This window comes from Dendrobium catenatum, unplaced genomic scaffold (assembly GCF_001605985.2).
Source record: "Dendrobium catenatum unplaced genomic scaffold, ASM160598v2 fragScaff_scaffold_203, whole genome shotgun sequence".
NCBI classification, from domain to species: Eukaryota; Viridiplantae; Streptophyta; class Magnoliopsida; order Asparagales; family Orchidaceae; genus Dendrobium; species Dendrobium catenatum.
The window spans coordinates 694,077-766,165 of NW_021318665.1; the positions used below are offsets into that span (position 1 = coordinate 694,077).

The following is a 72,089-nucleotide window of genomic DNA, read 5'->3' on the forward strand; positions in this document are numbered from 1 at the left end:
TCGTACTATATGATCTAGGATAGTCAAATTGAAATTTTCAATTTTCTGGTCAGTTTTTCATGTCTTTCCTCTTTAAGACTCCTAAGAACTGACTAAAATGAACACTTCTTTGAATTTTCTTTGAGAGAAAAAGTGAGAATGCTTTAAGAGAGTATTTAAGAGTGTGGATATATAGATCTTGCAAGTGAAATTTATGAAGGGTTCACAAAATTACCCAAAGGTGAGGATCTCTTTATAAGTTTGTCAAATCACTTCCTTACTTCTTTGATGATGCTTGAGAGAAGATCATTGGAGAAGATCCAATTCTCTGCCGATACTAAGAGGGTGTGAAAGAATGATAGTACCCTACCGATACTTGGAAGGGTGTGAAAGAACTAGAGTACTCTGCCAACATTTGGAGAGTGTGAAAGGAAAACGATACTTTGTCGATACTTAGAGGGTGTGAAAGGACAATGGTACTATATCAATACTTAGAGGGTGTGAAAGGATGATTGTACTCTACTGACACTTGGAGATTATGAAAGGAGGAAGGTACTCTTCAACTACTTGGAGGGTGTGAAAGGATGACGGTACTCTTCCACACTGGAGATTGGTGCAAGAGAGGTTATGTGTAAGGGCTTCTCCGTCTTATTATAGGAGCAAAAAGAGATCCACTTTGGTATAGTGTAATACTTGAAGAGGAAGTCTTCAGCGAGTGGATGTAGGTTTCAGCATTCTTTTTTTTTACTACATTTTTAATTTTTTGCACTTTTAATTTGTGGTTGAAAATTTTATTTTGATAAATTTTCATTGTGCTTATAAAATTATAAAAATTGTTTTTCCAATCTATCAAGAGATTTTTAAATTACCAATTCACCCCCTATTAGTTAGCCTAGGGACAATTGCTTTAGATCTAATAACCTTTTCGGACTTACAAGTTCTCCTCCATTCCTCTATGGATAAAAATCATTGTTTTGTCTTTAGCCATTTGAAACCCCATTAGCGTTTAAAATATTGATCGTTTCATTGGTCACCTTATACAGTTGAAGCCCTCATAGCTCGAAAAACTCGACTCATATTTGTTATAGTGTGTGTCATGGTCTCTAGCACTTCATCCCTGCTAGATGAAATCCCCATTTTCTTAGATGGTAAGGATGTATGTCTGAAAGCGCTTTATGATTGGAAGTCTTCCCCTTGATCTACATCCACTCATCGTCTTTATGCCATATCAATCCTCAGTCAAAAGGACCAGCTCCCATACATGCCTGTGGGAGAGGTTCTAGTTGGGCCCTTCTTCTTGAGCCTGGCCGATTCTATTAACTCTCCCTAGATCATTAAGGGAGATTTTAATTAATGTAGGTTTAAAAATGAAGAACCAGTCGGCAGGGCCCTTCATCATAACCGCCTTAGGGAAATGAACAATTGGATCTTCAATTCTGACATGCTGGAGCTTGCTTCTACTGGTCTATTCTATATCGGGTACAATAAATGAATTAAGGACCTATACATTTCAAGCTCAACAAAATCATTATTAAATCCTCTTGGATTTAAAACTTCCCCTCCTCTTTATATAAGGTGGAATCCCCTTCTGTTCGGACCACTCTCCTCTGATGCTTTCTCGGGTGAGCCTGCTTCTACAAATAACATATTTTAGTCTAAGAACTTCTTGACCAATATGAATGGGTTCTGGGAAGGTGCAATCACTGCTTTCTCTTCTCATTGCTTGGGTAGTCCTATTGATGTATTCTACACAAAGCTTTACAATCTCAAGAGTTTTATTACAAATAAGCAATGGGCAACTCTACCTTTCTCACTAATAGGATATCTGCTCTCTAAGACATACAAAATTGTTATTTGCTTCAAATTCAAAGTAACCCTCTTGACTTGGCCCTCAACTCTACCTTCAAGGAGGTAAACTCCTCTCTCTCCTCCTTTCAAGGGGCTTGGAGTTTATGGTTGATTCAGAGAGCTAATTCCAATTGAGTCTCCAAGGGCGAAGATGATTTGGGGTTTTTGTATGCTATAATTAAAACTAGAAACAACTTTAGTTACATCAATGAGCTTTCTACGGATGAGGGACATTTTTCTACTAGAGCTGATATTGTGAAAGAAGCTATCCTTTACTTTTAAAAGCCTTAAAACTATCCTAAGCCTCTCGACCCTCCTTCCCAATCCATCCCCATTGGCACTACTATTCCCATTAACCTTACTACTTCTCTTACTTCTCCAGGGATTAATTAGAAGATTAGAGCTATTATTTTTGTCGGGCCCTCCTCTCCTACCCTAGGCCTGATTGGTTAACTTTCGAGTTCTACAAGGCTTCCTGGGAAATCATAGGTGTCCAAGTTTTCAAGGCAATTTACAATTTATTTAGCACGTGCTACCTCCCTAAGAGTGCCACTACCACTGGCATTATCTTGATCCCTAAAAACCCTCATGCTTCTAACATCTCAGATTACCGCCCCATATCCCTTTTCAATGTGTTTTATAAGATTATTGCTAAAATTTTTGCTAACTATATGAAGGATATCATGCCTTTTATTATTCATAAAAGCCAAGATGAGTTTATTCAAAAGAGAATCTCAACTAATAACATTATTCTAGCTTTTTGAAATTTTAAGTGGGTACAATAGTAATGCTAGTGACAAGTTCTTTTGTTCTAAGCTTGACATCTGAAAGGCCTTCGATAAATTTTCCCGATATTTTCTCTTAACTCGCTTTTTGCTGAAGGGCTTTCCTATAATGTTTGTTAACTGGATTAGAGCATGTATTGAGAATGTCAATTTTTTTGTTTGTATTAGCAGGGTTCTTGAGGGGCTTTTTAACTCTCCTTTTGGGCTTAGGCAAGGCTACCCTTTATCCCCTTTGCTTTTTTTTTTTTTTTAATGTGATTGATGCATTCTCTTGTGCTCTTGATGATAGTAGCTTTACTGGTGTCCCCTCTGGAATGTTCTTTGTTAATTACATACTTTATGTAGATAAACTTATGATTTTTTGCTTAGCTTCTCTGCATAATGTTGGCTTCCTTAAAGACACTCTCTCCAACTTTGCTGCTTTTTCTGGCCTTTATGTGAACAATGCTAAATGCTTTATTATGTTCTCTTACGATATCCTTTTAGGTAACAACATCACCTCTTTGCTTGGTTTAATGCAAGCAGACAACACCTTAACTTACCTTTGGCTTCCTATCTCCACTAAAAAACGTACTGTTGCTTACTTTCTTCAACTCTTGAGTAGAATTTTTACTCTACTTACTGGTTAGAAAGTTAAGTTCTTATCTTTTACAGGTAGGATCCAATTCTTGAAGTTCACAATTGCTAATACTCTTGCTTATTAGATCAGAGGAACTATTATACCTAAGTCATTTTGCAAACTCATTGATAGACTTACCTTTATATTCATATTTTATGGCTCCACCTCTCTGAAGAAGCCACACTTAATTGCAGAGAGAAATATCTGCTTACTTAAATGTTATGGTGGTTTGGGTATTCATGTCATTGACTCACTTTATCACAGTTTTGCTTGCTTTTTTTTATGGCGATATTACTCCAATGATTCTGTGACGGCAGATTGGTTTAGATCTAAATTTGATTCTCCTTAGAAAGCATCTTCCCTTAAATCCTCTAAATTATGGATGACCACGCTGCTCTTCCTTCGCATCTTCTTGGCTTGGCAACCTATTCTCGTTGCACCAGATGATCTGTTTTGAGTTTTGCTCCATTGGAAATAAGGGAAGTCCTGCTCTTTCTCTCAACTATCAATGAATTCTTATGCCCATGATTATTAGTTCCTTTTTAACCTGAGTCCGATTTCCCAGCGTTTAGCTTTTTGTAATGTTTTTTTCCTTATCCCTGTTACAGTTCTTTCTTTACTCGTATTTGAGGTGTAGAGGTGTTTTTTTATTCTTTTTTAACCCCTTCTTTTTCTAAATATAGGGGGGCTCTGCCAAATTTCCCCAAGAAAATATTAAACATATAAAAATATAAAATAGCTGCTGGTGGGGCGGCGCATAAGCTATTTTCTGCGGACTTGTCTTCCCGAAATCTGCAGTGACAGGCTATCCATCGTCATGCGGAACAAGTTGCTGCTGCCCTCCTTGCGTCATGTCGGAGTTTGTAGTCGCAGAAGAAGCCGACGAGAAGTGTGAGCTTCCTCCGATGGAAACCATAGATCTTGTTGACCTCGACACCGCTCCCACCTCGGACTCCTGGAACTTCTATTCTGCTGCCGCCTTCTTCTCTAACCCGCCGTCGCCGCTACTCCTCTCGCCATCTCTGCCGTCGCGGAGTCTCTCGCATCTCGCCGTATCATTTCCTCAGCCGACATCTCCCCTATGGATATTTGACGACGAAACCGCTGAAATCGCTGGTTTGTTTGCGTAGCACCAAAATTTTCTGATAGTTATTATGTTAATAAATTTGCTTGGACTATTTCTGATTATCTGGTTAGATGATTGCATATTTATCCACACGAGGTCATGAAAATTTTCATTTCTTGCGCTTTTTCTTGTGTTTAATGCTTTATACAATTTTGTAGCTGCTTATCACTTATTCTCGATTCTCTTTTTTTAGTAAATATCATTCTTGCAGTATTTTGTTCGTCAAACTTCTATCATGCAGTATAAGAGGGCAAAAATTGCTTTGAACGTTTAGATATCAGTTTGCCTTCTAGAAACTATGGAAATTTTGCTCAGTAAAGGTGTAGTGTAGAGCTAATCTTATTGTTCATGGTCCTTCTAATCTTTTTATAGGAAATTTTGATTCTGAAAAGGAAAACGACAATTTGCAAATTGAGAAGATAAGGACTTTTCCAAGAACGCCAATAAAAGAAGTTTCAGATATTTCCTATCTGATAAAGGAGAGAATGAAGCAGGCGCTCCGATATTTCAAGGAATGGACAAATCAACGTGTTCTGGTGCAGGTTTGGGTGCCTGTAAGAAATGGGGATCGATATGTTCTCACGACATCAGAGCAACCTTTTGAGCTTGACCGTGATACTAATGGCCTTCTTCAGTATCGAAATGTGTCGTTGATGTACTTGTTTTCAGTTGATGAAAATAATGATGCGGCTCTTGGCCTCCCCGGCCGGGTTTTCAAGCTAAAAAAGCCGGAGTGGACGCCAAATGTTCAGTACTACAGCAACAAAGAATACCCCCGCCTCAGTCATGCTCTCCTTTACAATATAAGGGGAAGTCTGGGTTTGCCAGTCTTTGATCCCTCTCGACAGTCCTGTGTTGGCGTGATTGAGCTCATAATGACGTCAGAAATGGTCAACTATGCTCCAGAGGTTGATAAAGTGTGCAGAGCTCTTGAGGTTGGCATCTATTTACATGTTTATTCGTGTCTTATTTTCATTTTTTTCCTAGGGCTTGTTTGTCTTTTTGTTATTTTGAAGTCAACGATGTTATCTGTTATTAATTTGTTATTGGCATTGTTAACTATTGTGGTTAGTTAAGTGTCATTTGTCAAATGAAGCATATGTTTTTTTTTTATTATTAAATGGCTTGAGATGTAAATTGTTGGATCCAATGTTATCTAGGAAAAACATCAAGACTCTGCTAAAAGCATTGATTGAGATCAAAGCAAAGAGAGGAGAAAGAGTCTTGTGGTATCAAGGGTTTACCCCCTAATAGTTTATTGTTTTGAGCATGGGAGGATTCCAAAATGTATTAAGGTTGATAGGTAAGCCATGGGAAGTATTGGAATGGAGTGGTGTTCAAGTTCCATGCAATGAGAAGGTGATATGCATCGGTGTTGGAATTCTAACTAAATTTTGACAAGTTTATGTTTTTAGGGCTTCAATTAGTGGGCATTTCAAGATTCAAAAACACTTAGAGATGGAAGAGGAGTGTCTTAAAAATAATTTTGGTGATTTTCAACAAATTTTAAGAGGTTTTGGTGGGTTAAACAAGGTTTAGAATTCAACTAGGCTAGATTTTACTTCCCTTTAACCATAGCTTTAGGAAGGATTTTGAATGGAATTTTGTGAGGAGAATGCTATGAAATGGATATGCAATGTTGAGGGTATGACTTCAGAATAATTTGATAGGAAGTGGATGCAATTCGGTCTATCATAATTCTACTACAACAACAACAACAACAACAACAATAACAATCTCAAGCCTTTCTAACTAAGAAAGTTCATTTTTAATATTTTAATATTTTCTAACTAAGTCTTTCTAGATCTACCTCTATCTTTCTTAACATTTAACCAGGTCATCGGAAGTCCGCTGTTATATGTGACCAAACCATATAAGTCGACTCTCTCTAATCTTATCTTCCATTGGAGCTACTCCAAGCCTTTTCACATATATGCTCATTTTGCATCCTATCTCTAAGAGTAAAGACGCTCATCCACCTGAGCATCTTTATCTTTGCAACTCTTAACTTAATATTATGCTTCTCTTTTAATGGCCAACATTCTACATCATAAAGCATTGCAGGTCTTACCACCATCTTATATAATTTTCCCTTAAGTTTGAGGGGGACTTTTCTATCACGCAACAAGCCTGATCATTGTTTAAAATTACGCAATATGAGGCTCGCCTTGAGGCTCGCCTCAGCGCAATTTTAGTGAAAAACGCCTTGAGGCTTACGCCTCTAGCTTTTTTATGAGGCTTGCGCCTCAGCTTAGCTGAGGCCCGCCTCGCCTCGCTAGCGTGAGGATTACGATAACCCTATTTGTATATTTTTTTGTTAAAACTAACATAAATCACACATTCATGCACATTCGAGTACAACTTCCTCTCGATTGCCTCTACCTCCAGCCAACGGCCTTCGGCACAGCCAACACCGTCGTAACCATCACTAACAATCACTTGAAAGCTGCACACCACCACCCTTAAAACTTTGGAGCATTAATCTCATGTTTATGTTAATGAAATTTTTTCTAAATGATGAATATGATTGAAATAAATTAAAAAGAAGCATATTGGAATGCATTCGACTCTACCAAATGAGGTAAGAGATAGATCAATTTGTTATGGCGACAACTCAGATAAAGATCACCTTAGTGATGACAGTGCATATGATTCCTAACTTGTTGCCAGCTATTTTAGCTTTCATTAGGATTTAAATGTAAATGAGTAGAGAATTGAGAAAGAAGAAATTTGGAGTTGAACTTGATATTATATGATACTTTTATGCAATTTCTATATTTAATATTATTTTCTCTTTTAATATTTGAATTTTAATTCTTTTTCACGCAATTTATCACTTGTCACTTTATATCTTATGTATTTTTTTGTTTCATATGTATGTCAATTTGTTAATTCATAATTTAATAGAATGTTAATATGTCATCATTTAATATATTATTTAGGTATTACATAAAAAATCACTTTTGACATTTATTATCATTTTACGTAATTTTTTGATTTTGAGGCTTACGCCTCAAAATGCCTTGAGGCTTACGCCTTGTCTCATGAACAAAAAACGCCTCAATACCCAATTGCGCAATTTTAAACATTGAGACCGATGCATTCCTCCTTCCAACTTGAATTCTACTATTAATATCCCCATCAATTTCACCATCACTCTAAATAATAGACCCAAGATATCTTGAACGTGTAATCTTATTAATAACTTGATTGCCCAAAGTCACAATCCCCCCATTAGATGTATTGTTACTAAAATTATACTTCATATATTCGGTTTTAGATCTACTCAAACGAAAAGTTTTAGACTCTAAGTTTGACATCCATAATTCAAGTTTACCTTCAATTCCCTTGTTAACCTCCATGCCGCAGTCAAGGGAAAAGAGACAAAAAATGCCCTCTCGCGCATGCTTCGCCTCGATCGAGGTTTCTTTCGCATCGTTAAAAAGAGAGCGAAGCTCTCGTTCGCTCCTCTCCCATTTTTCTGTCGCACAAGAAGCTCCTGAGCACCTCAATCCCTTCAACCGACAGTCCTTAGCTTCCTATACTCGACGTATAGCTTCTGAATCCATACGTAACTCCCGTCGACCTGAGCCAGAAGCTTCAACTTCTTGACCCCTTTCCTCCATCTGAACATCATTGAAGCCGCAAATCCCTCGACCAAGGCCTGACGTTCCTCATAGCACCGAGCCAAAGCTAGCCATCCGATCCTCAATACTCGTTCGAACCCTTACCCATCGACTTCACTGCCCTAGTCGGACCTACCTTCTTCCTCATTGTCAATCCTAGCTGACTGTCCTAGCTCCCGCCGACTCCTAGCCTTGTCCGACATCCTCAGACTCGCATCCTCTTCTTTCCAAACTCCAGACTGAACTCATCCAGTTCGCAGACCAAACCCGACCCGACTCCTCTATGCTCTCTCTCACATAGGTAATCCCTAATCTCTAATTAATAATAATTAGGATTAGTTATTATAATTATTGATAATTGTAATAATCATATTATTATAATTATTGTTAATTATGTAATTATGAGTGTTGATAATTATAATTACTATTAATTATAATAATCGTGTTATCATAATTTTTTATTAATTAGAGTAATTATGTTATTATAATTATTCAAATTAGAATTATTATTAATGATAATAATTATGTTACAAATTTATTGATAATTATAATTATTATCAATTATAATAATTATGTTATTATTTTTGTTAATTATTATTCTTATATTATTATTGGAGAAAAAAGAAAAAAAAGAACAGAAAAAAGGTTAAGAGATCATTAAAAAAAGAGAGAAATATTGCAAAAAAAAAAGAGAATAAAAAGAAAGAAAAAGAAGAAAAGAAAAGTTTAAAAAAGAAAAGAAAAATGCATTTCCATTGCCATCGTCATCACATGCCATGTCGCGCAAGTATAACGTTTAAAACTCAAAATCCCGGCATTCGACGTTCGCGACGTGCCGAAAAACTACCTATACATGCTTTTCTTTAGCGTGGTGAGAAGGAAACCCGGTGGAATGTTTATGACGAGGTGGGCAAGCCCTGTACACGCTCTTGTACCATGGCAAAGAAATTTCTAAGTACCCTTATGGGCTCACGTAGCATGATAGGGGAAAGAATTACGCATTTTAAATAGGTACCCGAAAACCCATACATGTCTTTCTCTAGCGTGGTGGGATTGATGATTTATGGCCGCGGTGTCTTCCAACACATACCGTACACATTTTTCTCTAGTGTGGAGGGAGGCCCAAACTCCTGAAATTTCTCCTAAACGGGCGAGACGCCTGGAGATTGCCGAAATTTGCATTGGCAGGGGACCTTATTTGAACAAAACTTGGACAACCACTAGGGACTCGAAATGAACTTGTATACTTTTGAACAACAGGGAACTTATTTTAAAATCAAATGATCAATAATTCAGACTTAAACTTGAATCAAATAATAAGACCTAAACTCAAATTAACTAACTAGGTGAAAGGAATTCTTATTTGACTTGAACAAATTGGACATGTTAACTGAACTTGAAATTAGAAGGAACTCGTCACATGCAAATGACGATGTGTATACAAGGAAATACAATCACCTGCACATGATCATAGACATGAACATGACTCGATCGAACTTAAACGAACTACAAAGGATTATGTTTGAACTTGAACCCAACAAGACTACAAGAACTTGAACTTGCATGGACCACAGGGAATTCATTTTAAATTGATATTGAACTCAAACAAATGCATAAGGAAATGGACTTCAATTTAATGAATGCAATGGTTTGCATGAAAATGATGATAGAGAATATGCTACATGCACCTACAAGCTATTGCAGAAGGTCTGTAACCTACGCAATGAACCTGACATGTCCAGGAGTAGATGTCAAGGAGCATGTGTTGATAACTTGATAGTAGTCTTGTACTACAAACATAGTATGTCCAAAAAGGTAGGAAAATGCAAGAAGGTTGTAAAGGAAATAATCTTCCCGATACCAATATCAATCAACTCACAAATAAACATATGGTAACCTTCCTACATATAGAATGTTGAAGATGTCCAGCAAATGTAGTAGTTTACAAGCAGACGATGTCACTTAGCTACATACAAAGCACATTAAGCTCTTGCAATGGCTGACTTGTTTCATCTGCAAGCAATAAATGTGACTACAACTGAATGCATATAACCTGTAGAAGCCTCCTGTTAAAGATGACAAGTGAACATACAACACTCATACTGTTCATGCCTATGCAAAGATTTCAAAATATTAATAAGAAACAAATGCAACAAATGTAGAAGAATTGTAATAAATATAAATGTTAACTTACATTCAATACTGATATATGAGAAGAATCAAATGTAGTACAACAAATATAAATGTGAATGGGACATTGCAGGAGACCCATCATGTGCATAATGTACTACCTACAGGCAAATATAAAAGAATTGTAATAAATGCAAATGCCTTCAGACAGCACCAGAAGATATACATTTAATGCAGCTCGCCCACAAGTAATAACATGAAGCATAAGGAAGGAAATCACAGCAAATGCAGGACTACAACAAATCTAAATATTTATGGGGTTATAGGAAACCTCTTATACGCATCATATGTTGTTTACAAGCAAACACCAGATGGTATGCAACAAATGTAGCACACTGTCCACAAGCAAAGAAGACTAATATGCAACAAACACATTGAAATCTCTTACAAGAAATGATGTAAGATGTCCAATAGATATCAAAGGGAATCATTACCAATTGAAATGCAAACAATGAGATTTCTAAGTGACAAGGGTGTGTGATTTAGTTACAAGTAGATATGTGGAAGGTTTAAAATTGAGCAATTGGGTATTGATACGTTTTTTTTTTTTCGTAAGGCGAGGCGTAAGCCTCAAGGTATTTTGAGGCTTAAGCCTCAAAATCAAAAAATTGGGTTAAGTCAAAATAAATATTAAAAGTGATTTTTTATCTTATGCTCAAATAATATATTAAAGGCTGACATATTAATTTTCTATAAAATTATAAAGTAATAAATTGACATACATATAATATAAAAAATTGTTCATGACAAAAATCTATAAGTGATAAATTGTGTGAAATTGGATTGAAATACAAATATTATAAGAGAAAAATAATATTAAATATAGGAATGACATAAAAATATCATATAATATCAAGTTCAACTCCAAATTCCTTCTTTCTCAGTTTGCTTCTCATCCACAAGTAATTCTTAAAGAAAACTAAAATAGTTGACAAAAACTTAGAAATCATCTACATTATCATCACTGAGGGGGTTTTTATTAGAGTTGTCATCATAACAAATTCATTTCTTACTTGTCTCATCCTATGGAGTCCAACACCTCCCAATTTGCTTCTTGTTCATTTATTTCAATTATATTCTTCTTTCATAAATGTTTTTCATTAACATGAAGATGAGATAAATACTCTAATAATTTTAGAAGAGGTAGTGGTGGTGTGCGGGTTTCAAGTGATCCCCGGCGGTAGCTACGACGGTGGTGACTATGGATAAAATGGAGAGTTAGAGATCAAGGCAGTCAAAAGGAAGTTTCAGTAGCTTGGGGGAGCATAAACGCTCGCGTTTTGTTCGGGGTTATAGTTTAGGATTTAGGTAAGTTTTAATAAAAATATATATAAATTAGGTGAGGCGTAAGCCTCATACGAGTGAGGCATGGTGTGCCTCAAGGTGGGCCTTAGCCAAGCTGAGGCACAAGCCTTATAAAAAAAGTTTGAGCCGTAAGCCTCGATGCATTTTTTACTAGAATTATGTTGAGGCGGGCCTCAATGCGAGCCTCATATTGCATAATTTTAAACAATGGATATGTGTGAATACTCCAGCAAATTCTACAAATTAATGAGGAAGATGAATATGCTAACTCATCAGAAAAGGACCTAGAGAGAGTTTAAGGACTGCCTGTTGGAATGTTTCCAAACCAACAGGGGAGGAGACTTCTACGAGCAGTTATTCACCTTGACACAGGATGCGTCAATGATAAAGTACCGGGAGAGATTTGAGTACCTTGCTAGTTGATTGGACCTTCTTCCTGAGATAGTGCTAGAGGGAAATTTCATGAAGAAACTGACGATAGAGATCTGGGCAGCGGTTAGAGTGATGAGACATCGTGATTTGGGAGAGGCTATGGAACTAGCTCAATTGGTGGAGGATCAGAGGCACCTGGAGAAAGAGACGAGAGACAACAACTCAAGAGGTCCAAATAGGAGGACCACCACCTTTCGGGCACCCAAGGAACCGACGCTAGGTACTCCTTGGGAGACTTCAAAGGAGAAGACTATAGGAGTAATACAGGGGAACAACTTAAAGAAGCTCACATAAACGAAATTACAGGAGAAAAGGGCGAAGGGGCTCAGTTTCAAATGTGATGAGAGGTATACGCCTGGGCATAGGTGTAAGGATCGAGCTCTTTAGGTTCTTACCATTTGTGATGAAGAAGGAATGTAGGACGGTGTAGTCTTTCCACCTTGTGGAAGAGGTGGGTCTTTGGGCGGGCAGTATTATTAGACCGGTCCACACGGTCCATATGGGATCGGCCCAGGCGAACATAGGTGGAAGTTCCGCCTCTCCTGCGTATGCCGATTGGACCGCAGAATCCAAAGGAGCTTTTTGGGAAAGATTTTGTGGGATTTGGGAGTGAAATTTGAATGTAGGAACATTTCAAAGATTTTCTTTTGAATTGTATGCATTAAATAATTTGTTTTCCTACGATTAGGACACTTGAATTTGGCAAAAATTTGAGATCTCTTAGGTTTAGATTTTTGGGCTCTAGTGTCATCTAGATATTTGGGAGAGATAGATCCTCTTAAATTTGGCGAATTATTACGTCCGGTGACCGGACCGTCTGGACACCAATCCAGACGCGCCATGTCACCTGATACACTAGGCCCCTTATGTATCTGGGTGATGTGGCACATCTGGATTGGTGTCTGGACGAATCCGGACACCGGACGTAATAATTTTGGATCAATTGTATCTTGTTATTTTCTTCCATTAGTTGGTGTCATTGCAATAAAATTCATGTTTTTTCTCTGATTTTCCGTTGTATTTGTGAAAATTTCTCGCTATTTTCCCTAGATTGATAGGATTTGCTTGAAATCTTCAAGTGTTTCCTATCGGTATGCTATCATGTATTTAGAGGTTCAAGGAAGGACAAATAAATAAGATGCTATAAATAAATCAGATGAGAATGCCATAAAAGAATATGCCCTTTTGGCGATGAGCTATGCTTTTGATGATGAGATGTTCAAGGAAGGCCAATTAAAGAATATGCCCTTTCGAAGATGCTATAAATGAATCAGATGGAAGCCTGGATAGACTTGATAATCATTTAATTTTCTTATCCAATATTCTGACGTGACTACCAAGGAAACTCTTGATAGGGCATATGTAGGTTTATTATTTACCCTGGGCTTATGTTTAAGCTCAAAGGTGAAATCCTGAAGGTACTCAAACCATTTAACATACCTGTAGTTTAGCTTCCTCTGAGTATTTATGAATTTAAGTGCATGGTGGTTAGGGTTGAGGATAAACTCGTTGTGCAATAAATAATACCTCCAATATTTGAGATATTCAATGGTGACATAAAATTCTCTATTATAAGTAGAATATTATTGTCTTGTATGATTCAACTTCTCACTATAAAAGTTATCGGGTGATTCTCTTGACTAAATATGCCTTCTATACTTACAATAGAAGCATCATAGGTGATTACAAATATTTGATTAAAGTATGGAGGTCTTAGAACAATGGATGAGCTCGAAAGAACTTTTATTTGCTCTTAGGCTTTCCGAGTAGATTTAGTACATACAAACTTATCTTTCTTTAAGAGATTAGTTATGAAAGCTATAATTGGGCTAAATATAGAATAATATTTTTAATAAAAGGTAGCTAAACCATGGAATTTTCTTAGCATCTGTCAAACTCTTCGGGGTTGGCTAATCAAGAATAGCTTTAATTTTTGTAGGATCTATTTTCACTTCACTAGCAAGTATAGCAAAATCATGAAAGGTGACAAACCGGTGACATTGGTTTGACTGTAGAAGCATTTTTTCATATTTATATAAAACTTAGCTTCTTTGAGTTGAGTTAAAATTAGCCTCAAATGTTTTTGGTGTTTTTTCTCATCATGACTGAAGATGAGAATGCCATCAAAGAATACTACTAGAAAATTTTCAATGAATTGTTTCAAGAACATAATCATTAACATCATTAATGTTCGAAGTCCATCTGATAGCCCATAGGCATAACAAGCTATTGAGAATGGTCGTCTAGGGTTTTGAATATAGCTTCCATTCATCCCCAAGTTTAATACCGATTTGAGATTGAGAATGCCATCTAATTTGCGGATTAAAATTTGTATTTGATTGTGATCTTAATAATTTCTTTGCTAACTATGTATATTTTTCAAGTACCAACTTTCTTCAGTGTTGGTAAAGCTAGAACTAGGGGTATAAACGAATTAAGCCAAGCTCGAGTAACCTCTAGCTTGAACTAGATTAATTAATTGAGTTCGAGCTCAAGCTTAATTTTACGAGTTTGAGCTAAATCACAAGTCGGTTCAGTTATAGAGAAAAAATAAAATGAATATGATTCAAGTAATTATTATAATAAAATTTTAAAAATAAAAGATAAATAATATAGAATCACTTGATTGAAGAAATTGAGATATAATTTTTAAATATTTATAATAGTTTTATACATGAACTCTTGAATTTTAATACATTTTAAATATATTTTATAGTAATATTTTCTTAAATGAATCAGCTCGTGAGCCAACAAGTCCATTCGAGACTGGCTCAAGCTTGGCTCGTTAGCTCATCAAACTTGGATCACAAGCCATTTATTTAGCCGAGTTCGAGCCGGCTCACAAATTAGCTTAACTACTTACACCCCTAGCTAGATTGCACAAGGACTTAGACTTTCTTGGTGGAACTTTTCATTATCATTTCATATATTTACTTTTTAAGTAATTCAATAGTGTGGTAAATTTGATAATTGAGAACACGGAATGAAGTTTATAACATGGATATCCCTCATGAATGGAATCCATCCAGCAAGTCGTTAGATTATATATCACTAAATTCAAATTATATGAGAAATCATAGTAGATATGTGGTATTCAGTGGTCAGGTGTGACCTTTGTCACATGAAGTAAGTGATAGGAGTCGTTCATGTAAGTATTTCAACTAGTTGTTGAATTCAACCTCTTCTAGGCTTATGTTTGTAGGTGGTATTAAAGGTATGTGATTTCGTAGGTTCATTCAGGAGTCTCCTCCCTAGCAGTAGGAGAGAATATCGTTTTGAGTTGTAATTTGCATTCTTCTTCTTACTAGGTTTAGGTTGGATTTTTAGACTAGGTCTGTGAGGAAGGGTGGATGTCTTCTTATCCATTAGTTTTACTAGGAATAGCTTGATGGTCTTACCATGATGTTTAAAACATGTGTTCTCCCAACTATAATGTATCATATTTAAATTATAAAACCAAAGTATGCTCAATAAGATATTTTCTATGTCCATGAGAAGGACATTACATCAAATACGATCTTCATAACTACCTATTTTAATTGGTACTAAACATTAGGGCTAGGGTGTCAATGTTTGACATGACCCGAAAATCTGATTTGAACCTGACTCAAAATTTTTTGGTTAGGGTCAACTCATTTGTGAAACGAGTTGGGTTCGGTTTCAGCAAACCGACCCATTTCAAAAACCCGGGATCGACCCGGAAACAAATCTGCCTGCATCATTTATCCTTACAATATAAATGACGAAGATATTTCTCCTCTACTCTTCATTCCTAATCATTGACATGTGTCTTATGATAACAACTTGGTCTCCTAAAGGTTGACCTTTTGTCTTCATCAGACATAAGGGTGGTATCATAGATCTCCTCTACTTTTTCCTCCACTTCATCTTTTTTTTTATCTAAGAGCATAATTTTTGCTTTACATTATTTTTGCATCTGTCCCTTTTGGTGTCATTTAAAGCAAACAACCTCTCTTGTGCTCTTACGAGTGGGTTCATTGGTCATCTTCTTGGATTGGTCACTAGAAGGTGAAGGGCCAAGTCTAGTAGTAAATTTTTTGTTTTAAGATGGGAAAGTTGGAAATCTTGATATTTGACTCTACATAAATGCAGATGATGATTTTTTACGCTTTTCAAGGAGTAAAGTACAATGAAAAATGTCTTCAATGGCATGGGCATCTCGAAGCTCTATGTCATTTTTTTAATGTCACTTTTAAAAACAAATGTGATTTTATTGCCTGGTTGGTAGCCTTGATTAAGGCAATTGGACTTACTAGATCCTCAATTTTGTTTATGTGGTTTAGTACTTGCATTCCTCCTTGGCTTAAGATCATCAGCTGCTCATGTAGTCTTTTTTCATGTTTCCTTAGGTATTATTTCTCCCTTAACATTTTTTTCATCTCTACCCAGTTTTATAACCTAGTCTTATCTTTTTTGCTAAGTTATTATCATAATAGATTTTCGTATGACCTATTAATTTCATCTTACTAATGGTGTTTATGCTCCGTGATATAGTATATATAGTATATATATATATATATATATATATATATATATATATATATACTATATATATAAAAATAAAAGTAGTGACCACGATAAAAATACAACCAAACAGCACGTCGCCTACATCATGGCAATCACGACTTATTTTGATTTGTGTAAATGGATAGAGAAAATGGATTAGGAGAGGTTAACACTTAAGTGCTTTTTGGCAGTTGTTGGAAAGAGGTGAATCGTTCTGCTCTGGAGTTTTCTCGTAATCGAGCACTATCGTTCCGTCTGTTGTTTCGATTCACCCAAAACTCCTACATCTTCGACCCGTTCGTCCGCACCTAGCCGCTAGTCCACACGCCAACCGCCCGTTCGTCCGTACCCGCCTTCGGCTTCCTCACGCAAATGGCAATAGGCCGTTCGACCTGTTCTTCCGCACCATTCCTCTAATTTATGCGAATTGGTCCAATTGCCTGCTTCCTTCGAGCCACCCCCGTTCGTGCTTACCCACATGAGAACAGCCATCACATGAGCAAACCCCGCTTGGATACCGCCTATCTGTAGCCTTTCGTCCGCCTCCTCTATGTTCAATAAATCGAGCCTAGTCCGCCACCCTTTGCGCCTAGTTTTGCATGACCCTGCTCTTCTTCATCTGTTCCTTAGTCTCGAGCCGTTTGTTTTCTTAATTTGAAAATAATAGATGAGAAAGAGGGGATTTTTTCTTTGTATACTTAATTAATTATGATATTAATGATAAATAAAAATTTTATTATTAATTAATAATGATAATAAGTAATAATAATAATAATAATAAAATTATTATTATATATTATTAATGGCAAAGAGAAGAGTAAGAAAATTCAAAAATTATCAAATCGAAGGAATCTCGAGGTTGATTCGGTCCCCCGAAGCCCTCGATCGTCGATGTGATCCGACCGAGTGGATAAAAGGCTCAAAAGAAAATTTCTAAGGTTGGATTCGCTCCTTCGAAGTCTTGCCTTCAATTTGATCTGGATGCGTCTATTCAAAAGGGCGAGTCTCGGAGATTGTCAAAATTGCCCTTAAAATTCAAAAAAAAAAAAAAATTAGAGGCTGCAGAACTTTTTAAAATTATGGAGAACTATATGAGAGTTTCATTAATTTATCAATTTAAATCAAATTTTATTAATTTAAAATAAGATTAATTAATTGAATTTTAATTTAATTAATTTATTTTAATAAATAAAATTAAAATGTAGTTAATTGGACTAATTTTTAAATAATTGAAATTCAAATTTAGTATATTAACAAATTTAAAATATAATTAAATATTCATTTTTAAACTTAATTTAATTTTTTTAATTTACTAATCTAATAGAAAAAAAAACTAATTAATTAATTGATTAACAAACCAATTAATTGAATCTAAATTTCAATAAATAAATTAAAATTTTTCTTCTAGGCTCAATTGCTGCTAGGTCTTAGTAGGCTGGCTGTTGAATTGGTAATCAAGCGTTTTGGGCTTGAATATGGTTACTCTGTTTAAAATTGCGCAATTAGAGGCGCGCCTTTGCGCAATTTGACAAAAAAAACGCCTCGAGGCTTACGCATTCTTCACTGGCTGAGGCGTACGCCTCACCTGGACTGAGGCGCGCGCTCAGAAGGCGCAATTGCGCAATTCTGGTGAGGCGTACGCCTCACAGTATAGGCACCCACCCACTTAAAATGAAACCTCTTCCTCCCTTCATCCGCACGGTCTCCTCTTTTCCGAAAAAATTGGCTTCCAAGCTCCTTGTTCGCGAAACCGAAGGCGTCCCACACGGTTGGCCATCCTTCCCGCCGCCTCTCCCGCCGGCGCCTCCTCTCCGGCGGAAGTTGAAGTGTCTCGGCCGCCTTGTAGGAGAAGTCACAAACGATTTTAGGTATTTTTTTTGACTTTTTGGTTAGATTTTGAAGTTGAAATTTATGGTTTTATGATTTTTTAAATTTTTTGTGTGATTTCGATTCTTTCATTATTAGGGATCATTACGTAAAGAGGAAAGGAAAAGGGGTCTTCGTCATTGCCGGAGGAGACCCTTCTTGGAAATATAGTGTAAAGTTGACAATTGGCGCGCGCGAGAGAAGAGCTATGTTTATTTGAATTGTAAATTTTTGCGATAAAGTGGTGAAGGGAGGTGTTACCCGCATGAAGGAACATTATCATGCTCGCCACAAAAATGTAAGCACCCATGTAGCAATGTTATTTATGTGCCGGAAAAGATTTATGTGAACGAGAGAATTAGTACTCTATATAGCAACGTACAAAGGTACCACGGTAAACATCTGAAGGAGCTAATTGTTATGATAGTTGGACTCGACATGACGCTTATTTGTTGGAGGCGTAGTGGAAAGGGATCTTCCTCCACATATACATAACAGAGGTGCAGGGGTCCTATGATGCATGCCTGACATGAAGAGCAGAGAGCTTGATTAACATCTTGTCAACAATCGACTAACGGCAACGGTGTTCTTAACGATCAAGTTGAAGCTTCGAGATGAGTGAAAATGCTACATTCATTTTCAATTTACTTGATGGGGTTATTTGAGGAGATGGGGAGCAATTGGTTGTCAGGTAGTGACTGATAAGTGCCAGTGCATACAATAGCAGAGCTTGGTCAGATGTTTGATGTGAGAAGAGAACACACCTATATTTGGCACCTAGTCGGCCAGCACATTGTATTCGATCTCATTTTAGGAGGATCTTGGGACTTACCTCAGCCAAAAGAAGAGTGCTCTTTCTAGGAACGCGAAAGAAGATTAAAAAGTTCATTCTACAATCAACTCTTGGGTCTTAAGCTTGACATGAAAGTTTTCAAGAAAAGAAATCATTCGCCCTGCAACCACTAAAGTATGTTCTTTAATTTTATATACAAATTCATGATTATCATGTACACATGCTAGGATAGTTATATATTCTCAGTTTTATTTAACATTTGTGATATTGGCACTTGATGTAATTTATAGTGTTTGTTCACCTCTTATTTGACACGCAGAGCTTGAATGGCGTGAGGAACCTTTGGAGCCATGTTACATCAACTGAATGGCTTACTTTTGCTTTGGGGGAAGAAAAGTGAGGGAAAGGAATAAGAAAGATAATATTTGAATGATAAATTTTGGGCTCTACTGTGACCTATTGATATTTGAGAATGAAGACCCCTTAGTGCAAGTTCTACGACTTAGTGGATGCAGAGAAGAAACACAGCTCATGGGTTTTATTTATAATGCTATGGATGAGGCCAAGAGAGTTGATTGCACACAACTTGGGAGGAGAGGAGGCAAGTTGATAGGGAGATTTGGATATCGTTGATGCTCGTGGGATGTGCAGTTACACGCGACATCTTACAATGCAGGCTGTGCATATCTATCTTATCTCCACAAGTTTTCAATATTCAGATAATAAAATCTTCAAATACGCGGAGGTTGAAGCTTGGTCTATATCATTGTATGAAAGATTAATACCGAGAGCAGGCAGATAGGAGCTTGCAGATTTACAGCTTGTTCAGTTCGGAATAAAGAGGGTTTTTTTTTGTTGAAGCACAAAAACAACCATTTCTAAACGATCTGCAGGTATAATTATTTTGTTAAATGAAGGGCTAAAATGGTCGAACAAAAGAAGGGGACCACTTTATTCAGTTTCTGAATTTTGATTATTTTTTCTTAAAACATTGAATGGATGGATCCATGTTGTGATTCCCCCCTGAGTTACAGAGTTTTGTAAGATGTTGGCCTCACTTGTCTCTCTTCTGGCTTGGGTGTGAGCGAAAACTGGAGTACATATATCAAGTGCAAACAAAGAGAAGAAATCACTATCTACACTTAGAATGAACTCCCTCGTATATATAATGCACAACAAGAGGTTAAGAGATAGTGAGGTGAGGAATAAGGGGTTGAAGGATGATGAGACCCGTTGGTGTGTGATGATGTGTCGTCTATAATGAAGTGGTTCATAGATATGATGAACAGATTTGCCATTATCAGACTTTACAGCAGAAGAAATCTAAATGTGGACTGTAATTGAGGGGCGAAGCAGATCAAGTGGGTACATCCACTAGATCACACACCAACACACATCCACTAAGCTCTGCAGCACAACAATCAAGTAAAGGTATTTTACAACTTTTTATATCGCTATTGCATTACATTTATATCAAGTGAGCAATTAACATATGAATGATCTTTTCTTTTATTGAACAGGAAGAGAAAAGTGTGTTATATTGAAGATGATGATGACATGCACTTCATAGCATACAATTGGAGAAGAAAGATTCCACTGAAGACCCATTTTAGTGATGCGAGATATGATTGATTTTATATGTTTTTGTACTTTTGGAGTTTGTTGAACTAATATTTTGTGATTTGTTACGTGTGGGACATGATTTTATTGCATCTACTTTCTTATTTTCCACACTATTTTCATATATACATTTAGATGTTTTATTGTAAGGTACAATATTGCTATTATTTTCCTGCTAAAACCCTTAAATTTATTCATTACGCAATTCTGTGTCCGTGAGGCTTACGCTCTCACAGACCGACCTCGCGAGGCTTTACCGTCTCGCCCCTCCACGGACGAAAACCGCCTCGAGGCTTAATTACGCAATTTTAAACCTTGATGGGTAGTCAAACTTATGATCATCTCTTCTACTTTATAGAATATTTCTAGATTTTATAAGGTAACTTCCTCTACCCTTCTAGACAAAATTTTCAGTTGCTCTAGACTAACAAATTTTGTTGGCATGTTGGATATAATGTGGTTACACTATTGATGCAATATGTGATAAAAAAATTATTATTATGATTTTTTTGGAGTCAAAATATATAATGAGTATTTGTTGTAGAAATTTAAAAATATGCGTACAAAGATGTTTTGAAAATTTTAAAGCCTTCACTCTAATGTGAGTAGCAATTAAAGTTGATTAATATGAAGTTGCTTACAAAAATCTCCAATAAAATTTAAGTTTACTACATAGATCTACTATATATTAGAACCTTGGTAAAAGCTAATTTTGCAAATGGATCACTATCTAATATATTTTCACTACAACATCATAAAACTAATATAATTTTAAATGACAATTGGTTTGGCACCTGAAGGTTGAGGCAACTAGCTGACACATTTACACTCGTTCATAGGATTGATTTAGAATTTTAATTTGCCTCTAATTTGCAATAAAAAATACAATTGCCATAAAAATAGTAAGGAAACTTCCAAAGTTAGAGAAATGGTCTTTTAATGGACTCTAATTCACCATTTGCAAGTGACTTTCCAAGCATCCAATCCTCTTGGTGGTGAAGTTTCCAAAGCTCCTTTTCCTATCTAGGTTTTGCTACAACATCATGAATTTATCGCTTGATGGTTTGTTGTTTTAACCCTGGGATGGTTTCAAACGATGTTATGGTTGATGGGTAAGCCTTGAGAGGGTTGGAATGAAGTGGTATTCAAGTTTCATGCAATAAGGAGATATGTATGGGCGTTGGAATTCCAGATGGATTTTGACAAGTAGGGTTTAGGTTTTTAGGCCTTCACTAAGTGGGCATTCTAGGATTTGAAAAGACTTGGAGTGGAAGAGGAGTGTTAAATTTTTATTTTTATTTTTTTAGATTTTCATCAAATTCTAAGGGGTCTTTAGGGGTCAAATGGGCGTTAGAATTCAAATAGGTCTTTTTCGGCCTTCTTTTGGCCAACAACTTTAGGAAGGAATTTTTATGGAATTTTGCAAGAAGAAAGCTATCTATGATGCACGGACACGGACACGACGACATGGACACGACACGACACGGACACGGCGACACAGACACGACACGACAATTTTTAAAAATATAGGACACGGGTGCGGCGTGGACACAGCATAATAATTTTTTAATATAATATATAATAATTTTTAAAAATATAGGACACGGACACGGCGTGGATAGATGGCTCTTTTGAACCTTCACCTAATCCACCCCCGCCAGTAGCTAAGCTCATTTTGCTAACAAACCAATCATACATATGAATACATCAAATTAAATTGATATGAAGTGAAATCAAAATATCCTAATCAACCATTAAAAAAGCGGACGAGGCGTCCACATTGAGTCGCGCCTCAAGTCGAGGCGGAAGTCATGCGTATTGGGGCTTACGCCTCGAACCATCAAGCGAAGCCTACGATTTTTTCGCACGAGGCGTACGCATTAGAGCGTAACAGCTCGAGGTAGTATGAGGCACCGCCTCGAAATTTTTTCTTCGGTATATATGTAAATACGACGTAGCCGATTCGTGTTCGTGTATAGGATTAGGGCTTCCTGTGAGAATTGAAAGGCGAACTAGAGGCGAAGTGGTGAGGAAAAGAGACGAAGCCGCGAGGGAAGGAGACGAAGCCGCGAGGGAAGGAGACGAAGCCGCGAGGGAAGGAGACGAAGCCGCGAGGGAAGGAGACGAAGCCGCGAGGGAAGGAGACAAAGCCGTGAGCGTAGGAGATGAAATCGGAAGGCGAAGACACAGGGAAAGAGACGAAGCCGAAGTTGTGTGTGCAGGAAATGTTCAGGCATCGGTTAGGTTGGAAGAGTAGGTACGCGGTGTTGTGGCCTTGACTTTGACGTGCAGTAACGAAAGCTTGAATAACTCCTGATTCGGCTTTCTTTCATTCGTCCGCTCAGTACATGCTCGGTACCGAGCAGGTACAAGCTTGGTCTTGAGCAGGTACAAGCTCGGTACCTCTCAGTAAATGGTCGGTACCGCTCAGTACATGCTCGGTACCGAGCCAATACCGCTCGGTACCGAGCAAGTACATGCTCGGTACTTAGCGGTACATGCTCGGTACCAAGCAAGTATACGCTCGGTACCGAGCAGTACATAGTTGACATAATATTTTATTTTTTTTGTCATTATTTATAATTTTAAATTAATTTATTTAAATCATTTTGAGGCTTACGTCTCGATCCGCCTCGAGGCTTACGTCTCGATCCGCCTCGAGGCTTACGCCTCGCCTGGCTTAGAAAAAACGCCTCGTTTCCCGATTTTGCCTTTTAAAACCTTGATCCTAATAATAAGACAACATGAATACAACAATATACTGGTCTGCCGGGGGTCCAAGGGGGCGCTGCCCCCTGGCGGGGTTCGACCTGCCCGGTCAGGTCGCGGGGTCAAGGGTCAGCGCCCCTGCGGGGGTTTTCGGGGGCAACGCCCCCAGAACAAAATTTTATTGTAAGAGTAATTTTGATGTTCTGCTTGTTTTTAAAGTTCGTAAGTTATTTGTATGAGAAGATACCGAGTGGTATCGAGCATGTACCTAGTAGTACCGAGCATGTACCTAGCAATACCGAGTATGTACCTAGCGGTACTAAGCGGTACCGAGCATGTAACTAGCAATACCCAGCATGTACGTAGCGATATTGAGCGGTATCGAGCATGTACCTAGCAATACCGAGCATATACTGAGCGGTAGCGAGCATGTACTGAGCGGTACCGAGCATGTACTGATCAGCGGTGCCGAGCATGTACTGAGCGGTACCGAGCATGTACTGAGCAGTACCGAGCATGTACTGAGCGGTATCGAGCATGTACCGAGCGGTACTGAGCATGTACCGAGCATGTACATAGCGGTACCTCATTTAATAATCGGACACGCGTGTAACTATCTATAACTATTTCCTCTATCTTGCCTTGGTCGTCCAATCAAGCATGGACCCATGTTTAATTTAAATTTATTCATTCAATCAAACTTGTGCACTTAATAAATTAATCATTTCTTCCAAGATTTCAAATTCTAAAATTTAAATTCTTAAATTTTGAAGTTTTAATATTTTGAAAATTTCACTTTCACGTTCTTATTATTACTACAAGTTAAAATCAGGATGATATAGTCTTTTGTAATGTTTAACACATAAACATAAAACAAAGTTCTATTTAATAGATTTGCTTATAGTCTTTGGTCCTTGAATCATTAAAGCTTCCTTCTTTCTCTGGGCTCTGAAAGGCATCTTGTGCCACATCAAAGAGAGAGAAAGTTTAGAGAGAATCTTAGATAGATTTTAGTGTTTACAGGGGCGGTATTTTTGCATAAGTACAGAATTAAATCTTAGATTTTACATCCGTACAAATTACTAATGAATCTATGTGTATTGGTGTGGCCCATGTTTATAGTATATAATAGGATATACAAAGAATTACGAGAAAAATATCTAAAATCTTTCATGCATCTGATAGATGAGAACTCAGCAAGTTTTGAGTTGAGGTTGCGTATGATTGATGAGTTCCCCTTACGAGAACTCCTAGTTGGCTTTGCTAGTAATCTAGACGTAGTTAAGTTCTTCAAACAAATGAGCTTGATGAGTGAAAGAATTATGAGTCCTCAAGGGTGAGTTTACTAGACTTGAGTCTGGGTGATCCAAATCCTTGGGCTCCTGCAACCTTTGTGAGCTCCAAGTTGGTTCTTGATTAGGCACTTGTTGATCTAGGTTCAAGCTTTCATGTAATTTGATCATTCAGATCTTGATGAATAAGTGTATATCAGTTCTTTGATTCTTGTATCTCTTTTGAGAAGCCAAGAAGAATAAGAGAATGAATGCAAATAACCCAATTTGACCTTGGGATCAGGAATGTTGAATCTATAGGATGCTCGGATGTTTAGCAAGTGGCAGACACATCAACAGTCAAAATTAAAAATATTAGGTTCAAAGTTCATTTCGAAGGCTTTCATTGCTTGTTATTCGATTGCTATTCTTAATTTATTTAATTTTTTTATGCATTCTTGCATGATGAGGAAAATTTACTGCCTTAGACTCTAAAATATTTGAAAGAACGTTGAAGGTATTTAAACCACTGGCATCCAGGGATGCATTAGCTGCGAAGGGATCATCATCTTCATACTCTTTTGAAGAAAGTGAAAATTGAACTAATTGAAGAAGCTGGAGGTTGTTAAGAGAGAAGAATTTCTGATGCAGTACTACTTAGATGAGATGCTTATGGATTCATTTAGGCATTGCACAACTCTTAGATTAGAATAATTTAAGAATAAAATTACTAGCAATTCTCAACGAAGAGTAAAACAATTAAGGAGATAATTTTGCGTAGGCTAAATTACATGCTCCGAGCTTTGAACTTTCAAGATAAATAAGAAAAATAAAACAATACCAAATAGTAGTCTTCAAATTAATCCCTAAGCTAACAACGAGAATTACGATGCAAAGAAAGTACGCTCAATTCTTATGATTACTAGCTTAGCAAGAGCACTTGGAGGAGACTTTTCGCGACTACAATCACCTCAATGAGAATTCAGATTAAAAGAAATAAGATGCAAGGGAAAGATCAACCTTTGCTAGGGAGACGCGGAGATCCTCCACTCAAGGCCTTCGAAGTGTTCGTCAATGGCCTCCGTCTAAGCAAACAAGATGCGCTCCACGTAACCTTCAATAGTGTGGTCAATCTCCGGATTGACATCGAAGAAGGTGGATCGTAGGATGTCGGTGAAGCCGTCTTCGTCCCAAGTGATGTCGTATTCAGTTGCCGGATCCGCCATTCATGGATGATTGGAAGTTGAATCCCTTAGCTCTCGATAAACTCCTTGAATGGTAGCAAAGAGAAAGAAGTTTCTCTTTGCAAGTAGAGGGAGGACAATTCCTAAGTGACCTTTTCGAAGTTCTGAAAATTAATCTCAGATTTTGGAGCCTAAACCTGAGAGAAACTTCAGGTTTCTATGGTGAGAGGCAAGTGGAATTGAGAAGAATTCAAGCCTTGAGTCAAGCCCAGGATTGACGTGAGAGAGAGGGAGTTTAAGAGGGAAATAGGGAGGGAGGGGCGGCGGGATAGGCAGAGAAATATGGGAATTTCTATTTCTAAATCATTGCATTGATTTAGGAAATAGAAAAAGGAAATAAGGTTTAGGAAAAATCGGATAAGAGCAATGTGAGTGATTTGGAAATAGTTTCCAAGGCAATAAGGGAAGAATAGGAAATAAATAATAACTCAAGCCCATATGGGATGAGAGGGGTTGGCGGCATCCATAGGGCTAGGGATGATTGAATGCAATCAATTGAGATTGCTTAATTTAGGATTTGGGATTTAGTAAAGAAATAGTTAGATCCAATTTGAATTTGAATTTCAAATAGGGTCACTCTAGAAACTTTCCTAAAATAGACTTGTAATTTAGGAAAGTTCTCAAATTTCAAATTAATGAATTTGAATTTTGAAAATCTGCCCAAAATCAATACATCCAAATTAGGCAAGGGTTTTAATGGGGATGAGGGAGTGGATGGGGGCCGACGGTATGGGGGTCGGGTTGGGGTGTTGGCCGTGGATATTGGGGTGAGGAGAAGGGTTTCGAAGAGGGGGTAATCCTGCGACGAAGTGAGGATTGATGTGAGAAAAGAAAAGAAGATGGAGATAAGAAAGAGGAACCACGAACCCGACTTATCTAGGTTGGTGGGTATTGCGCCAATCTCCCTCTCCAAGGGATCTCTCCAAAGCTCTCCAAGAACTCTCGAATGCTCTCAAACACAAGTGCAGGAAAAATTCTTAATAATCATTCATTAATTTGAAATAGAACAAAGTGGGGCTTTAAATAGCCTTATACAAATGACTCAAAACAAAAAGACACAAATGCCCTTTGGGCTTACATACGACAACTCCCATAAGAGGGGTACAACGGGAAATAATAAAACTACATATGCAAATAATAAAATACATGAAAATAAAAAATACATCAATGACTCAAAAATATAAAGACTCGATCGTGGCCGTAGGTCGGCGGCCACGTCTCTGATAAACTTTCCATGATGATCTGATGTCCCCATCAATTTCACTAAAGAAGAACTTTGCTGCAGGAACCTTCAGACCTAAGGAAGTTGCCGCTGGAGATGCTATTATGGAGAAATATTTTTTCATTTTGGGAAAGACAATTGCCTCTGTAGGAATGAGCTGTTCAAAAATAACCATGGATGCTCTCTTGGGTTCAATTCTGATGTCATAGGTGTGAGTTGAAACATTTTCAGATAAGACTGATTAGTGGATACACCCATCTTTGCTCTTCTCTCATAGCTGAGTTGATTAAATTCTTTTATGGGATAGCGGCTGATACTCCTCCCAAGTCCCAACAGGATGCTAGTTTATTGAATAGGCTCCAACCTCTTGAAACCGACAAAGGGGAATACCTTGGCATCAGTAGCGGTTTCAATAGAAGATGAGGTTTCGCTCACCAAATTTGCCCTGCTTGAGAGGAAAAAAGTTGAAGTGCTGAAGAACTAGCTTTGTAGATAACTATGTGCAAAGCCACGGCCAAAGAGAATGTTGTTAGGAGTAGTTTGCCGACAAATAAAGTCGTGGCCATTGAAGGAGTGGACCATGTTGATGAAATTATTTTAAAAGCTAATTAGTAGGATTCAACTCTAAGGTTAATAGGTTGATGGATGCGAGTTCTGAAGGCAAAGGGAACCCTAAGAGTCTAAGACTACGTGAGATAAAAGGTTCTAATGCCACTAGCCCTATAATGAGACTGCCAAGAGAGTTGAGTATGAGCTGGGTCAAGGAACCGGTTGTAGAATTTGTCACTGAAGGAAATGATGATTTCGCTTCAATTCGGTGCTAATGCTGAGATGACAAAGGAGGAAGATGAGATATTGCAGCTTAATATGGTTGTAGCCAAATTTTATTGGTTAATCAGCTGCCTTGTGTGTAGACCAACGAATTTGTTCAAGAAGTTCACTATGAAGTCAACGATATAAGAATATAAACATCTTTATGAGAAAGTTCACGAAGTCTTCTAGGGTGAATCAATTCTAACTGGGTGTTGAGTTCATGCTGCATTGGTAATGGCATCGTTCCATGAATTGCCGCCCTTAATTGCTTACCTTTTTTTACCTCTTATAGAGAAGTTTGTATGTGAAATAATTTATTTAAACTTTTATATGTTCCTTCGTCTATTTTTATTTTCTTCAACTGAATGTAATAAGGTTTTAATTTATCATTGAAATGAAAATCCATATTCTTTCTTAATGTACTTGTGATAAGATAATTTATAAATTTAAAATTTTATTTGTTGATTGTTTTTTGGTACTTGACATCATGTATATGAAGTCTGCTTTTAGCTTGAAATTGACTTTTATTTGAAGTCAGTCTTTACTGAAGTTGGCCTTTCTTGGAAGTTGGTTCTCACCAATGTTATCTGAGTCAAAGGTCATGTGTTGTTACACTTCTTGAGTTAACTTGTGATGATTGTGAGGATATCACAGAGATAATGTGATTGATGATAATCTTGTTTAAAGGAACATAAAGCGGTTTGAGGTTGTAGAGGCTTCTTATGGTTTCCTTATGAATAATTTTAAATCTTTGGTGCATGATTCTTTGCGGTTCTTAGAGTTCTCAAGCCTTCATGTTCCTTCTACCTTGATCATCTTTATCGTTTGAGCTTCATCTTCTTTTTCTTTCTTCTTTATTGAGCAATGCTTCCGTCATGAATAGTTTAAGTTGAGTGGGGATTTTCTGTCTTCTTGATGAAAAAAGGTGCAAAGTTTTTGAATCAAGAGCTTGGTATGGTTGATGACTTCACTAATGAAGCTCTAGAGACTAACCATTCCCCAATTCACCATTTGACGATGAGCTATGCTTCTATAGAGTTTAGTTTTGCCATAGATTGCAACTTTTTTTTCCTTGAAGTCGCTAACAATATAAAATATAATGTTATGGTTCTCATTCAATTGATGCCAAACCTTATGCATAAATTTTTCATATGATTTTCCTTCATTAGCCCACGTAGTGTTATAAAGACTTGATGTTGTTATTGTTTTTATTTCGTTCATTAGCATAAAGCTAAATGGAGTGTTGATTTCTTCCATCATATGTTCTCTATATAAGACTTTTATGATTGAGGGTCTATGTGGGATAGTTTTTTTACTGCTTTGTTTCATGAAATCTAATCGTATAATTGTTCGGGGAATTATTTTTGTCTCCATTTTAGAATTTTTCTATTTTGAAAGAACTTTTCATGAACTACCTCCAACCTCCCATAAACCGTGTCCTAGCCATGTCTCGCTATTTTGTGCTAAAAAGTTGAAGAAATTACCCATGTTGCTTTGAGTTAGGCCTTGAAGTGACTTTTTAACAGCTCTTTTGATCAAAAAGGTTGAAAACAAAATTTGACCGGACCCTAGCCCGCTGAAATCAACACATTTTTTTATTTTAGTATGAATATTTATGTATTGAAGCATGGCTTGTAGCTTCCATTATTTTTTATTCTCGTAATAGCATTTCATTTTAATAGAATTGGGCTTTGCCCTCATTTTCAGAAAGTAAATCTCAATTATTTTTGAAATAATATTTTAGAAAATCAAACATAGTAGATAGCTTTGTTTTTTATAAAGATTATAAGCATGTTTGTACTAATGAGTAAATATTCATTTACTTTCCAATGATATTTTTTAATTGTATTTGGTTTCACATTATTTTAGGAATTCTGTTTAGGATGAATTAGATTAAAAATGAACCCGTTGATTCCCTTTTATTCTCAGGTTCCAAATTTAATTTCCAAGAACTTATTTAAACAATAATTAAAGATGGAGAATAAAAATGTTTATTAGGATACATGCTTATCAAAACCATCATATAGAAATAATCACAGAAAATATGATTTTGAAATTAAATAGATTTGATCATATTAAATCATCTAATCTGCCCTTCCAAAATAAAAATTAAATAAGCATGCTTATAACATACATTTTGAAATTGAATTGAATATAAAAAAGTGAAGAGGCACTGTGTTTTTTAATAAAAAAATAGTTATATGCAACAATTGTCCACTTCATTCTACATTAATTAAAAAAAATGCATGACTAGCGTCCACTTTATTTCACCATTCTAAATTTCAAGCTTCTTTCCAAAAAAAAAAAATTCAAGCTTCTTTCCCAAAAAAAAAAATTTCAAGCTTCTAGATTTGGTTTGGTTTGATACTTAGAGAAAATTCTAAATCTTAAGCTTCTAAAGAAAATTCAAGTCGTTAAAATAAATAAAATGACATGTGCTCTGATGAAGTTGCTAGTCCAAATTTAAACATTAGAAAACTGTGTGGGCTATAAATAAATCGAACTAAAATTCTCTTCAAAAAGTGTTTGATAGCTTTATAATGTACACAACTATTTTAAAATTTTCAAGCTTCTTTTTAAAGTTAAACTCACACACATGGTTTTATGAATGCGCTAATATAAAAATTTAAACATTGAAATGTTACATGGGCTAAAATTAAATAAAAGTTTCTTTGCTCATAAGTGTGGAATTGCTCTGTAAAGCTTGCAATCATTTAAAATTTGTCAACTAAATTTTCAATTTTATACTCATTCACATATGGTTTGACAAATGCATCAAATTCCTAAATTCAAAAATTTGAGAATGCTACATTAGGTAAAATAAAAATGAATTTAAATTTGATTCATTTCGAGAAACATGCAAGTGCACTGTATAAACACACTAAAAATTGAAAGTTCATTCTTGTCACTGAAAGGAATAATTAATGACAGGTGCTTTTGCCAATGAGAAACCTAATACCAAATCTTAATATCCTCATAATTTCTAGATAATATCTTATCTTCAATCTAATTTACCTTTTAAAAATTTCAGCTTGTATACTTAAACTTTCTCAATAGAGCCAATGCGTGAATTTTCAGAGCCCATAATATTCACCAGTATTAATACAACTATAGGCTAGTGCAAGAAACTTGGCCATTATCCTTGAATTCTATAGATTGAGTGCACATCAAAATGGTTCAAATAAATTCTGAGTTGATGCAGCTTATGCTATAGTAGGCTCCAAATTTTTTACTTCTAACATCTCTTTTGCTAAAAGAACTTGAAGATTTGTCTTGCTTCTACCTCACTTTAAATTGTGTTGCAAATTTCATAGGCTTTTGAGTGCTAACAAGTTTATTATGTTAACAACAACAATAACAAGCCTTTATCCCACTATGTGGGCTACATGAATCTTTAGTCTCCATTGTTTCCTATTCAAAGTTAAATTCTCATTTAAATCTAATATAAAGGTCAGTTTTAATACATTTTAACCAACTTTTTTTAGGTCTACCTCTATCTTTCTTAAAGGCATAATCAAGCACATCTACTATCATAATAGGCTTATCAGAAGTATGACATTTTATGTGACAAAACCATCTAAAGCAACTATGTCTAATCTTATCTGCCATTGGAGCTATTCCAACCTTTTTTACGTATATAATCATTTCACATTTTAAGTCATCCACTTAAGCATCCTCATCTCTGTAGCACTTAGCTTAATTTTATCTTTCTCTTTTAATGACTAACATTATGCAGCATAAAACATTGCAGATCTCACCATTATCTTATAAATTTTTTTCTTAAGTTAGGTATTTTTCTATCACACAATAAGCCCGATGCATTCCTCAACTTCAACCTTCCTACTCGAATTCTGCTAAAAATATCCCCATCTATTTCACCATCGTTTTGAATAATAGACTCGAGATATCTGATACGTGCATTGTTTTTAATGACTTGATCACCTAATGTCACAATCCACCACTAGATCTATTACTACTAAAATTGCACTCCATATATTCGATTTTAGATCTACTCAAATGAAAATCTTTAGACTCTTAGGTTAACCTCCACAATTCAAGATTTTCATCAACTCCCTTTCTAATTTATATCATTACCAAAAAGCATACACCAAGGTACATCTTCTTGCAAATGTCTAGTAAGAACATGCATGAGTAAAGCTAAAAGATACATGCAAAAAGCATACACCCAAAGCCTCAGCAAATTTAGTAACAAATAAATTTTTAATTCAACAAAGAAAAATTTTCTTCTAAGAGCGAGTTGTCAAACCACCTCAGTGGTGACTCATCTAATGTGGTAAACAATAGTCAGCATTTTAAAGAATCGTTTATTTTTAATTGTGAATTCACCAACTTGAAGTAAGCAATATGAGCAGAATTTATTTTCCTCGTGTATGAATCCTAGTGAGGAACTTTGAATGCTTTTGAAGGATGCGTTTAATAATTTCCCAGAGCCACCAAGGAACCAGAGGAGCAACTTAAAGAAGACGACGAACACCTTGCTTGGAGCAACCTTTGTGATTCCCTCACAACTCCCCCTCACAAGGATCTCTTTCTCTCAAGCTCTCCCTCTTCTTTCTCTAAGCTTTCTCTTTGATCAACTCCACATCAAAAGATTAACTCAAAGGTTAATACAATTGCTTAAATTGAGAGCCTCCAAAAGAAGCCCTAATTTTCAATTATGCGCAACTGATCGTCCAGTAAGATCGACAGATCATCTTGTACGATTAGTATAAAATAGCCCTTTCAACCAGGAAGATCATCTTCTCTCTGTACGATCAATACAAGTATTTGTACAGATCGTCCAGTACGATCCTGCGATCGTCCTGAACAATTAGTTCAAGATACTATATTGATCGTCCAGTACAATATGGGACGATGGGTGGCGATCTTCATATCGTCCCGCAACCCTCTCAGACGTCCAGTACAATTCTCCTTGACGATTAGAAGAAAATTATGATTTTTTGTCTTAGACAATAGGGGATCGTCCTACGAAATATACTAGATCGTTCAGTATGATCTTAGTGGATCGTCCTGTACTGTATGATTGATCATTCTAACCATAATTATTCCCCTAATCGTCGGATCAATTTAGGCATGATTATCATAAATCGCACAGGACGATGTATATCGTCCTGTATGATTAGGACAAAATTTGAAAATTAAAATATTATCTAAATTGTGATTGATGGCTATTTTTCATCATCTATGTTGATCATCCTGGACATATGGATCGTCCAGTGCGATTAGTTTAATCACTTGTAATAAGCATGGATGCCCTAATCAGGGTTTCTATTTTTAACTGATCGTCCAGTACGATTTAAAATTGTCCTATACGATTAGATCAAAAATAAAAAAATTCTTTAACTCACCAAATTTCTCCCCCTGAGTGTGTGTGTGCAATGTTACTTAGCTTGGTGTCCACCAGATGCATGACTTGACTTAAAAAAAGTAAAAGTACATTGATGTTGAAATTACAAATAGACTCAACCCTGATCTACCCGATCTTTAGTTGATTTGCATTGCAAGTGATCTTTGTGAACCTGAAAGGTTAGTAAGCAGGGCAAACAGAATAGATATGCAATAGTAGTAGTGGTAAAGAAACAATAATATTTGTTATCATCAAAATCATAGTACTTGGATCCAGATTCACAACAGAAGTCAATGTTTTCAAACTTGGTGACTATCAGTGAATGTTACAATTTAAAGATCTATGAAAAATTTTCACACATGCATTTGCTCTTAAAACATACTCAAAATTTCTTAAATAATTCAATTTAGTAAATCTTAGCCCTCCATTGGGGCTGAACTATCCTATTGTTTAGTTACTTCATTGCCTGTTTTCTGGTTCATTGCATCGATTCATGCTCATTACGATTTAGAAGATGTTGGATCCAAGCTTTTTCATATGTGATACAAAATTGGTACTAACATGAATAGATGTAGAACAAGAGAAAAGAGAGACATATTGAACATAGAGAGGAAGGCATTAAAATTTCACTAAATTGCTGGGAAGTACAAAACTGATGTGATTAATTGAATGTGCAAGAATTACTCTATAACTCAGTATTTGTTGGTTTGAATTGAGGCATAATGATGTAGGAAAAACTATACATAAGTTATATAAGTAAAATTATATAGCAGGCTTAACAAATACTTTCTTTAAAATAAATGTCTCTAGCTACTATGTATCAAAATACATAAAGAATTCATGAGAAATTAGTCTAGGTAGCTTATAGCTATCAAAATACATAGAAACTTTATGACAATTGTCAAGTTAAGGATGAGTTTACTTGACGTCATTGGAAACTTCTCTTTGAGCTGGCACGCACCTTTGAAACTTGAGCAAAAAGCTCATTTTGTGAGTTTGGCGAATGGCTTTTAAGAATTAAAGTGAATTCAGGGCCAACCAAGCGTTGGCTGACTATAGAGTAGATATGATGGATACTGATTTGCCTTGGCGTCTTGTACTTGACATCTACTCCTTTTGATGGGGACATCAGATCATCATGGAAAGTTTACCAGCGACGTGGACGCTGATCTATAGCCACGATCGATTCGTTATATTTTTGAGTCGATGTATTTTATTTTCATGCATTTTATTATTTGCTTATGTGTGTTTATTTATTTTCCCTTTGTACCCTTTTGTATGGGAGTGGTCATGTGTAAGCCTAAGGGCAATTGTGTCATGTCAGTTAGAGTCAACTCCATGGGACGTTGAGTACCTTGCCTTCTCAGGTTTCAGCCAGAGAATTCCAGCAGCTAACATTGTTCTTCCAGCAACTTGAAGCCTCCAAGCTACTGCTTTACCAAGTCAAGCTGCTGTCCAGCAGTTTCCGCTGGACCAATTTCACTACAGCACCATTGAAGAGCATTTCGAATGTCTTGAGTGGAGGATCTCTACGTCTCCTTAAACAAAGGTTTTCTCCTTTCTTTACTTGCATTCAATTTCTTCTAAATCCAAATTCTCAATTGGTTGATTGTAATCACAAAAGCTCTTTCAATCGCTCTTGCCAAGCCTAGTCATTTGTAGGAATTGAGTGTAATCTTCTATGCATCCTACGTCTCATTGTTAGAGTAGGGATTAACTTGAAGCCTACTATTTTGCATTGCCTTTATTTTCTTGATTATCTTGAACGTTCAACATTTGGCGCATGTGATTTAACCTAGGCAAGATTAACTCCTTAATTGTTTTATTCGCCGTGGATATTTGCTAGTAATTTTATTCGGAACTTATTCTAATTAACAAGTTGTGCAAAGTCTAAAATGAAGTCACAAACATATCATTTTAATTAGTCCTGCATCACCTTTGGCGACTTTAATTTGATCATGAACTTACTCTCTTCATCTGACAATTTGCTTATAATTCTGTTTAATATGAGCAATAGCGAGGCTCATGAACCCGGCTTAGGCTTTATTTGGTGTACAACCAGTTTATTTATTAGTTTTTGGAGTTGTGTATTTTCCATATTAAAAAAATTTTGACTGGTTAGCATTATTGAAGTTTGGGGGTTTTTTCTGGCCTTATTTTAAGCAATTGTGTAACCTAAATAAACACTATTATAAAATTTTTTAATGTTTTTTTTTTTTTCTTCCTTTAGATTCTGATTTGTTGCAAAGAAGATAATTATCTCCAGTTGCTTAGGGATCGACTAACAAGTAGCCAGCTATATTATTGTTTTACTATGGTACCTTATTCTAGTGGTAACATATTGACAGTGTGCTGCAGGCGGTAAACCTGAAAAGCTCTGAAATCCTGGAGCACCAGAGTATTCAGGTTTGTTTTTTACTACTGTGCTTGCAATTGTTGTATTTTTTTTATGACTCTGGATCACTCAAGGCTGGTCTATTTGATCTCCAATCTAAATCAGGCATGTGATAAGGAACACCGAGCTGCTCTTGCTGAACTTCTACAGATTTTAACCATTGTCTGTGAGGCCCAGAAGCTACCTCTTGCTCAGACTTGGGTCCCATGCCAGCATGGCACTGTTCTTGCACAACATGATGGGTCTAGAAAGAGCATCTCAACCTCTAATGGAATTTGCATGGGACAGGTTTGCATGTCAACGACTGATGCAGCATTTTATGTTGTAGAGGCTCAAATGTGGGGATTTAGGGTTGCTTGTTCTGAGCATCATTTGCAGAAGGGTCAAGGGGTTGTAGGTAGGGCATTTTCTGTCAAACGGCCCTGCTTCTGCAGGGATGTCACGAAGTTCTGCAAGATGGAGTATCCCCTTGTTCACTATGCACAGATGTTTGGTTTAGGGAGTTGTTTTGCACTATGCTTCGGGAGTTCCCACTCAGGAGATGATATTTATGTTGTAGAATTCTTCCTGCCATCAGACTGCAAGGACCCCATTAAGCAGGATGCTTTGTTGGAATCCATCTCAACGTTGGTGAAGCACAGTCTTCGAAGTTTAAAGGTGATTACTGGTGCAGAGGTAGAAGGACTGCCTCTTGGAAAGATAGACATGATTACTTATGCAAATAATGAAATGAAACAAATTCAATATGCATTGCCTAAGCTCAATACCCTTGAAGACTTTGATGAACATGAGAATAAGCGAATTGCAGAACATAATTCACCGGAACAGCATTTGGAGCTAAGTATTAATTCTGAAAAGAATACTACTCTTCCTGGGAAAGGATCTATTACTGCCCCGGCAATCATTACCAATAAAGTAGCGGGAAGGAAACGAGGCAAGACTGAGAAAATAATTAGCTTAGAGATCCTTCAGCAATATTTTGCAGGGAGCCTCAAAGATGCTGCAAAGAGCCTTGGTGGTAAACTACATATCTTAAATATGATGTCCAAGGTTAACTTATATATTTATGCTTGCTTGACTTAGGATGCGGGAAATGTGAAAGATTTTATTGACTTGATTCTTCAATGGTTCTAGAATGCAAGTCAGATTTAAATAAGAGGAGAAAGTGATCTACGTTTTCTCATGCACAACAAATAAACAAAACAACAATGACTAAAAACGGAAAACAATAAGATGTGATTTGAACATTTGAATTAAGTTCTTAATTACATTTAGTTGTACACAAAGAAGGAAAGAACAATATTTTGGATTAGTGGAATCAGATGAAGCTACAAAAGATGGAAAGAATAATGCCTTGGATCTATGAGTTTTAAGAAGCAAAAAAACAATGACATTGTGTTATAAAAAAGTTTACCTCAAACTTAAGGAAAATTTCTATAAGATGGTAATGAGACCTGCAATGCTTTAGGGCTTATAATGTTGGCCATTAAAAGAGAAGCATAATATTAAGTGTTGCAGAGATGTGGATGCTCAGACGGATGAGTGACTTTACTCTTAGAGTCTGTATACGAATTGAGCATATACATGAAAAGATTGGAGTAGCTCTAGTGGAAGATAAGATTAGAGAGACTCGCCTTAGTTTCTTTGGTCACATAAAAAGATGGTCTTTTGATGACCTGGTTAGAAGAGTAGATGTATTAGATATGGCTTATATTGAGAAAGGTAGAGATAGACCTAAAAAGACAACAACAACAACATCAAGCCTTTATCCCACTACGTGGGGTCGGCTACATGAATCATTTTTCTCCATTGTGTCCTATTACAAGTCAAATTATCGTTTAAATCTAATAAAGAAAGGTCATTCCTAATATTTTCTAACCAAGTCTTTTTAGGTCTACCCCTACCTTTCTTAACATAAGTCAAATCTAATACCTCAACTCTCCTAACCGGGTCATCGCAAGGCCGCCGTTTTATGTGACCAAACCATCTAAGGCGACTCTCTCTAATCTTATCTTCTACTGGAGCTACTCCAACCTTTCACGTATATGCTCATTTCGTATCCTATCTCTAAGGGTAAAGCCACTCATCCACCTGAGCATCCTCATCTCTGCCACACTTAACTTAGTATTATGCTTCTCTTTTAATGGCCAACATTCGGCACCATAAAGCATTGCAGGCCTCACTACCATCTTATAAAATTTTCCCTTAAGTTTGAGGGGTACATTTCTATCACATAACAAGCCCGAAGCATTCCTCCCTTAACCATCCAACTTGAATTCTGCTGATAATATTCCTATCTATTTCACCATCACTCTGAACAATAGATCCAAGATATCTAAAACGTGTACTCTTATTAATGACTTGATCGCGCCAAGGTCATAATCCCCTCACTAGGTCTATTACTACTAAAATTACACTCCATATATTCCGTTTTAGATCTACTCAAGCGAAAACCTTTAGACTCTAAGGTTGACCTCCATAATTCAAGTTTACCTTCAGCTCCCTCTCTAGTCTTATCAACAAGAAGAATATCATCAGCAAAATCATACACCAAGGTACATCCTCTTGCAAATGTCTAGTGAGAACATCCATGACTAAAGCAAAAAGATATGGGCTTAAACGCTGATTCTTGATGTAACCCAACCGGAAATAGGGAAATACTTGGTCAATACCACCTTGTGTTTGAACACATGTAATAGCTCCTGCATACATATCTTTAATGATTTGAATATAAGCATTATTGACTCCTTTCTTTTCAAGAACTCTCCATAGCACTTCTCTTGGAACTTTATCATATGCTTTTTCTAAATCAATAAATATCATATGTAGATCCTCCTTATTTTCTCTATATTTCTCCATCAAACCTCTTAATAAATGTATGGCTTCCATAGTCGACCTACCCGGCATGAATCCAAATTGATTTTGAGAAACATTAGTATCACGCCGCAACCTATGCTCCATAACTCGCTCCCATAGTTTTAAAGTATGACACATTAACTTAATACCTCTATAATTCGCACAATCTTGTGCATCACCTTTATTCTTAAAAATAGGAATTAATACACTCATTCTCCACTCATCTGGCATCTTTTTAGTCTTCAAAATAGTATTAAAAAGTTTAGTAAGCCATGAAATTCCTTCATCTCCTAAGCATTTCCACACCTCTATTGGAATATCATCAGGTCCAACAGCTTTTCCACCCTTCATTTTCTTTAAAGCCTCTCTAATTTCAGTTTTACTAATATGCCGATAAAAACATAAATCTTTATTTTCATCTAGGGTGCTAAGGTCACTATAGTCAATCTTATTTTCACAATCTTCATTAAAAAGTTTAGCAAAATATCTCATCCATCTTTGTTGAATATCATCTTCTAAGAAAAGTATTTTTTGATCTTCATCTTTAATACACTTCACTTGAACTAAATCCTTACTACTCCTATCTCTTTGTTTGGCTAACTTATACATATATCTTTCTCCCTCTTTAGTATCTAATCTATTATATAAATCACTAAAAGCTAATGCCTTTGCATCGCATATTGCTTTCTTAGCATCCTTACGAGCCACTTTATATATTTCCCAATTATCAGAATTTTTAAAATTAAACCAGTTTTTATAACAAAGCTTCTTATTTTTAATTTTTTCTTGCACATTAGGATTCCACCACCAACTATTTTTACTATTGGGAGCTTTTCCCTTTGATACTCCAAGGACATCTTTTGCAATATTCTTAATATCACTAGCCACTTTTTCCCACATAATATTAGCATCCTCATGCACAGACAAAATCTTAAGATCTAAAATCTTATTTCCAAAAATATTTTTGTTAATATTCTTTAAATGCCCCCATTTAATCCTAGAAAATTGTTTTACTTTATTTTTTATTTTATGCCCCTTTATCTTAAAGTCCAAAACTAATAATCGATATTGGGTATATAAATTTTCACTTGGAATAACTTTACAATATTTGTAATCTGAACGATTTAATTTTCTAATAAGAAAATAGTCAATCTGGGTTGTACTATATCCATTTTTATAAGTGATAAGATGCTCATTCCTTTTCTTAAATAAGGTATTAGCAATTAAAAAATTATAAGCTAAACAAAAATCCAATATGGTCTTGCCACCTTCATTCGTCGTTCCAAATCCATGGCCACCATGAATGCTTTTAAAATCATCTACTTCTCTACCAACATGTCCATTTAAATCTCCTCCAATAAAAACTCTTTCTTTAAGAGGTATATTTTGTATTAATTCTTCTAAGTCATTCCAAAAATTTAATTTAGAACTCATATCCAAACCTACTTGAGGTATGAATATCATAAGCAGTTATAATATTAACAATCTTATCATCAACAACAATCTTTAAAGCTATAATTCTATCTCCAATCCTATTAATTTTTATAACATTATCCTTTAAACTCTTATTTATAATAACACCTACACCATTTCTAGTACGACTCCTACCCGAATACCACAGTTTAAATCCTAAACTATCAATTTCCTTAGTCTTATCTCCAACCCATTTAGTTTCCTGAATGCACAAAATATTTAACTTCCTATGAATCATAATATCTATTAATTCCATAAATTTTTCTGTAAGGGAACCTATATTCCAAGTTCCTATCCTAATTTTAGTTTCATGGACTAGCTTCTTTGCCCACATCCGTCCTTGATGTGGGAACCCTTGCCTATTTAACACTGCACCCGGGCGCCGGTGCAGCGGCCCTTGCACACTTGTCATTGTATTCAGGCCATACAGGGGACGCCCTAGCATTAACACAATTTCTTAAAGGATTCATGTCATTATTGTTCGACAAGTTTTACGCTGGCTGTCGACTACCTAACGCAACCCTCCACTTTTCTCATCCAGGATTTGGGACCTGGCAACGGCAGTGTTAAAGGTAGACCTAAAAAGACATGATTAGAAAATATTATAAATGACCTTACTTTATTAGATTTAAATGAGAATCTAACTCTTAATAGGACAATAGAGAAAAATGATTCTTGTAGTCAAACCCACGTAGTGAGGTAAAGGCTTGATGTTATTGTTGTTGTTGGTGGTGGTGGATCGATAGGGAAATTTGTGGATTCCAACTACATCCAATACTCCTCTCAAGACGGATAGTATATGTTAAACATGCTCAAGTTTGAATTTAGACTTAAATGACCTTAGTGGGAATATCAATTGTTGAAGATTTGAGTAAGTGTAAACAAGTTAGATGGTATATGATTCGTATTTTTTTCTGATGAAATAGTGATCAATATTTGTATACTTGGTCTTATCGAGGACTAAGTTCTTTGCAATTTTGATGGTAGCTTTATTATTTTCGGTAAGAATAATATCACTAATATAAACAATCAGTTGGTAATATTATAAATTGACATATGTTTTATGAAGATTGCATGATCAGTTTGGTAGAAGACAATCTATGTACCTTGACTATTCTTGATGATCAAGAAAACCAGGCATATGGTGATTTTGTGAGACCTTATACGATTTTTTGAAGCTTGCAAATTATAACAAAGTTAACTTGAGTCTAAAACCTTGAAGGAGTCTTTTAAACTTCTTCAAGATCATCAACAACAAAAAATAACAACAACAAGCCTCTATCCCACTATGTGGGTCAGCTACATGAATTCGTTTTCTCCATTGTACACTGTTAAGAGTCAAATTCTCATCTAAATCTAATAAAGAAATGTCATTTTTAATATTTTTTAACTAGTCTTTTTTAGGTCTACCTCTACCTTTCTTAACATAAGTCAAATCTAATACATCTACTTTCATAATCGGGTCATCGGAAGGCCACCGTTTTATGTGACCAAACCATCTAAGGCGACTATCTCTAATCTTATCTTTCACTGGAGCTATTTCAACATTTTCACGTATATGCTCATTTTGTATCCTGTCTTTAAGAGTATAGCCACTCATCCACCTAAGCATCCTCATCTCTACTACACTTAGCTTAATATTATGCTTCTCTTTTAATGACCAACATTATGCACCATAAAGTATTGCAGGTCTCACCACCATTTTATAGAACTTTCCCTTAAGTTTGAGAGAGACTTTTCTATCACACAACAAGCTCGATGCATTCCTCCGCTTCAACCATCCAACTTGAATTCTACTAATAATATCCACATCTATTTCACCATCACTCTAAATAATAGACCCAAGATATCTAAAACGAGTGCTCTTATTAATAACTTGATCGCCCAAAGTCACAATCCCCCCACTAGATCTATTATTACTAAATTTACACTCTATATATTTAGTTTTAGATCTACTCAAATGAAAGCCTTTAGACTCTTAGGTTGACCTCCATAATTCAAGTTTAAATTCAACTCCCTATCTAGTTTTATCAACAAGAAGAATGTCATTAGCAAAAAGTATACACCAGGGTACAACCTCTTGTAAATGTCTAGTGAGAACATCCATGGCTAAAGCAAAAAGATATGGGCTTAAGGCTGATCCTTGATTTAATCCAACTGAAATAGCAAAATACTTGGTCAAACCACCATGTGTTTGAACACAAGTAATAGCTCCTGCATGCATATCCTTAATAACTTGAATATGAGCATTACTAACCCATTTCTTATGTAGAACTCTCCATAGAATATCTCTTAAAATTTTATCATATGCTTTCTCTGAATCAATAAAAATCATATGTAGATCCTTATTCTCTCTATACTTTTCCATCAAACCTCTCAATAAATGAATAGCTTTCATAGTAGACCTATCTTGCATGAATCCAAATTGATTTTGAGAAACGTAAGTGTTACGCTGCAACCTATGTCCCATAACTCTCTCCCATAGTTTTAAAGTATGACTCATTAACTTAATTCCTCTATAATTCGCACAATATTTTGCATTACTTTTATTCTTAAAAATATGAATTTTCTTCACTCATCTGACATCTTTTTAGTCTTCAAAATAATATTAAAAAGTTTAGTAAGCCAAGAAATTCCTTCATCTCCTAAGCATTTCCACACCTCCATGGGAATATCATCAAGTCCAACCGCTTTTCCAAACTTCATTTTCTTTAAAACCTCTTTAACTTCAACTTTTCTAATACGCCGATAAAAACAAAAATCTTTATTTCATTTAGGATGCTAATGTCACTACAGTCAGTCGCATTGTCGTAATCTTCATTGAAAAGTTTAGCAAAATATCTCATACACCTTTGTTAAGTATCCTCTTCTAATAAAAGCATTTTTTGATCTTCATCCTTAATACACTTCTTTTGAACTAAATCCTTACTATTCATATCTCTTTGTTTAGCTAACTTATACATATATCTTTCGTCCTCCTTAGTATGTAATCTATTATATAAATCATTAAAAGCTAAAATCATTGCTTTGTAAATTGCTTTCTTAGACTCCTTACGAACCTCTTGATATCTTTTTCAATTATCAGAGTTTTTACAGCCAAGCCAATTTTTATAACAAATCTTCTTAATTTTTATCTTTTATTGCATATTTTGATTCCACTATCAATTATTTTTACTATTAGTAGCTTTTCTCTTTGATAATCCAAGCACATCTTTGCGACATTCTTAATATAAATAGCTATATTTTCCCACATAACATTAACATCCTCATGCACAGATAAAATCTTAAGAGTAGAATCTTACTCTCAAAAATATTTTTGTTAATATTTTTCAAGATCATGATTTATAAAAATTTTTTTAGTATCAAGTAGGTGGAGGGTCTAATCCATATTTGCTGCAACCATGGAAAATATCTCTTCATAGTCTATCCCATAGGAATAAGTGAAACCCTTAACCACCAACTAAATTCTGAATCTATTCATACTTTCACCAATGTTGTGTTTGATGTAGGAAATCCATTTACATTCAACTGGTATTTTCCCTTTTGGAAATTTAGTAAATTGTCATGTGTCTTTCTTTTAAGGGCATTAATTTTTTTTCCCTGCAACACACTTCCATTGAGGTTGCCCAAGAGCTTCCTAAATGTTAGGTGGAAATTGAACCAACATTCTTTGTGTATAACAGGCATGATATGGAAGAGCTAACTTTTATTATGACACAACTCTTTTAGGGTTTTCGGTACAAATTATAACACCTTTCTTTATTATGATATTTTGATCAAGGTCACATAGAACTGTTTAAATAGTTTTGTCACAGATATGGATTTGTTAACTCTTCAAATTTGATCAGAACAATGTTTTTGTGCAAGAAATGTTAGATTTCCGCCCCACCAACTAAATTCTGAATCTATTCATGTTGATGTAAACTGTTTTTGTAGATGGTGAATAACATTTAACACCTTTTTGTTTGGTGAGTCTCTACGAAAAATAAATTTGAGTGATCTAGGTTAAAGTTTGCTGAGATTTGAAGGATATATATAGTCAAAGGAGATTTATTTGAAGATTATTGTTAAAATGGATGTGTTGATTGGACATGAGGGTAAGTTTGGAAGATAGCTTGTCAAGGAGTTTTGAAATTTAGTATTTGAGATGGCATATGATTGATGAGAACTGCTGCAGTTAGCACTAGTTTGCCTTTAATATTTTCTAAATGTTAGAGGCAAGTATGATTAATTTACATCCATCAAATGTCTAAATCTATTTTGTTGTCGAGTGTCAACAAGTGCTGTCACGACCCGGCCCGGTTAGCTCGCAAGTGCGAGGCGGGAACAGAGATCGGACATAAAGAAGATAAAAGAAACATTACAAGACAATTAATATAACTCCAACGTCGAAATCTGACAACTTCGAATTTTTCACTTAAAGTACGTCGCGGCGCTTTGAAAAGCGTGCGAAGTCTGAAATGGCTTTTGCGGGTTTTTACAAGTGCCCTGATGGACAATTCCTTAATCGAACAAGTAGGACCAAGGGTAGTGTGATATTACTCATGCCTATTATTAGTATGTTCTTAGAATTTAGCTTGGAACTAATTTAGCAGAATCTTACTAAAATCTTGAATTATTGTTCAAATTTCACATTTATTTTTTGTGTGGAATAACCATATAATATGAAGCATGGACACTTCAAAATTTCATGCGTCTCTATCATGTTAGATATAGTTATGGCTGCGACACATTTAAAATTGTGTTGAAGGTGTTCCAAGTACAAATGAGAATCGAACATAGGCTGGACATGGCTTAACCCCAGGGATACACACGCATTACAACTTTACAACATGTTTTATGTTTTTTTTAAATTAAAATTTGGAGTGGTTTCTCATGCTATAATCAATCGCACTCATCTAACGCTTCTTTTTCAACTTTAATATATTTCTTTGTTTTGGCCTCATTCAAAACCTTGAGGTTTTTTCATGTGAACTTCTCCAATTATTCCTCTTCACAGATCGTGTTTGCTTCACACAATTACCTTATTAATCATCTTCATCAAACAACTTAGTAATAGCACATGCTCTTCTTCATCGATCATCTTTGCATGAACTTCTAGAAGGCCGTTGTTGTTTGCTTCTCTTTAGCAATATCTTACTCTTCCAATATCTTTGTAGCGGTGTAGCCTGACATCTCAACTATTTCTTTTTAGCAACTTCGCATCCCTAATACTTTTCAAAGTGTATCCTGCAGTCACCGCAATTCTCAAGCTACTCGGTTCCTACTTGTAACCTGTGGGCTCCAAAAATTCGGCCCCGGCCTCCCGCCACGCGATTGATTGGTTTTGCTTTTTCTTTTTATTTGGCGAGGGGAGTTTTAACGGATTTAAGTTCCGTAGGGTAAATTTTGGAAGACAGATGGGTTTGTAGATAAGACACTACCCAAAGATTTTGCCCTCATTTTGCGAGGACTTTATGATCTGAGTTCTGGTTTCCTATAGGCGCAAGCTCCTATAGTTAATTACCTCTCTTGATCACGAGAGAGAACTTTCGATTAAGGCTAGTCGTCAATCAGATACGGAAATGATACGTGTTATCTGGCATATAGTAGCAGCATGGGGTATGAAATTTGGATGTTTGAAGATTTTGAAAGGATTGAGAATTTGAAGGTTTGATATTTAAGATTTGAAATTTCACCATCTTTCACTTAAAGCGGATGGTGGGGGAATCGATGATGGACCCGATCAAGATCCAATGGTTCCGTCGTCCCGGGCCATCGTGGTCCCTGGTCTACTTAGTCAGAGGAGGTAGTCGACCCAACCTGACAGAAGGATCCTTGTCAGAAGCATTGCTTCGTCCAAGGGGACCTTGTAGACCTGGGGCGAATGTTTGTCTAAGGGGACAAATTTAAATCCACCTTAGCTAACAGAGGGCTTTGTGCCCTATCGATTATATCCTATTGATTCATATCTCAAGGATTTGATGCCACTTTTTTTTGGATTTTTGTGGGTATTTGAAATTGAGTTTGGAAGACATTTGAAATTATTTATGGACCCCTCCGGTTGATATTTTAGTTCAACACGGCAATCATTGGGGTGTTTGGGGGCATTTTCATTTGTAGCATGAACCTTGTCGACTCTGTCTGGCTGTCGACAGAGGATCGGGTTTCGTAGGTTTTGTGCCCTTGTTAATTTTCTCTGTTAAAGGCCTTGAAGGCCTGATATGAATTGTTGATTGAACCCTGTCAACTCGACCAGGCTGCTGATCGAGGATCGGGTTTCTCATAGGCTTTGTGCCTTTTGTTTAGTGAATTCTTTTGATTGTAGGCTTTGAAGGCCTAATATTAATGTATTAAAACAAATAGACCGGTCGCCACAACCGTGTATTTTTTGAGAGTTCGAACCCTATCGACTTCTATTTATCCGTATAGAAGGATTAGGTTTGAACTTGAATTCACTTATTGACCCGCGCAGCATCCCTAGGCATCACGTGTGTACCAATAACATGCTCGCCGGGGCCCATGCGGGTGTTTGGGGGCATTTTGTAATTATTTATTGAACCTTGTCGACTCCTACTTGATTAGAAGGATCAGGTTCATATTTAAGAACCCGCACAGTATCCCTAGACGTCACGTGTGTACTAATAACATGCTCGCCGGGGCCCATGCGGGTTTCATGATTACTGTTACCCCTTTTAGTTTACCTATGTGTATATAAACCATAGTGCACGTGGGAGGGTACTTTGAAAGTATTTGTAGACGCCTTCTATCCTCTTGCAAGAACGTTGCAGATCCGGTGGCGTGGCGTAGCAGCTTCTGAATTTAGTGGTTCGCTGCTTTATACAGGTAGACTGTCGTGCATTTTTTGTTGCTTTCAGCAGGCGGATTGATATGCACTAACGAATCTCCTGCTTCTCAAACCCTCGTGTAGACTTGCATTCGCTGCATTCTTTGTACATTTTATTATGGTTTGACCCTTGTAACATGTCCACTATTGCTACAGGTAGATGTATTCATTTGCAGACTGAGGTTGACTACAGGATACAGCATTTACTGAAGTCTTTCTGCATCTACCCATGTGGCAAGTACATCTGTCTTTATAGAGAGCTTGTATGTATTGCAGATCTTTTTATAGTGACTTGTAGGAGTTCGTACACTTTGCAAGTTTGTGTGCATTTACATGCATACTAGCTTCGTTGTTATCATTCACAAAGGATCTTGGTAGTGGCTTGTTATCATTTATGTTCGGACTGCTGCATGTATTTCAGATCCTCAGGTTGTAAGGAATTGATGCTTTTTACTGATACTAAGTGGTTGTTGACTATGAGATAGCTTAGCATTCACCATATATTATTTGCCCTCGCCTTTGGTTAAACTTCTATATGAAAAAGAGCTCTCCTACATCTGCCTGTGAACCCCTTTTTTTTGTATGTGATGAGTCTCCTACAACAGTTCGTAGGAAATTGATATATTTTCTTGACATGTAATTGTTGTTGCCTGTCAGGGTGTCGTAGTGTTTGTTGCATGACGTCTGTTGCAATTCTTTTGCATTTGCTCGCAGGTATTCATACCTATAGTGGATTTGTAGTTCTTACTTGCATACGAATTATAGGGTATTGCTACATCCACTTTGGCAAGTTATCATCCCTCGTAGGTGATCCATTATGTACATCTTGCAAGTTACTTGATACTTGTCAAAGTCATCATATTCATCATGCCTCCTTGCTACTTACGAGCAAATTGTATTTGTAAGTTCTTCTTTCATGAGGATAGTTTGCAATTTGCATGATGAATTATTATCTTACTCATTGAAGTCTCCATTCCACAGAGATTATTGTCATGAGTCGAATGTTATGATCCAAGAAGAACTTCATGTCAAAGTTCGTGGTCAATTCATACATAAATCACCACTTGTTTATTTGACTTCTTTAACTTCATCATTTTTAACAATCACTAGGACTTTGATGTCATGATTCAAGTCAATTTCTTTATTGTTGCCCAAAGTCCAAAGCCATTGTAGTTCATATCCAAGTTAAAGACCAAATCATTTGCAATCAAGTTGCAAGAATTTACTTGTTCTCAAATCATTCAAATTACTCCTTAATATTCAAATGGAGTTCAAGTTTCTTTGTGATCATATTTCGTTAGATTCTTATCACTCTAGTTAAGAGTGAATCAAGTTCAAGATGAGTGTAGTCAAGTTTTAATTCAAATTTTCGTTTAGCTCGTTTTTTGTTCTAACCAAATTCAGTGCCAATTCATGTCTTTGTTTGAATTCAAAGTACAAGTTTAGCTCATGTTCACAAGTCTAGCTTGAGTCCAAGTCCCCTGTGGTTCGAGTTCTTTGTCAGCTTCGGTCCACATTCAAGTTCACCTTTGTTTATTCATATGGCGAGTTTAAATTCTTCTCACTTGGTTCAAACCAAGTTCAAAAGTCTCATATGATCTTGTTCAATTCAAGTTCATTTTGATCAAGCTTGACTCAAGCTTTGAATTAAGTCTTTTAATTAATCATTCACATTTGCACTTAGTCAATTTAATTGTTCAAAACAAGTCCAAACAAAGTCCACTGTAATTGTCCAAATCTTGTACAAGTCTGAGTTCAGTTCAAGTTCATGTTCAATGCAGTCCCAAATCAAGTCCTCTTGCACTTTGTTCAAATGTTTAAATTTTGTTTATCTTATTTGATTTGCAAGTTTAGTTATTGTTTAACTTGAGTTAAAGTCCTTTTATTTGCTCAAATACAAATATGAGCTCAAGTTCAAATGGTCCACATTTTGTCAAAGTATTGTTCATGGTTCAGTGAAAATTTCGGCAGCCTCCCGGCGTCTCCCCCGTTTAGGAAAAAACCACGAGAAACTGGGCCATCCCACCACACTACTCGAGCGTGTATGGTAGGTGTCGGTGGACCCCGGGCCGTACATCTTTCATCCCACCACGCTACGCGAGCGTGTTTGAAAAGTACCCGTACGAAGAACACAAGTGATTCTCCCCACCACTCTACAAGAGTGTGTATAGGGCTTACCCACTTCGTCGCATGCGTCGCACCGGGCTCCCTCCTACCGTGATATCGAGAAGCGTAGGTGGTTCCCCGATCCGCCGCAAACACCGAAAATGTGATTTAAAGTGATTACCTGCTTCGTCGTAGGCGTCGCACCGGGCTCCCTCCTACCGTGCTACGAGAGAGCGTATAGGTAGTTTCTCGGTCCGCCACGAACAACAAGAATGGGAAATCTAAGTTTTAGGTGATTACCCGTCTCGTCGTAGGTGTCGCACCGGGCTCCCTCCTACCGTTCTACGAGAGCGCGTATAGGTGGTTTCTCGGTCCGCCACGAACAACAAGAATGGGAAATCTAAGTTTTAGGTGATTACCCGTCTCGTCGTAGGTGTCACACCGGGCTCCCTCCTACCGTGCTACGAGAGCACGTATAGGTGGTTCCCCGGTCCACCACAAACAACGAGAATGAGAAATCTGAGTTTTAGAGATTATACCTTCGGGGTCGGCGACGATGAGGTAGAAGAGGTGTACAAAAATATATTACAAGATGCAAAATCATCTCTAATCCCCCTCTTTTTTTTTTTTTTGGAAACTCCACTCTCTTTCACTCTTTCTTTTTTTTTTCATCTTACAACAATAACAATGACAACAATAATACTAAGTAGCTATTAAGATGTTAAAAAAAAAGCATCCATAAACAATGATGATTAACATATCCAAAGTAAGGTAGTAAAACACATAAAATAAACATAAGACAGGAAACTCATTGCTTGGTTATATTGGGTATGAGTTTTGGGCTGATTTCAAGGAAACAAATTTGCTGTTTGAGGGATGAGGGCTGTTCTAAGTAGAGGGGGGCTGCTCTAGTGAAGTGGAATGAGGTAGTAGATTGTTTGGACTGAATTGGTTTAGGTTTGTGGGCTGAATGTAGCAGATTTAGAAGGTTTATGTAGTGGGCTGCTGTAGGTGATTTAGAGGAGTTATGTAGTGGACTGGATTGTTGGGATTTAAAGTTTGTGGACTGTTGTTTGAAGATTTAATGGGCTGCTGTTTGGGCTTCAACAGTGGGTTGAATCAGTAACTTGAATAGGCTCTCCATCCTCTGGCTCAAATACACTACCAGTTGCATCCTGTGCAATGCCTTCAATTGATGGAGAATGTACTGAAGAAGATAAGTCTCCAATAATTAAAAAAAATTCTCTGGATGAAGAAGACTTCTTCCACCAACATGTTATATAGGGGTAATGCTTGGTCCCTTCCTCCTAGCACTTATTTAAACGATTGCTGTTGGGATGTGTTTATGCCAACATTGGAGACAGTTGGGAATAAGAATTGCTCATTCTCATTATAATTCATTATACTGCAATCAATTGGGGCATTGTTCTGTGATCTGATAGTTAGTTCTAGAAGCACTTTTGGGAATTTCACACCTATTTAGAGCACCAATTTCTCCATTAACAATAGAAATGCACAATGAATTTCTATTAACATCCATGGGTTCGGCCACACTCAGCTCCCTCTATTTTAATTCCAGCCGCATTGTGACTCAGCTCGTATTCGGCGTTCGAAGCAGCTTCAATAGTGAGTATCTTTCTATTTGTCGAATGCCAGAGTATTCGGCCTCCATTGAATGCTGAGTGGAGTGGAGTTCAATTGCTTAGGAGCTGGATTGAGCAGCTTCAGCGTTTCTTTAAGCTTGAGGATATGAGGCCGTTTCTTCCAGCTTGAGGATATGGCCTCATCTGTTCATCTTCAAGAAGCATTTGATGTGATTGGAGTTGCTCGTCTGAACCTGTTTTAAGGAGGCATGAAGACTGGAGGCCATGGAAAATAGCCGCAATTTGTTGAGCTGTATGCATTTGTAGGCGTGGAATAGAGGGTTGAAGAAGCTTGAGATTTGGTTCGGCTCTGTGAGATTGAACGTGATCTGGTTGTAAGGGACGGAGAGAAGGAAGAGGGGGAGATCTCAGCTGGATGGCTGAAGGAGGCGTTGGAGTTCCAAGTGCAGGCATCAGTTGTGGATGAGAGCTTGGGTGTGGAAGTTGTAGAGAATTGGATAGGAGTTTGCTTGGGGAGCCTTTAGATGGAGCGTGTCCGTTCAGATGAAGCAACGGGCCAGCTGTTATACAAAGCTGAAGTGACTAGGAGCTAGACAAAGTGAGGTGACATACTGATTGGCATTTAATGTATTTGACCCTTTTTCCTCTTTTGGCATCTGTCTTTGCTAAAGAAGATTTAATTTAATAGCCACATTTGTGTATTGTCATTAGACTTTAATTCATGAGGACAGCAGTGCCTCATTTGTTCAAAATTGCATCGTTTCACGTGTATTTTTTCAATTTGCGTGCCAACTGTTTTGTTTTGCGTGTCGATTTTTGTTGAATATCAAAATTGGACAACTTAATAATGGATTTAGGGTATTTTCGATTTTCCGAATACAACGACGCAGTCCGTTTTACGTTCGGACGTCGTTTGAGCAATGTCGAGGATAATTTTTACATGAGGCCGTCTCGATTTGCGTGCACAATCTCAATTAAACAAATTAGTAATCCATTTAGGACATTTCCTATGTCCCGGTCGCAACAACGCAGTCTGTTTTGCAATCGGACGTCACTTCGCCACTGTCGAGGCTAATTTCTCTCGAAATGTGTGTTGTTTTGAAATTCGTGTCACCCATTAGGATGATCCAAATTGAACAAATAAAATACATTTTTTGAGTATTTGCAATGTTCTAAACACAATGACGAAGTCCGTTTCGCCATCGGACTTCGTCTGGGCAACCTCGAGGCCTCTTTCATTGATATGTGTACTTTGTCCCGAGATTCATGCCACCAATTCGGATGATCCAAATTGAGCTTAGAAAATGTAATTTTTTAGTATTTGCATTGTTCTGAATGCAATGACAAAGTCCGTTTGTCGATCCGACATCATTTGATCAGCCTTGCGCTTTAATCTCGAGTGTCGGTCATCCCTTTTAACTGATCTCATCTGATTCAACTGCGACGGGCCTCAACCTAGCAAAATTCGACATCCTGATCGCAACGATATTGTCCGTTTGGCAATCGGAGGTCGTTTGACCCTTCAAGTGACGTGTGGCGCCAAGGCTCATATCGCTTTATTCATCAGTTTGTGTCTTTTCTCGTGTGGTTTGAGGTATAGGGGTCAACATAACCCTAACAACGAGATCATTCATCTCTTCCCTACTTAGGTATCCTAGCTAATGCTAATGGCCTTAAGCCTTTAGCTATCCTCTAATATTAATTTTAATATTTTGAATTTTCTTGATTTTATTCTTTTTTTCTTGTTAAACTAGATATTTCTATATTCTTATGCTTCTTTATGTTATTAAAAATATTTATTTTTCTTTTGTTATTGGCTTTAATAATTAAGGCTAAAGGCACACGCCATTTCTTTTGTTATTAACGATATTTCTTCTATGAAGTATATGATATTATTTTTCATTTTGTGATGCCTTTAATTGACAATAATAATTTTATGTATTGTAAATAGATGTTTTATATTAATAATATATTAAGTAGCACATTGTGTCCATGATTTATTATGTCTTACTTTTTTGGAGTTATTTGTCAAATTGGAGTATTTTTGTCATATTATCTGTGCTTTATAGACCACGTAACTCTAGAGTGATCATTAATGAATGAAACAAACCATCTTGAGCTGGTGATATTGTTGATTCTCGATGGTATCATGCAATATTTTCAATGGATTAGGGGAAGATGTGTTGGTTTATATGAGTGAGTAGGGAAAGAGTAGTGAGTGTGTTTGCATGATTGAAAATTTTTACATTGATAACATAACAAAATTTTATATGAAGCTAAAAAATAATCATTTTATATGCAATAAAATTGGACGATTTAAATGATGTCATAATGTGATGACATTCTCATTATTCATGCTAAAAGATGAAATTACACCACACCTTTTTCCATGAATGCTACTTGGTTTCTTTTCTTAGGAGGCAGAAACCACAACCATCTTAGCATTGCTAATTTTCATCGTTGAATCCAAGAACTAAAATTCATTTATGTTTGAGAAAAAGTTAGATACTAATTATTATCTTTTATAATTTCACTTATTTAAATAAGTTTACAATACACTTTTAAAATATAAGTACAAATTTAAGGACAATCCGACAATGTCTTTTGAAAGCATGTCAAATCCAAAACCAAAAACTATAAAGGGATCCATTTGTAATTCAACAAGTGTTATTTCTAGAGCATGATTTATAATCATGGAAAATTGTAGCATCATTGGACATGTGATCAGAATATCCTAATAGACAATCTAGGACCTTACTGTTATAGATGTAATAATGAGATCATTTAGAGAGTTGCTCTTTCTCGGCAATAGCTGAATACAAATCCAATTATTAATTGGGTTTGTTAATACTTTGGTGGTTGATGGAGTAATTTTTGAAGGAATTCAATTTTCTCCTTGTTAAATGAACTTAGATCAAATGACATTTTTGTTTTAGTGGTTCCATGTTGCCATGCATTTCTTGATTTCGTGTTATATTGTATATAATTTGGGTGTTTTTGGTATCTTCTAACAATTGTTATTAGTGTCTAGTCTTGTGACGGTATTCACCATGAATTGTATCTTCTTCTTGTGTTTATCAACGTCATGGTTGAAGTGAGGTCCACAAGTTCCAAGGGCAAAGGTGCCATTATTCAAGTTTTGCGCATTGTTGGGCAATCCAAAGATTATCTTTCTCTTGCTTTCTTCTCTTTGAATCTCAGGAAAAAAATTTATAAATATTACGTTGAGGCTTCAAGCTGAAGATTCTCATACGGATATCATCTAAAATTTGTTTAGACTTAGGCTTTGTTTGGGACGGCTTTTTTTGTTGCTTCTTAGTACAACAACAACAACAACATCATCATCAAGCCTTTATCCCACTACGTGGGGTCGGCTACATGAATCCTTTTTCTCCATTGTGTCCTATTAAAAGTCAAATTCTCGTTTAAATCTAATAAAGAAAGGTCATTCCTAATATTTTTCTAACCTAGTCTTTTTAGGTCTACCCCTACCTTTCTTAACATAAGTCAAATCTAATACCTCTACTCTCCTAACCAGATCATCAGAAGGCCGCCGTTTTATGTGACCAAACCATCAAAGGCGATAATATCACTAGTCACTTTTTCCCACATAACATTAGCATCCTCATGCACAGACAAAATCTTAAGATCTAAATCTTATTCCCAAAAATACTTTTGTTAATACTCTTTAAATGCCCCCATCTAAACCTAGCAAATCGTTTTACTTTATTTTTTTATTTTATGCCCCTTTATACTATAAAACTGCTTTAAAAATCAACAAGAAAGTCATTCCAAACGAAGCTTAAGTAGGAACTTGTATATGTTCCCATTCCACTATTTTGCTGTATGGCTGATTGTCTTTTGGGCACCTACATTCTATTTTATCAAACATGAGTTGAAGAGTTAAAACATATTGTGATTATGTCATCACCTTGATTGTGAGGATGTCATCACCTTGTTGTAGGTAATTAAGAGTGTTTTGATCTTGAATATGGTGGAGGTATTGCTAATATTAGAGCATGTCTCTTTTTTTTGCATACCATATTTTTTTTGTTCATTTTGTATTACATGAAATTTTCTTCAATTTCATTTATCATAGAATTTAGACCAAAACTTATCTTTTTCATCGGGTGTGCAAGTTGTTTGTGTGAGATAATCTTCCATGCCTTAAACAAACATAAACAAATATCATCTAATGATTTAGATCATTCGATGAAATTTAGCCCAGTAAATTTTGGCTTGTTACAGGAGTACCACAAGTCTTTGATGGGGTGGAACTATTGATTAGAATAGAATCAACATTACTTGATATCTTCTTAGAGTAGGTTGTCCCTCAGCTGCTGACTTCAAGGATAGTTAGAGTGTAGAAAATACGAGGATGAGCTACGGAAATTGCTCTGATATCATGTAGAAAAAGTGAATAGAAGAAAAAAAAAGGAATGTGTTCCATGATTTTTCCATTGAGAACATATAAATCTTTTGTTTTCGGCCACATATGTTACTGAATCAAGGGATTCATGTTCCATTCATTTCCATTTATGCTTATCATGACTGGATTGCCAATTTGCTATTCTGTTCAAATAAGCATGCACCATGTCTACCGTCATTGGAAGCCTCTTTTTCTGTCTTGCATGTATGAACTCAAATTGAACCCATCTCTAATCCATAATTTCCTTATCTTCAACAGTTTGCCCCACTACAATGAAGCGCATCTGCCGGCAGCATGGCATTTCCAGGTGGCCTTCGCGCAAGATCAACAAGGTCAATCGCTCCATTTCAAAGCTCAAACAAGTTATTGAATCAGTTCAGGTTGCAGAGGTAGCTCTCAATCTAAACCCCCTTGTCTGTCCACTTCCAGTTGCACCAGGCTCCATTTCTTTTCCTGTCCATTCAGATAGCGATTCTATAGCAAGAGATGAGGGCACTCCACATTTTAAAGCATTGGAGGAACCTGTAGGTGGCCACACTTCTTCAAATACTAAAAGCTCATCCGATGGCGACTTGAAAACTCCCGTCTCGCAAGGCTCCAATGATGCAAGTCTGGGTCGCGAAGCATGTGGCATTGAGAAACCTTTCTCTAGAAATTCAAAACAGTTTGTGAGCGCAAAAGATCAAAATACGGTCGCTCTCTTCTCGCCAGCCAATATCATAGTAGAGCCTGAACACGCAGTTGCTGATATTCTTGTTGAAGATTCAGCGAGCTCAAAATTAGCGAGAAATACCCCTTCCACTGCCATTTCGGAGCCAAAAACTGTCATCATAAAGGCTTGTTACAAGGAGGACATCATAAGGTTCCGCTTGGCGTATGAAGCCGGCATTGTAGCACTAAATGAGGAGATTGGTAAGAGGCTAATGCTGGAGATTGGCACATTTGTTATCAAGTATTTAGACGATGATTATGATTGGGTCAAGCTTTCTTGTGAAGAAGACCTACAGGAGTGCTTGGAGATCTCAGCAATGTCGGGGTCATCCGTTATTAGACTTTCAATTCAAGACGTGTGCAACGAACGATGATTTTTCTTAGGAAATGTACATACATAGCATCCTATACTTTTCTATTTATATATTTAACACTTAAAATTTTAATATTACATACACACTACCCATAGTTTATTTTCATATCAAATATGAGTGGTAGAAATAAAATATGAGCGGAAAGAAGGAAATATGAGTGGCATATTTGATATTAAAATAATATAGGATGGTACGTATGTAATATTAAAATTTTGAGTATTAGATATGTAAATAGGATGGTATAAAATAGTATGTATGTAAATTTTCATTTTTCTTATCAGCAAAAAAAAGACACTTAGGAAAGAACGAACCAATCACAGTGTTAATGTAGTGGTAATTGGCGCAGTCAGTTCCTGTTCATATTCATATCTGCCCATTCAAATGTATGAATGTAAAAATATTTCATATTTAGTAGAGTTTGCTTCAGTATATGGCAATCGTTAAGCAACTTAGGGTAGTTGACTCTTAAAATTAAATAAGATAAATAACAATAAAAAAGATTACAACATAGAACTTATTGATATGATGATTTATAGATCTTTTAATTTTATTGATATATCCCTTTTAATGTGTTATGCATATCCAAGTTAAGCCTCTTAGAAAGGGAAATTTAAATTTATGTCATAATAGTTGTAATAAAAAAATATCTATATGTTTGTATTCTTAAAGAAATATATTCAAAAGTTTATTTAAAATGAAATTCTCTCCTATTGTACTTATGGATTGTTTATAGGGTTCTATTGTAAATAAAATTAGCTTAAATTCAAATCTTTACATGAATTATTTGGAATATAAATTCAACTTTTCCATTAAAATTTCAAGAAGTGCTTAAAAAATATTGATAATACATAATGGTATTATGAGAAAATGGTGGAACATTTAGAGCCATACCTCAAACATAGCTAATTGTTATGCATAACAAATGGAAATTTTGATTTTACAATAATATAATATCTATAATTAGTCAAATAGGTTTACTATTTTCTTATTTTAAAAAATGTGGCTGAAATTTCAATTTTGTAAAAAATGTCCTTAAGATTGCAAGATATGACATAATCCCTCGTAGTTGTAAATATTAAAAGTAAAAGGTTATCTGATGCTCTCTTTCAATGGCCTCTATCATGATCCTAGAGTGCTTTACTACAATCTCTTTCAACATCAATTCACTATTATCCCTACACTAATATTCCATTCGAAGGTCAATGTTGATAATTTTCATATTATTTAAGTTATAATGCATTCATCATTTAATACAATAAGGAAATGGAAAGAGAAACTAGATTCCAAAACAAATAATATTTAAATCTCATATTCAATATTCAATCATCCTTGATCGAAAAAATATGTACATCAATTTGAAACCTATATTTTGAATATTAGGTGCAAAGTTAGGTTAAATGAAAATTTAAATATGATTTGAAAGTTGTAATGTAAGTTTGTAAGTTTCATGCTTCTTCAAACCTGGTTTGAACTTTTTTTTTTTAATATTTTTGAGCCATCATTGTACTTAGTTTGAACTAAGTTTGAGCTTTTTGTTCAACCCTTGGCCTTGCATAGATCTCAAATATGATTTGAACAAGATTCAAACATAACTTGAGCTTGTTTCACCCATGTTTTAATTTTTTTTTTAATTGTTAAATGTTATTGGCCATAGGATCTAAGGCATGGAGCTGCCTAGGAAGATTAAGGTAATTTATTTATATATTCTTGGAAATTTTTATGAAGTTTCAAGTGGTTTGGGGCCCAAAAGATGGAGGAAAGCTAATCTTAGGTTAAGGCACCCTAATTTGGGCTTATTTGATTAGTTTGAGAATATTGTATTAGTGGAAATGCTTAATGCTTTACAAAGAGGCAAGAAAAGCATGGGAAAATTAGAAGAATGTATATAGGTCATATATGTAGTAGATGGTGGAGATCCATTGTATTTAAAGGGCGATGGCGGAGGAATGGTAAAAAATAGGTCAAGATGATCTCTAATATTGCCAACAGTTTTAAGAGGGGATTTAGAAAATTTTTTAGGGCTTAATGATTCAAGGAAATGCTGCAGAGTGATGCTTGGAAGATATCAACTAATGGAAAAAGGATATTTAGGTTTCAAATAAGAAACAGAAAGAGATGCGGGTTGGCCTCTAAACTTTCAATCCTAGATAATTCACTCTCTGTTTTTTTTTTTTTTTTTTGCCAAACACCAAAACTCATTATTTCATTAATCCCAACTATATTTAAACTATTATACAAGGCTTTATGGTTCAAAATTAAAAAAAAAAAGAAAAAAAAGAGAGAAAAATCAATGCTAGGGAAACAAATAAGGATGTGGAGTGAAAATGTTCTATGATGCTCTCCCCATATGGCCGGTCACTTCCTTCCAAGACCACTTTAGTGCTAAATTAAAACCATGGTGAATGCACTTACACTCACCCCTATGGAGGAAAATTTAAAAGTTTAAAAGTAGAAAATATGAATTCTTAAAATCTAATCATTGTTATAATTTTATTTGTTTTATATTAGGACTTTTTTTAATCATGCATAGTTGATGATGATTTCGTGGTCATTGATTTGAACCTTTGATCTTAATCTTGTTATAGGGCCATCATAACCTATAGTCTCATCATGTATTTTTTATCATGATCTAGTGGTGGGGCCGTAATAGTTTGTTTGATGTTCTACATCAATTCACCCATACCCATTGGAACTTCAATCTATAGAGTTATTCTAGGTATTCTTCGAATAGTCATGGTGCCAACTTCTCTAAGTCATCATTGTGACTTATGTATATTTAATTGGTGGCTTATTCATTAATTTAATTAAAAATTTGTGACGTCAGCTTAGTTTATAGAATTTTTTTATAATGATGGATTCTACTTCTAAGATATTTGTTAGTGAGGATACTTACAATCGGTTGAATAAATCTCTCGTCCAAAGATTTGTTGTATAACTTGAAGATTAGCTAACTCCTTTGTTTGTAATAATATTCTCGACATTAATAGTTAAACTAGTTAACTTATCATATGATAAATTAAGATTGTATGCATTCAATCTAAGTTTTCTAATAATTTTGAATAGGCTAGAGGTCCTAGCATGCAATTTTCTTGCATTTTGAGGATAAATGTCTCTTTGGACCTATAAAATTAACACATAATCACCTTATTCGTATTATTTTGAAGAATGGTTGTGATTCACCTTTTCAGAATATTTTGCATTATTTTTAATTATTTTTTCCCTTGCCTCAATATGAAGGGTTTGAGAATCTATTATGAATGTAAAACATAATCATAAAATGCATGATTGGGAATGTGTATAAAAGAAATTAGTCTCTTTGTATTTTGCAAATAGATTTTCTCAAATATTTTTTTTTAGTAGTCATGGAGATGGTGCTATTATTAGCAAAACTAAAAAATTATGTAGATCGTGATTGCCAAAACTATTTCCTACAAAGCATCTCAACAATTTTCAAAGTAAGCAAGGATTAAAATGCCATTATAGGAATAAACATTACAGCACAAAATAGGTCACTAACTATTATTACACCTAATTCTACTGCTCTAGTAATTAATATAACACTTAATTATAATATCACATGAACTAATAATTCTTCATTACATTATCCCAAGACTTATATTAAATAAACTTATCTTTAATATTTTAAATTAAACAAAATTAATTGATAGATCATTACAAACTCATGGCCAATCTTTCATTTCAAATAAAATTACATCAAATTGTAATACAACTATGATAATGCACTTGTTGGAGTCTAAATTAGATCATCAGAAGCCATTTAAAACAATCAAGGGTTAGTACTAGTATCTATTTTGTTATATATGTCAGACTGCAGTCGTCGCTCTTCCAACAGAGTTATTCTTAAGTTATAAATAGGAAATTGATGGAGGAGAACCCTCGGTTCAAAAAAATAACTTTGAACCTCATGTTTAATGTTTATACTATATTTGAAACTAGTTCAAACAAAGTTTGAATATTGTTTGAATCATCCCCTTTGCTTTTTTTCAAATTATTATATGCACAAACATAATCTTGTGGATGGGATAAAGTTATGGGAGGCATATTTTTCTTTAATCTTATTTTATCCTCAAGTATCATTATTGTTTCCTTCTATAACTTCAGCCCACCCATTGGATTATGTTTAAGTATAAGGGAATTTGAAAGAGTAGAGGAGATGGTTTGAATAAGGTTCAAATTTGATTCAAATCTCATTGGAGTAGTCTGAATATTTTCAAATAGGTTTCAAACATGGTTTGAATATAATTCCAACATGATTTGATCTATTAATTTGATATTTGAACCTTATTCCAAGTTTGTTTGAGCTATATTCTAGAGGTTTACAGTGTGAACAAATTTTAATAAGGTTTGAGTTTAAAATACATATCACAACTTCATACTTTATTTGATCCTTCTCTAAACCTAGTTTTGCATCCATAGAACCTATGTTAGAAATAGACGTTCAAACCTCATTTGAATAAGGACCAAACACTTGGTAAGGTTCAAACCTTATTCATTTTTTAACCTATGTTTTTCCTTTCACCTCCTTCCTATGATAATCTAGGTTTATCTATGTTGGAAGGAGCGATGATTGCATTTAGCCTATACACCAAAAGTTATGAACACTAACATTCTAATTATTTGAAGGGTTTCACAATGAAGCTTTTTGACAAAGGGATCACTCGAGCTCAAAAAGAGATGCTCTAGAAAGATTGTGATGAGGCCTGAATGAGAGATATTTGAGAAGCTATCTAATTAAAACTTTCGTATTATAACTATGAACTATACATTATATTACTATCATAAAAGTCATTTGGCTCAAAATGAATTTTAATCAATTTTTTTCAAATAAAAATATAGCAATCATATTTGTTCAATTAAAGGCATTATGAGGTCCATAAAGTCAAACTTTCTTGAATAAGACTTTGTTTGGGATAGCTTTCTCATTGTTTTTTAATGCAACTTTCAGTACAAAAGGTTATTGAATTAAAAATTTTTGTACTAGAAAGCTGCTTTAAAAATTAGTAAGAAAGCTATCTCTAACAAATCCTAAATGAAGCATGTGTTTCATGAAACCAAATCTGCAACACCCTTCTCAAACTTACATTTTTCTTGACTCTTCTTCTTGCTTGGGTGAGCTTTAAGAGTTAGGTAATCAAACTTAAGATGCCCTGGCTTCCTGCATTCAAAATAAATAATATCAGAAGAAACTTTAGAAATTTTATTATTCTTATGTTTGTTCCATTTTTTATGATGCTTTTGCTTTTTTCCTTAAGAAGAACTTAAATTATATAGTTATTAAAGCAATGTCATCATTTTCAAAACTAGAATAATCAGTATCAGAATCATTAGAATTTAAGGCTATAGTTTTCTCATTTTTCTTCTCACCTGCATCAAGCTACCTTTCATTCACTCCTTGCTTGTAATCAATAAGTGATCCAAGTAAGTTATCAATTAAGTAAACATTCAGATCCTTAGATTCAATAATGATAATAATTTTGCATCAAAAGATGAAGGTAAACATCTTAGAATCTTGTTAAATTTTTCATAATTTGTGAGTTCTCTTCCTAAGGAATGCAAGGATGTAATAATCTATGTAAACCTAATATACATTTCAAAAAATGATTCACTAGGTTTCATGCAAAAAAGTTCATAATCATGAAGAAAATGTTCAGTATAAATTGTTTAACTTCCTTTGTTCCTTCATAAGTAATGCATAGTTTGTCCCAAATCTCTTTACCAATTATACAAGTGAAAACATGCATATAATCACCAGATTTTAATGCACATAAAAAATAGTTCAGACATTTGGCACTCAGTTGTATTAAATCACTATCATCAGTTGTCCATTCAACATAAGGTATTTCATTTTTAACACTATTTACTAATCTAAAGGATGTAAAATAACCATCCTGAACTAGCATCCACATGCAATAATCAATTGATTATAAAAAGGTGAACATGCTATTTTTTCACAAATCAAAAGGAATATTATCAAAAAGATGTGGTCTAGTGATTGAATATCCTTCTGTAGTGTTTCTATTTCTAAAGTTAGTCATTGATCTTTTTTTTTTCAAAAGTTTTCTAAAACTTAATTTATGCATCTTGCTTTGGTACCACTTGAAAGTTCGTGAGGGTTATTAAACTCTAAAGAACTAGTCCCAAGGCTAACCAAGAGAGGGGTGAATTGGTTATTTTAATTTTTTTTTAACAAATGAAAAGTTAAAATCCCTTGATGTAGAAGTATAAATAATTTTACAGTAACAAAAATTATATATTTCAAACACAAATCAAATCATAAAAAATGCAGAAATTAAAATGTAAAAAAATAAATAGAAAGAACACACCAAAATTTGTAGTGGTTCGGTCAACTCCACCTACGTCCACTTCTTGAAGACTACCTCTCTAAGTATTGCACTAAATAAAAGTGACTCTCCTTTTGCTCCCACAATAAGGTGAAGAAGCCCTTATAGAATCTTTCCATCAAATTGGTGATGCAGAGAATCTTGAATCCTTTTAATCCCTCCTTGAGTAGGCAGAGAAACTAGAAATCCTTTTTCACCCACTTGGTGAAGGCAGAGAACCTGAAATCATTTTTCTCCCTCCTGGAATATGCAGAGAATCTTGAATCCTTTTCACCCTTCTAGTGAAGGTAGAGACCTAGATCTGATGCTGATAAAGATCTCCCCTATAGCCAATAAGGAACCAGAGAAGCAACGTGAAGAAGATCATAAACACCTTTCTTGGAGCAACTTTTATGAATCCCTCACAACTCCTCCTCACAAGGATGTCTCTTTCCCAAGCTCTCTCTCTCTTCCTTCTCTAAGCTCTCTCTAAGATCTCCTCTCCAGCAAAAGATTTTCTCAAGTGACAATGAGAGAGCTTAAATAGAGAGCCTTAAATGAAGCCTTAAATTTCAACTTAACATCAAAGATCATTCAGTATAATTGATAAATCATCCAAGATGATTAGTACAAAATAGTCCTTTCAACCACGATGATCACCTTTGCCCTATACGATCAATTCAAGTACTTTGCATAGATCGTCCAATATGATCCTATAATCATCTAGAATAATTAGTTTAAGAAAGTATATTGATCATCTAATACGACATGGGATGATGGTTGGCAATTGACATAATATCTTTTAATCTTCTCGAGATGTCCAGTACAATCTCCTGGATGATTAGAAGAAAATTATGGTTTTCATCTTGGATGATAGGGGTCATCCTATAAAATATAATAGATTGTCCTTTACAATCTAAGTAGAGTATCATGTACTATATGATTGATCAATCTAACCATAATTAGTCTCCTAATGATTGGATCAATTTAGACATGACTGTAATTAATTGCCCAGTATAATACATATCATCCTATATGATTAGAATAAAATTTAAAAATAAAAAAAATACCTAAATTATTATTAGCATATATTTTTCAAATTTTAACTAATAGTCCTATATGATATATATCATACATTATAATTAGTTTAAGCACATGTAATTAACATGGATGCCATAATTATGGCTTTTATTTTAACTAATTGTCCAGTATGATTAGGTTAAAAAATAGAAAATTCTCTAACTCACAAAATTTCTCCCGATAAGTGTGTGTGTGTAAGGTTACTTAGCCTGGGGTCTACCATATGCAATACTTGACTCAAGGAAGGTAAAAAATACATTAAAATTTAAATTACAGATAGACTCAACCATTATCTACTTGATCTTGTGTTGATTAGTATCGTAAGTGAACTTGTGGATCTGAAACATTAGTGAGCATGTCAAAAAAAAAGATATGTAAGAATAGCAGTAGTAAAAATAATAATGATGTTTATTATCATCAAACTCATTGTATTTGAGCCCAGATTTATAACAGAGAATTCCATGGTGGTTAAGTAAGATTGGAATGTTGGAGGGCAATCATATACTTTCTTTTCCACTTGTGAGCATTTATAAGTTTTTTTTTTATAAAGCATTTTGGAGGATATCAGAGAGCATTCATATGTTTTCTTTCTTTAATGGCAAGCATTCACATGTCCTTCTTAAGGTATTATGAAGAAGAGTTTGAGAATTCTCATGTGCTTCAAATATGAGTATGTCATAGATCCAAAAGCGATATTGTTTTATGTTATTTTCAACATTTTTTTTAATTTGGGAAAGTGTAAAGTTGTATAAAAACTCCTTTCTTCTTTAAATTTAGACATGGTGGGAATTGTTATGCATGACTGTGCTTCATTCCATGTACATATGTTTTCTCCTCACATTTGAGAAAAGGAAGGGGTGGGGGGGTGGTTGGAGAAGTGAACCTTGCAGTGTTTTGTCTAAATGAGGAGGGTAATTTGGAAAGGTAAAGTGTTTTGGAAAGAGTGTATATTGAATAGTGAAATGTATGGACTTTGAATAGTGAAAAGTGTGATTTTGGAAATTTGAAGTGTGTATGTGAGTTATTTTGGAAAGAAAAGTGTGTTATCTTGAAAGGAAAAGAGTTATTTTGAAAAGTAAAGTGTGTTATCATGAAAGTAAAAGAGTGATTTTGCAATGTGAGGTGAAAAATTTTGGAAAAATGAAATGTGTATGTGAAAAGTAAAGTGTACGGTTTTGTAGGAAGTATGTGTTTGTCTTGAAAAGTGCTCTTTGTGTGTAGATTAAGAAGTGGAGAGTGTGGACTATGAAAGGTAAAGCATGTGTATTGTTTGAAAAGTGAATTTTGCGGTTTTAAAAAGTGAAAAGGTAAATGAGTTTTTCTTTTAAGTTTGAAAAGTAAAAGTGGGATAAAGTGTATGACTTTGTGAAAAGGTGAGAAGTCTGTATGTGAAAATTAAAGTGTATGATTTTCTAGAAAGCGTTTGTATGTGTGTTTTTAAGAAGTGTTCTTTGTGTGTAGATTAAGAAGTGATATGTGTGTGCTTTGAAAGGAGATTTATTTGTTTCTTTGGAAGGTGGTATGTGTAAGTGTGGAAAAGTAAAATGATTATTTTTATGGAAAGTGCATGCTGTAAAGTGTGTAGAATTTGAAAGGTTAAGTTATGGGAAAGTGACTTGTTTGTATGTTGAAAACTGAAAATTGATATGTGTGAAAAGTGGGAAATATAGATTGTATGTTTTAAAGGTGGAAGCATATGTTTTAAAGGTTTTTATGAGGAAAATGAAAAGTAAAGTGTTTGGTTTTGGAAGGAAAAGTGACTTGCATGTGTGTTGGAAAGTGGAACTTGTGTGTGTTTTAAAAACTGGAGTTGTGGAGTTTGTATATATTTTGAGAGTTGAGAAATGTAAAGGGAGAAGTGTATGTATAGGAAGTGAAATGTGGGTATGTTGAACGGTGATGTTTGGAAAATGAAAGTGAAAGGTACGGATTGTGAAAAGTGATGTGTGTAGGTTGAATGGTATTTTAAAGCTTATAATTGTTAGAAATTGAAGTGTTTATGAAAAATATATATGTTGGGAAGTGTAAAAATTATTAAAGTGGAATATGTAAATGAGAAAAAGTGAAAGTATATGTTAAAATGTGAAAATGTTTGTGCCAAAGAATGATGGGTTTGGGTAATTATTGAAAAGCAAATGCACTCTCTCTCTCTCTCTCTCTCTCTCTCTCTCTCTCTCTCTCTCCCTCTCTCTCTCTCTAAAGCAAATGCACTCTCTCTCTCTCTCTCTCTCTCTCTCTCTCTCTCTCTCCCTCCCTCCCTCCCTCCCTCTCTCCCCCCATCTTTTTCCCCTTTCTTATGCCTTGGGGTGAATTTCGGAAAAATACACAATATGCTTTCAAAGGTGAAAAGTTCAAAAGACAAAAAAATTGAACCGATGTCCAAGCACAAAAAAGATACATTTGGATTTAAATAATGTTTTTTTTATTATTTCAAGTCTAATTATTAAATGTACTTCCAATCCATACTTTATTTTTTGTATGCATGAACTGCAAGTATGGTCTTGACCAAGTAAACAAAAGAAAATGGGCTAAATGTGTCAGTTGCCTCTATCAAACCAGATAGAGGTGCTATGGTCGGATATCACCAAACATTGGCTCTAGTGTACGTGAGTAATCTGAAAAACTTAGATAGCCTTAAGGCCCAAAACTCTTGTTTTGTTTTGCGATCTCCCTACCATAGAGCCCTATAAAAACCCTACTTTTAGTCTTATTATACATTTTAAATTTGAATTTAATTGCAAGTTATTTTTATTCTACTATTTAGATTTTATTATATTATTTAAAACCCAAAACACATTAGTTTACATTTACGTGTATGTCACAAAGGGTTAGTAACAGTAATTAGAATCCTATAAAATAGTAGTGTCATTTAAGGATAATAATTAAAGACAAGTCTTAGAAAACTTAGATTAAGTTTATCATTCATATAATCATTAGAAGGGAAATATTAAATATAGAAAACTTAGTGATGCCTCACCATAGGAATAGTATATACTATTTAAACATAACCTCAATCAAACTTAAATAATAATCAATTAATCATTAAACCCTCTTTAAGAATTGGAAACTCCAACAAATCAAAATTCTAAGTAATGCTTACAATTTATTCTATATAGGATATATCCAAACCACACAACCTACTACACACTCTTAGATTTGTATGTTAGGACAACCGCCTCTAGCTTAAGGTTAGGCTGGTGTTTACTTTCTTGCAGCAATGTGATAGGCTTTCTCATGGTTTTCAATGCATCTTGGTTGTAATGACTGATATATTTTTTTATTTATTTATTCCTATAATCTGAGACTTGATGTGATGGGTGACAGATTACCCATATATAGGTTAGGAATGATATAAATGCTGACAAAATTTTCTACAGGTGGACATGCTCATGCAGCACTAAATCAAAGGGGGTAAATAAAGATTTAAACTGACATAATTTTCTACAGGTGCAAAATGCTAAGCCCTCCTTTAAAATTAAAAGAGTATGGTAAAGTTTGGTTGGTGAATCTAAATTAAATGCAAATATATAACTATTTGGGATGATTTTATTATAACTACTTATGATAACTTTATAGGTGGTCGAGATTTTCTTTTATAATGAGATGTAACATAAATGTATTTGAAAGAGTTGTAATATGAAAGTAGTTTCAAGTATAATCCCCTTATAATTGTACATCCAATCTTTGATCACCTCCTTAAGAGATTGAGTAGCTAAAAGTTCCAATCTTGATACATCCCAGTGAACACAAGCATGACTGAATGCCCAAAGGAATCTACCTTTGTAATCATGAAATATACTGCCAATTCCAGCTTTATAAGATGGTAGTAATGCTGTATCAACATTAACTTTGATCCAATCAGGCAGAAGAGGATTCCAATGCTTATTTGACAACCTAGAAGGTTGATTAGCACCCCATATACCCGCATTAAGACTAGATGTGGAAGTAGAAATTGAGGCATAACTCATGACATTAGCTACAATGAGCAATGAACTTTCATCATTCCCTCCATGAATCATCTTGTTCCTAGCCTTCCATGAAAAATAAACCACATTGTAATGCAAATTGACTAACAAAGAATTCTACTTGGACATCCACTTATAGCAGTCATCAAATAAAATAAAGGATGGGATAATAAAGCCCCATCTATTAAGATGTTGTAGAACTTCTAGCAGCTTCTTACACTTAAATGCAACATGCTCAATACCTTCAACATCATTACAGTTCCTAAGACACCCATTTTCTCTTTATAATCTTTTATAAAATAGGAAATGATAAGTAGGAATAGCATTATGGAAAACACTCCACCATAATACCTCCACCAGTGGAATTTGTTTGGTTTTCCTAATCCAAATTCATAACTGAATTGCATTATGTTGAATTGATGCTTCACTTACAAGTGCTAAAATTGACTTTCCAGATTACTAGAACATTAAATCCATTTTTACTTCTTTGAGATCTAAAAAAATTTGTATTTGACAGATTAGTTTCACAAGTTCAGTACCAAAACATTTGCCAAATTTAGACACATTCCAGCAGCCTTCTGAAATGAATTTACCAACCAAGAAGTCACTGAAGTTAGGAGGCAGAACAAACATTGGCCATCTATTTAAGCTTTTGTCCAGAACCCAAGTATCTTTGAATACATCAGTTAACTTACTGTTAGCAATACACCATCTAACAATTGGCTTTAGAGATTTATCTCCATCAGATAAAAGTTTCCAAGAAATTGATCTACTCTTCTTTGATGTGTCATCTACAAATAGGGAACCATATTTTGGAAACATAATCTTATGCAACAAGGAGTCCATCTCTTGATCATACTTATAACCCAGCTTGGCTCTCATAGCCCCAGCTTTAGTAGAAAAAGAATGAAGAGCTCTACCTCCCCATTTACAAGGAAAACACATTACACATCTAATTCATATAGTGATTTCCAAATCTTCCATTCATTTTATTCCAAATAAAACTTCTAAATAACTGATACACCTCATTAAGAATTCTTTTAGGAAAAGGAATGTTGTATAAGAGAACAAAATAGTTTTGACAAGAAGGATTTTGCCAGCTAAAGAAATAAATTTTCCTCCCCAAATATTTATCATCCTCAAAACCTTATTAACAATAAACTAGAAATCCGCCCCTACTAGTCACCTCAGAGTTATTTTTATCCCAAGGTAAAATAACTCCTTAACTGATCTAAACTCCATAATTTGAGAAATAAATTTTTTATTCCTTCTACTAACAGATTTATTAAAAAACATAAAAGACTTATTGATGTTTACTCTTTGCCCAGTCCACCCACAAAATTTATCCAAGATAGCTTTAATCTTCTTGGCCACCTTCAACTTGGCTTCTGAAAAAGATAATAATGTCATCTGCATACAGTAAATAAGAGATCCTTGGCCCATTTGAACTCACATGAATTCTAATAGATTCACCATTTTGTCTAAAGGCATTAGATAAAAGTTGACAGCATATAATGAATAAAAATGGAGACAAGGGACAACCTTGACGAAAGCCGCATCTAATACTGATCCAACTTAGAAGACTGCCGTTAATCAAAAGAGAGAATCTTGGTTCTTGGACACATTCCAAAATCAGCTTTGAAATTTTTGAAGGGAACCCAAATACTCCAAAGCTTTCACTAAGGTAGGCCAACCCATAGAATCATAAGCTTGCTCTATGTCTACTTTGAAGGAGACCAAACCTTTGGAAGATTTAGAATGCCTGAATTTGTGAAAGACCTCTTGAGCAATCAACAGATGATCCAAAAATGATCTCCCTTTCAAAAACGGCCCTTGCTCTTCAGAAATAAATTTAGGCATAATGAAAGACAACTTGTTCATAAGTACTTTGGACACCACCTTATAAACTATGTTGCACAAGCTAATGGGTCTATAATTTGAAGGAGCCAAATGATTATTAACCTTAGGAATTAGTACAATTAGAGTCTATTTCCAGTTTGCATCCATATCCCCCATCTCAAAGAACTGATTAACAGCATTCCAAAAGTTTGTTTTAATAATGTCCCAAAAGGATTTGGTAAAGGAGTATGTAAAACCACCATTGCCAGGAGCAGTGTTATTGCCACTCTGCTCTATCACAACCTCTACTTCTTCTAAAGAGAATTATTTGCTCAACATTCTTATATCCTCTTCGTCTAAGTACTTCCATGGATAAGGCCAACCTTCAAGTAGACAATACCTATCTTTCCAATTCTCCTTAAAGAACTGAAACATAACTTCTTCAATTTGATGCTGATCCTCCACTATGTTTCCATTCTCATCTTTAATTTTAAAAATGTAATTGGAATTTCTTCTTGCTGAAGCAAAAAATTGAAAGAATTTGGAATTGCAATCACCCTCCATAAACCACTTAACCTTAGCTCATTATCTCTATCAAGTATTCAACCGAGCCAAGGTAGAGTTGAGCTCCCCCACCTAAACTTTGAGCGTCCAACTTTCAACATCCGAAAGGCCTCCATCATTATCTTCTTGTTGTAGATTTGGTTTCATGAATTATGGTTTTGATGATAGCAAATAATATGACTGCCTTTTCTCTGCTGACTTTTTAGAACTCAAAGATCGAACAGAAATCGAAATCAGCACGGAAATCGAAATCAGCTCAAGACTGGGTAGATTAGGGTTGAGTCAGTCTGTAATTTTCTTTTTTCTCTTTCTTGAGTCAATTGTAAATGTTTGAAGTGACTGATATTAAGTAACCCAACAACACACACACTTCAGAGATTTAGAATTTGTGTTTTTACTCACATTGTCCCGAACGATATTTATATCGGCTTGGACGATCGACTTCAAAACAGAAGTTCTAATCAGGATTTCTTAGTTAAGGTAGCCGCAATTAACTGATCATCCTGGATGATACATTTATCGGACAGAACGATATGCTCAAAACAGAAAGAAATAGCCTCCATGATCAATTTATGTATTCTGTATTTTTGGAAATCGGCCAAGACGATCGTGATATCGGCCTGGATGATATTATACAATTATGCCTAAATTAATCCAAGATTAAGAAAGTAATTAAGGATGATTAATACGATCATATCATCCTGGACGATCGCAGGATCGGCCCAGACGATCTATTCAAAAACCCTTAGTTACTCCTAGACTATAACTATCGGCCAGCTCAAATTTAGAGCGATACTCAGGACGATTTTCCTCTGATTTGAACTAATTGGCCGGGACGATCGTGTGATTGACCTGGACAATCAAGCCAATTTTCAATCATCCAGATCATCTTCAGGGCGATGTTCTGGCCGATCATCTGTGTTTTGAACTAATCGTACAGGACGATATTATTATCGTCCTGGATAATAAAGTCGGCAACTTGTAATTATTGAGCTCCTTTTAAGCTCTTATATTTAACAGCTCTTGTTCAACATTTTTTAGAAGATCTTTGGCTGCTGTCTTGACCTAAGAAAACCTAAAGGAGAGAGAGAGGGAGAGAGAGAGAGAGGATCTTATGAGGAGGAGCTTGTGAGGGAGTTTATAAGGGTTGCTCCAAGCATTGTTCCACTTCTTCTCCCTAGAGTCTCTTATCTTTGGAAGGGTTGGGAGAGGTAAGCTTCAGCAATCGATCGAGGTTCTCTGCCTGCTTCAAGAGGAAGCAAAAAGAGTTGGGTTCTCTGCCTTGTCGGGTGTGGAAAAAAGGAGGTGTTTCCCTTGTTTGACAATCATCCTTTTGATTTTTGGAAAACTCGCATGTCTACTATTTTGCAATCAACTAACTATCGCATGTGGATGTTTATTAAAGAAGGATATTCTCCACCATCTTGTGAAATTAACTGAATTAAAACTAAAGTTGCTTTTTACTGAATGGACTACAGATGAAAGAGATTTAGCTCAATTGAATGCGAAGTGTTTGAACTATTTTTTCTGTGCTTTAAAGTCTGAGAATTACATGCATGTTTCTACTTGCTCTACTGGAAAAGAGATTTGGGATAGGTCGTGCATTACTTATGAACGAACCAATGAAGTAAAATAATCTCGTTTGAATATTCTCTTGCATGACTATGAACTTTTTTGTATGAAACCTTCTGAATCAATTTTTGATATGTATACACGGTTCACTCAAATTGTAACTTCATTGCATGCCTTAGGAAAATAACTTTCAAACTACGAAAAAGTGAATAAGATTTTGAGATGCTTGCCTTCTTCTTTTGATGTTAAAATCACTGCAATCACTGAATCTAAGGATTTAAATACTTATTCGATTGATAACTTACTTGGCTCACTCATTGCTTACGAGCAAGGGGTGAATCAAAGAAATCTTGATGCAGGTGAGAAAAAGAAAGAGAAAACAGTGGCACTTAAGGCGCACAAATCGGACTCTGACTCTTCCGGGTCTGAAAGCGATGACATTACCTTAATTACATGGCAATTCAAAAGCTTTCTAAGGAAGAAGCACAAGCAACATCAAAATTGGAGAAAAGGTAAGGATAATAAATATCCTAAAGGGTCGTCTGATGTGATTTGTTATGAATGCAGGAAGCCAGGACACATGAAAGCAGATTGCCCTACACTTAAGACGC

At 35.4% G+C, this 72,089-nt stretch overlaps 1 protein-coding gene across 3 annotated transcripts; it reads left to right on the forward strand.

Moving 5' to 3' along the window:
- Positions 1-3,517: 3,517 nt before the first annotated feature.
- LOC110115879 (protein NLP3) lies at positions 3,518-56,211 on the forward strand. Of its 3 annotated transcripts, XM_028692971.1 has the most exons (6): positions 3,518-4,347; positions 4,730-5,292; positions 35,702-35,749; positions 35,844-36,756; positions 55,291-55,421; positions 55,498-55,658. In XM_028692971.1, exons 1-6 carry the CDS (start codon positions 4,083-4,085, stop codon positions 55,510-55,512), a joined length of 1,935 nt encoding a protein of 644 aa, XP_028548804.1. In that variant the 5' UTR covers positions 3,518-4,082; the 3' UTR covers positions 55,513-55,658. The 3 variants fall into 3 exon arrangements, with proteins under 3 accessions (XP_028548804.1, XP_028548803.1, XP_028548802.1); XM_028692970.1 differs by having other exon boundaries at positions 3,521-4,347; positions 35,844-36,753; positions 55,291-56,211; XM_028692969.1 differs by having other exon boundaries at positions 3,530-4,347; positions 55,291-56,211.
- Positions 56,212-72,089: the final 15,878 nt, after the last annotated feature.

Coding starts and splice junctions, on each gene's coding strand:
- LOC110115879 (XM_028692969.1), top strand. CDS start 4,083: ATGTCGGAGTTTGTAGTCGCAGAAGAAGCCGACGAGAAGTGTGAGCTT. Junction 4,348..4,729: donor CGAAACCGCTGAAATCGCTG/GTTTGTTTGCGT, acceptor ATCTTTTTATAG/GAAATTTTGATTCTGAAAAG. Junction 5,293..35,701: donor AAGTGTGCAGAGCTCTTGAG/GTTGGCATCTAT, acceptor AGTGTGCTGCAG/GCGGTAAACCTGAAAAGCTC.